The sequence below is a fragment of the Miscanthus floridulus genome, chromosome 12, assembly GCF_019320115.1.
Source record: "Miscanthus floridulus cultivar M001 chromosome 12, ASM1932011v1, whole genome shotgun sequence".
NCBI lineage: Eukaryota > Viridiplantae > Streptophyta > Magnoliopsida > Poales > Poaceae > Miscanthus > Miscanthus floridulus.
This window is the reverse complement of record NC_089591.1, coordinates 70721462-70790871: the sequence shown is the minus strand read 5'-3', so window position 1 is coordinate 70790871 and position 69410 is coordinate 70721462. Positions and strand designations below refer to the sequence as shown.

General features: G+C 44.3%; 6 protein-coding genes and 1 pseudogene across 21 annotated transcripts; 6 read left to right on the top strand and 1 right to left on the bottom strand.

Moving 5' to 3' along the window:
* The first annotated feature begins 26540 nt into the window (after positions 1-26540).
* LOC136498018 (uncharacterized) lies at positions 26541-30114 on the top strand. 12 transcript variants are annotated; one of them, XR_010769495.1, is made up of 14 exons: positions 26541-26737; positions 27012-27139; positions 27312-27380; positions 27451-27564; positions 27662-27730; positions 27839-27895; positions 27997-28050; positions 28247-28390; positions 28496-28642; positions 28744-28824; positions 28928-28989; positions 29105-29220; positions 29500-29645; positions 30096-30114. XR_010769495.1 is itself a non-coding variant. In XM_066493940.1 (13 exons), exons 1-12 carry the CDS (start codon positions 26596-26598, stop codon positions 29169-29171), a joined length of 1134 nt encoding a protein of 377 aa, XP_066350037.1. In that variant the 5' UTR covers positions 26541-26595; the 3' UTR covers positions 29172-29220; positions 29503-29808. The 12 variants fall into 12 exon arrangements, 10 of the variants coding, with proteins under 10 accessions (XP_066350037.1, XP_066350045.1, XP_066350042.1 ...); XM_066493940.1 differs by lacking the exon at positions 30096-30114 and having other exon boundaries at positions 29503-29808; XM_066493948.1 differs by lacking the exon at positions 30096-30114 and having other exon boundaries at positions 27019-27139; positions 29500-29807.
* Positions 30115-37966: 7852 nt separating this feature from the next.
* Positions 37967-41788, top strand: LOC136496558 (glycosyltransferase BC10-like). 4 transcript variants are annotated; one of them, XM_066492265.1, is made up of 12 exons: positions 37967-38075; positions 38190-38279; positions 38484-38944; positions 39332-39430; positions 39762-39862; positions 39947-40018; positions 40166-40256; positions 40341-40421; positions 40813-40875; positions 40979-41101; positions 41199-41237; positions 41324-41788. In XM_066492265.1, exons 3-12 carry the CDS (start codon positions 38579-38581, stop codon positions 41450-41452), a joined length of 1164 nt encoding a protein of 387 aa, XP_066348362.1. In that variant the 5' UTR covers positions 37967-38075; positions 38190-38279; positions 38484-38578; the 3' UTR covers positions 41453-41788. The 4 variants fall into 4 exon arrangements, with proteins under 4 accessions (XP_066348362.1, XP_066348365.1, XP_066348361.1 ...); XM_066492268.1 differs by having other exon boundaries at positions 38437-38944; XM_066492264.1 differs by lacking the exon at positions 37967-38075 and having other exon boundaries at positions 38085-38279.
* Positions 41789-42860: 1072 nt separating this feature from the next.
* Positions 42861-44355, top strand: LOC136497363 (probable plastid-lipid-associated protein 8, chloroplastic). Its single transcript, XM_066493157.1, has 4 exons — positions 42861-43070; positions 43260-43383; positions 43702-43878; positions 43982-44355. The coding sequence occupies exons 1-4, from the start codon at positions 42891-42893 to the stop codon at positions 44167-44169; spliced, it is 669 nt and encodes a 222-aa protein (XP_066349254.1). The 5' UTR covers positions 42861-42890; the 3' UTR covers positions 44170-44355.
* A 193-nt stretch (positions 44356-44548) lies between these two features.
* LOC136497362 (putative RNA methyltransferase At5g10620) lies at positions 44549-47240 on the top strand. 2 transcript variants are annotated; one of them, XM_066493156.1, is made up of 8 exons: positions 44549-44938; positions 45132-45163; positions 45368-45510; positions 45780-45846; positions 45970-46047; positions 46352-46497; positions 46657-46773; positions 46872-47240. In XM_066493156.1, the coding sequence occupies exons 1-7, from the start codon at positions 44842-44844 to the stop codon at positions 46694-46696; spliced, it is 603 nt and encodes a 200-aa protein (XP_066349253.1). In that variant the 5' UTR covers positions 44549-44841; the 3' UTR covers positions 46697-46773; positions 46872-47240. The 2 variants fall into 2 exon arrangements, with proteins under 2 accessions (XP_066349253.1, XP_066349252.1); XM_066493155.1 differs by having other exon boundaries at positions 46849-47240.
* Positions 47241-47430: 190 nt separating this feature from the next.
* On the bottom strand, positions 47431-50717 carry LOC136497361 (uncharacterized). Its single transcript, XM_066493154.1, has 5 exons — positions 50553-50717; positions 50072-50271; positions 48629-48844; positions 48366-48508; positions 47431-47939 (listed from the first exon to the last, which is right to left on the bottom strand). The coding sequence occupies exons 2-5, from the start codon at positions 50269-50271 to the stop codon at positions 47752-47754; spliced, it is 747 nt and encodes a 248-aa protein (XP_066349251.1). The 5' UTR covers positions 50553-50717; the 3' UTR covers positions 47431-47751.
* Positions 50718-51620: 903 nt separating this feature from the next.
* Positions 51621-61213, top strand: LOC136496093 (uncharacterized; annotated as a pseudogene).
* Positions 61214-64369: 3156 nt separating this feature from the next.
* LOC136496092 (uncharacterized) lies at positions 64370-65035 on the top strand. The gene has a single exon (XM_066491810.1). It carries the CDS (start codon positions 64370-64372, stop codon positions 65033-65035), a length of 666 nt encoding a protein of 221 aa, XP_066347907.1.
* Positions 65036-69410: the final 4375 nt, after the last annotated feature.

The following is a 69410-nucleotide window of genomic DNA, read 5'->3' as shown; positions in this document are numbered from 1 at the left end:
GGTGTAATGACTCGCTCACAAAAACTTGCTTCATTTATTGCTCATCATTCTTTTGTCTCTTGCTTTGAGCCTACTAAGGTAGAAGAAGCTCTTCAAAATCTGGATTGGATAAATGCAATGCATGAAGAGTTGAACAACTTCACCCGCAATGAAGTTTGGACTCTTGAAGAGCGGTCAAAAGGTGCAAGAGTCATTGGAACAAAGTGAGTGTTCCGAAACAAGCAAGATGATCAAGGCGTTGTTGTGAGGAACAAGGCAAGACTAGTGGCAAAGGGGTTCTCTCAAGTTGAAGGTTTGGATTTTGGAGAGACCTTTGCACCGGTTGCAAGATTAGAAGCCATCCGTATCCTCCTTGCATATGCATCACATCATGAAATGAAACTTTATCAAATAGATGTGAAAAGTGCATTTTTAAATGGCTTTATTAATGAACTAGTCTATGTTGATCAACCTCCTAGGTTTGAAGACCCTAGATATCCTAATCATGTTTATAGGTTGTCCAAGGCTTTATATGGGCTTAAGCAAGCCCCAAGAGCTTGGTATGAGCGCCTTTGGGACATCCTCATTGAGAAGGGCTTCACCATTGGGAAGGTCGACACCACACTATTCACCAAGAAGCTTGATGAGCATATCTTCATTTGTCAAGTGTATGTTGATGATATCATATTTGGATCATCAAATGAAGATTCTTGCAAAGAGTTTAGTGAATTGATGTCGAAGGAGTTCGAGATGTCAGTGATTGGAGAGCTTACATTCTTTCTTGGTTTTCAAGTCAAGCAAATGAGAGAAGGGATTTTCATCTCTCAAGAGAAATATACTAATGATCTTCTCAAGAGATTAAAATGGATGAATGTAAGCCAATCAAGACACCAATGCCAACTAATGGACATCTCAACCTAGATGAGGGAGGTAACCCGGTTGATCAAACTCTCTACCGCTCAATGATTGGTAGTTTGTTATATTTAACCGTATCTAGGCCCGACATCATGTTTAGTGTGTGTATGTGTGCTAGATTTCAAGCTAATCCTAAAGAAACTCATTTGATTGCCGTTAAAAGAATCCTTAGGTATCTTAAGCACACACTAAGCATTGGTCTTTGGTATCCCAAAGGAGCTATATTTGAGTTAGTTGGCTATTCCGATTCGGATTATGCCGGTTGCAAAGTTGATAGAAAAAACACATCTAGAGGGTGCCATTTGCGTGGTAGATTACTTGTGTCTTGGTCCTCCAAGAAGCAAAATAGTGTGGCTTTGTCCACCGTCGAAGCATAATACATTGCTGCGGGTGCTTGTTGTGCACAAATACTTTACACGAAATAAACTTTGCTAGACTATGGTGTAGTTCTAGAAAAAGTACCTCTTTTGTGCGACAATGAAAGTACGGTAAAACTTGCAAATAATCTGGTTCAATACTCTCGCACCAAGCACATAGATATCCACCATCACTTTCTTAGAGATCATGTTGCTAAAAATGATATATCACTAGAAGGTGTAAGGACCGAGGATCAATTGGCGGATATCTTCACTAAACCGCTAGATGAGGCAACATTTTATAGATTGCGGAATGAGCTCAATGTGCTTGATTTTAGTAACTTCACTAAAAAATGAGCTTGTGTTGTCCTTTGTATTGCATTGTAATATACAACATGTTCAATGTTTTGTAATGCATATAGGGCTTGTCTAACACGGTTAAGATAACCGCCGAAAAGCATGTGAAGAAGCTTAACCTTGGATCAAACTTGACAAGCACCTAGATTTATTTTCAAGTATTGCATTGCATATGCATGATTGTTGTTTGTCGTTTGTCTTCAATTGCCCTCTTATTGCCTATTTTCTTAAAAAGAATTATAGCCTAAGGCAAAATATTTTGAAAAACTTGAGGGTTTAAGAGAGGTCACTCACATCAGTCCCGATTGGTGTTTATTTGGATCTTATTCAAGTTATGACTTCATTGGGAATAGGCAGCACGAATGACTTTGACGATTCGCTGGAAAAGGAGTGATCGGACGCTGCACTGGACTCTGATGTCCAGCATCCAGTCAGTTCATAGGAGGTGAACAGCTGTTCAGAAGGAGTGACCGGATGCTAAAATAGTGTTCTCCCAGTGTTCGGTCATATGGAGCTTCAGCGTCCGGTCAAGCATGAAGGCGTCAAGGCAAGGTGACCGAACTCTGGCTGCGTCCGGTCGGTGTCCACCGGACGCGTCCGATCATGATTCTAGGGGATTTGGACCTCTCTGGAATCGACCGAACATTGGGTGGCAGCGTTAGGTCGCTGCCACCAGAGCGTCTAGTCAGTAGAAAGCGTGCGGTTTCAGGACTCTTTTCCCATTTCCTATTCTGATCCGCTAGGGGCCACTACTTAATCGCCGATGTTTCGATCTTAGCTGCATCTGTCACCATCGCCTCAAGCTTGTCTCTGCCCTAGCCACCATAGCTATGACTTCCCATGCCCATGCGCCGCCTCTAGTCCATGCCGCTGTGCTCCACCACCCATACGCCGCCGCTGCGCATCCTGTGCCCACGCTTGTGTAGCTCCCATGCCTCCACGCGCCGCACCGTGCCCTGCTCACGTCGAGCCATCGTGCCGCCGTTCCAGTGCACCACCGCAGCATCGCCCTGCCTCCACGCCCTGTGCTGCCACATGCTTCAGCACCACAGCTTCACCCTGCGCCCACACTACTATGGCCCTACCCAGCTACAGTGCAACGAACCCTAGCTATTGATTCATTGTGCATCCAGAACCCTAACGCTAGCCTTGCCTTTTTGGTGGTTCCTCGCACGTCGTTTCTCTTCTCCTCGGATCATTGGTTCATTAGGTAGCAAGCCCATGTTTCAATTTCATACCTAATTGCTTGCTCTCTTAGGGTTTTGTATCTCTAGATGCATAATTAAAACTATTTGTATATCCTATCTATTCTATCATGCAGCGAGTCAGTGTTGTTGAGGTCTTAGTGGCAGTTGTCAGTTAACTCGAGGCCAAGCTCATGAGTATGGATCGAGGCTAAGCCTCAAAAGTGACAGTCGGTAGTTGTCTCTTGTCAACGACAGTTGTTCTCTTCAGATCCAACCGATAGTTCGCATCAAGAATATTGGGGGCGGTCCGGGTGATGAGGATCTGAGGCATCTGCCTCGCTTGCCTACAGATCCAAAAGGCAAGGCGACAAAGAAAACTATAACAAAAAAGCACAAGTACCTAGATGCAGAGACAGCAAGAGCAGCCATAGTTGCAGAGGCTGTAGAGTGTGCTAAGAGAGGAGGTGCTCGTAATAGAGTTTGGATTGTAGATCAACTTTCACTAGAAGCTAGGGCTATAGTTGAGTGGGTTGAGCGCCGTTATGGTGGTCCACCTGGGACTCTCATGATTGGAGGATGGCATGTTGCCATCGATGAGGATCAGCCTCAAGGGGAGTCACAGCAGTAGGCACCATCAGCAGAGTAGACTCAGGAGGGACAGCAGGCCGAGGAGACTGAGCAGGCACCTCAACCATAGTTATGCTACTCTGGTCGTACCTGTGCTCCAGTTACACCAAGGTGAGACACCCAGCAGAGGGGTTCTCATCCACCGCCTAGACCACAGGGTCCATCTCCAGTGACCCATCTTGACCTAAGGGCTGCCACGGCCAAGCAGGTGCAACAGCTCAGGTTTATAGAGTTTGAGCAGTGGTTCCCACCGAGGAGGGATGACAAAGCATCAGAGGACTTCTATACACCACTCCAGGAGGATTTCTACAATACATATCTTAACAGTGGAGCTGTATTCAGACCTTAGAGGGTGTGCAACATTTAGTCTATAGTTGCAGCCGTTGGAGAGCATATTCGCCCCTACCTTACATATCTACCAGGGCTGATAGACTTGATTGGACAGACAGGATTATATGTTCCATATTGGGTCCATCAATTCTATGCTACTCTATGGATTGACCCACAGCACAGATGCATTCACTTTGCAATCAGAGGCAGGGATTACAAGCTAACGAGCACTAGAGTCAGAGAGATACTTAGGCTTCAGGAGCAGCCTGTCAGGTTACATGATGTTTGCTATGGACAGACAGCGCCTCCTAGACTCCCTCATGGCGGTATGGTGCCTCCCATAGATTTGGTTCGCCACTACTTCAAGGAGCCTTTTGGCGAGGGGTCGAGCAGGACTCCCAGTGATCTCACTCCTACAGCTAGAGTGCTGGATGCCATTATGAGGAGGACCTTGTTTCTGAGGATGGGGTATCGCAAGGGCATGACTCGCTTACAGCTATGGCTTCTCAACTCCCTGATGCAGCAGACCGTATTTGACATTTGGGATCTCCTTCTATCAGAGATGGAGGACACTATTGCTGAGGGGTTCAGAGGTCATCGATAGTTGCCCTATGCCCATTAGATCACATTTCTTATTCATAGGGCAGTTACAGTGAGGTCGCCTAAGATGTTAGCTGAGTATAGTGGTGCTACTACAGAGTTCTCTACATACAACCTGACTCAGATGATCTGCCATAATACACCACAGGCACTAGTCAGCCACACCGTCGTCTAGATGTACCAGAGACTGTAGCCTAGCAGGATGCTATTATTAGGGATATTGCAGCTACTAAGGAGGAGGAGCTTGCTCAGTAGGAGGGGAAGGTTGAGAGCGACCCCAGTGACAACTCAGATGAGGACTACCGGGACATTCCTCAGATGCCTACACATCGACATGATCATGAGGCTGGCAGCTCTAGTTCAGCTCTACCTGCACTGCAGACATACCCTGCTCTACTTGCTATACTTGAGCAGATGAGGCAGGATCAGGCACGCCAGGCTTAGGAGACCGCTGCCACTTTTGCACAGTTCCAGACTCGGTAGGACGAGTTTCAGCGACAGCAGCTAGCTATTTAGTAGTAGACGCAGGCTCTACAGCAGCAGTAGTAGGCCATGCATCAGTAGCAGATCCTCATGCAACAGTAGCTACTTGGATTTATGCAGCATGTAGTGATAGCGATTGGGGCTCCATCGCCACAGCCTTCGCCCCAGCTTGGTCAGCCTGCCACCACTTCGATGACTCCAACATTACAGCCTAGTGGGCTTCAGAGTTAGGGATAGCTACTAGCATAGTTTGCTTCACCTATAGAGCAGATGTCCTAGTATTTTGCTTCGCTGGTCATAGCCCCGTAGTTCCACCTCTTCAGATAGGATTCACACTGGCTGAGACGCCCTCGCTGCTAGTGCTAGAGACTACAGTGTCCAGGAGCCTTGGTGCATCCTTCAGTGAGTTGATAGGGCAGCCTACACCTCCATACTTGCATGTTCTAGGTCCTTCTATCGTTGCACCTATTACCAGGACTACAGAGACGCTCTCTTCCTCAGTGGCATCATCAGAGCTAGCTGCTTCAGTCATACTAGCACAGCCTATAGCAGCTCCTATTCCTAATCCGACCCAGATTGCTTCAGCATCGCTTCTAGCTATAGAGGGTCAGGCTACTCAGAGCTCAGGGTTAGATGATGATGGCGCCCAGTTTCAGCTCGCTCCTCGTACCTTAGTGCCCAGCTCGTTCGCTGTAGCCCCGCCAACCGACCTTTTGGTTTTGGTGTTTGACGCCAAAGGGGAAGAGGATTTGAGTTTGATAGTCTTAGGGGAAGTGACTTTTTAGGGGGAGCTTAGCTTACTTAGTAGCTTATTATCTAGTACATTTAGAGTTTTATGTGTGATACACTTTTATGCATTCGTCGTGTGTTTACTTCTATGCATTAAACTATATCTATGTGATAGTGATATCTACGTGATCGTGATATCTGATGTAACACCTCGGGTGTTAGCCTTGCATAACTTGACTTGCATAGCATGAGCATAATCATAAAGCATTCATAAACAAGCATTTGACATTTGAAACATTCAATTGAAACATATGCAACATTCTCATTATTTCATGTTTCCATGCGTATGTGCATATGATCATGAGTGTAAACATGTAGATGATTGTGTGACCTTGCAAATAGCTTAAACATGTTTAGGATATCATCATGAACAACTTTGGTAATTAGGGCTAGGGCTAATTAGGTCATTAAGTCATGGTTTGAGTATGTATCATCATTTGAATGTAGCTTGTTTGACCAAGTTTGAACTAGGTGTTAGAGACCTTGCATGGAGGAGATCACTAAAGCAATGTTGTAGTGTTTGACATAAGGAACAACTTTTATTTTTATGTCATTGACTAATTTAGCTTCTAACATGCTTGAATAGGTCCCACAAAAATCAGCAAAATCCAGATTTCAACACTTAACGAATTTTTGCTAAGTCTTGGATCACTGACAGCCTGACAAGCCAACCTTGAGCATGATTTTACTCCGTCTCGGTTGCGAATTAGAACTAGATTCTTGAATGAAAGTTGTAGATGGTACATCGGTCTACAAGTTCCATTTAGATGGTTTACGCAATAGAGCTATGGATTAGCTGTTAAATCATCATCAATTCTCGCTGTTAGGCTAATACGCGCGCGACTGAATCAACGGACGATGTCGTTCAGTGGCCGACCACTGGCAGAGCCCGCGCGCCGCGTGTCCGCGGCAACGGCCACGTGTCACCGTTGCCCTGACCGCGCAGGCCACGACGCGCCTGAGCATGACTTCAACACTCCAGCATCCGCCCGCTCCCTCCCATGCTCACCATTCTCATTTTCCCCGGCCTCTTTCCTCGCCGCAGCAGCAGCCGAGCACCGCACCGCTCCGCCGAGCTCGCCTGAGATCACCGCCGCCCCATTCTTTGATCAGTCACGCCTAAAGCTTCACCTCCCTCTGCTCTATCCTTCCCTCATAGCTGCATCCACAGCCAATTCGTTGGTAAGCTAAGTCGCCGTGCGCCGCCGCGGGGATGCCTCGCCGGAGCTCCGCCATGGCCGCTGTCGTGGCCGTGCTTCTTCGGAGCAGCTCTAGCCGTTTAGGTCACGTAGCCACTGTCATAGAGTCTCCATAGTCCTATAGAGTGCGTCGTGTGACTTCACCGTGGCCTTCACCGGCGTGGCGCCGCCGTCCTGCTCTTCCAAGCCGCCATGGCCGCCACCGTCGTAGTTAGCACCGGCGAGAAGCCCCACTAAGTATCTCAATGGGTGCGCTAGGTCATGAGGGTCATGTAGCGTAGATGTCATCGCCGGCGAAGCTCGCCGTCGACGAGCCATAGCCGCGCAGTGCCGAGCAGCGCCGCTGCTCTGTTCATGGCTCACTGGCATGTGGGGTCCCCTGTCAGGCGGGTCCCACCGGTCAGCGATAGGAGTAGAATAGGCTAGTTCATTTAAATCCAGATCTGGTGTTGTTTTGTAAATTTTGTATCTTCAGTTTGATAGCTCCAAAAATTGTGAAATAAATTGGTTAGTGTTCCTTAGGAAGTGTAGTATTTAGGAAAAATATGTTTTTAACATTTACAGTAGAAATTTTTGGAGATTTAAATAGGGATTTGAAATGTGCTTTTGAATGCATTCAAATTTATTTATTTTATATCTAGAGTTCCTGTGCTCCAAAATTTATGAAATTTTTGTGGTAAGCTAGTATTAGCATATATGAACTCTGGTAAAAATTTGAGGACTAGTGCATGTGAAGATTTATAGTTATAGATTTTTCTTTTATGAATAGTTAATCCTTGCATGAATTTTTATAAATTATTTATGAGTCTAAAATTCATGAAATTTGTTGGAGGTAATCCTAGTAGTATATGGATGCTAAGAAAAATAGGAAATCTATTGCTTGACACTTTTAAATAGGGTTTTCCATTTATCCTATTTCAAGCCTTGCTGCCTTATCATTTTTGTATAGGATGTTCTACTTGGTAAAATGACATGAAATTTTTATAGTAGTCCTTGGATAGCATTAGTAAGGCACTGTAAATTTTTAAGAATTTTTGAAACACATCTGATATATGTTTATTATTTAACCTAGATATCTAAATAAAATAATAAAGGCATTTAAATAAATAGTTTGAGCTTCACCATTATATTATCTAAAATGTATTTGGTATGCTTACACTATTGGTAGATTTTATGTTACCAAATTTGGAATGATTACATGAAGTAGAAGTATTGTTACTTTGTATTGCATGTTGAATAGTTTCCGGACAGATTCTGGAGTTTGATGAATTGCATGTTGAAAATAATGTGTACTGTAAAAATAGTTAATAACAAAGTTGTAGAGAATTTGATAAGCTTTCCAAAAAGTCTAGGATCACTATTTTTGGATTAGTAGAACTCTAGTTACGAGTAAAACAAATTGCTGTTGCTTTGTGATATAGTAGATATGCACCTACTCAATAAACATGATGCACTTGTTAACATATATGCATTCATAATACTTATGCCATATTCATGCATCTAGGATCGGAGGAAGAGATCACGTTGCTGGAATTCGAAGAAGCAGAGAAAGGGAACCAGCAGGAGGATCCGCAAGCCGTAGCTCCCGAAGGCATGGAGCAGAACCCTAAAGAGCTTCCGGAGTGTCCTGACCAACGCCCTACTTCCTTTCTACGAGGTAAGCCCCAGAGCAATATAAGTCTCCCAGTAATTTACAAATGTTTACTTACGTACTTATGATTGATGCATTAGGTTATAAGAGTTGAATGGAACCACTTGATGCATGTAAATTCCTTGTCCAGATATTAACCCTTTAACCGGTATAGGTCCAGGATCGAATAAATGCTTAGCCATGCTTAGACCGGTAGAAGTCGGGTGATGTCCTATCACCTACGAGATATAGGTGGATACCGGAGCACGGTTGACTATATCTGCTATCGTGGAACAAAACTATGGGGTAAAAGAAAATTTAGACCGGACAAGAAGTCGATAGAGAGGCAACAAGACATGGAGGTCTTGGGTGTGGATCTATCCCCGTCTGTGTCGATTAAGGACCATACCATTGTTGGCACTTCTGACAAGATTGAACGCATGCCTCTCACTTAGCTGGCCGGATAACTCGTTCCGACCGTGAAGCCGAGTAATTCAACTCAGGCCGGGAACCGTTCTATTGCGCGCTCCTTCCGGGGAATGATCAGACTGAGCCCAAGGGCAGGCTTGGCCTGAGCATCCTGGCATCTGGTGTTACAGATTGTGCGGCGCGGTACGGACCTACGAAATGTGTACCTGAGTTGTACCAAAGGTGACCAAAGGCTATCGTGGCTGGTAGACCTGGGTTTGTGTTAGGAATAAATTCCCAGCTGGTTGAAATCGATTTGAATCGCCGTCTCTCCCGGATAGTGAGAAACTTGGCTAGTCCCAATATCGTAGTAACTGTGTTATGAAATATGATGGTTCAGAGGAATATGGAATTATAATACCAGTTATGGTTACTATTGTATGCTTCTAAATGATATACCACATGTTTAGCATAGGATAGTTGCTAATCTAGAAATGGATAGTTATAATTAACCTGATAAAGAAATTGTAATTGTACCATGATTCAATTGCTTTTCTGCAAAAATGTTGTCAAGTACGTCCACTTATACAGCCTTGCATAATCCTTGGAGTCATTTTATTTCTAGTTTATGACGGGTAAGTCTAGCTGAGTACCTTCTCGTACTCAGGGTTTATTTTCCCATTGTTGCAGATGGCACTCTGTATCATGGTTATTGCAAGAGTTGCTTCTATCCCGCTGTGGATGAGGAGTAAGCCTTGGGCAGGCTTCTTTATTAATCCCTATCCTTGCTTTTGTGGACCGTGATCTTACTTGGCACTGTATCAAACTATGTTGGAAACTTTATTTTCGAACTTATTTGCATCCGCTTTATTTATCAAACTCGGTTTGTAATAACTTTTATTCATACTCTGATGATGAAATGTATCTGCGAACTTTATGTAATATGTGGCATGTATGCTGAATCCTGTATGATCTTGGTTATTGTAAATCATTTATCGAGACCCGTCGTGGTACTCGACGGACTACCGGGTTTATATGGGTTCAAGTATGACAGTGCGACCGCTTGCAGGCTGCCATTGTACTTGTACTCTTATAAATTGGTCGGTTCTGCGACAGCTAGTATCGGAGCAAGATTCAACGTTATTTGTCACAAGTATATTTAAAACAAAAGTTTTTGTTTTCCAAAAACCCTTCTCTAGCAACTATTAGTTATATAATAGGTATTTGAAATCTAAAGTGTGCCAATGATCACTTTCCTTATGCCCAAATTAAGGACTATTAGGTGGCTATTTAAGTACTAACATGGGGGTTTTTACTTCATCGTCCATACGGCATGTTATTGTATGGATACCCTTCATTTGAGTGGTAATGTATGGATCAAATGCCTCTACGCCAAGGTAAGATGATGAGTGTATGACCGCAAGAGGTGAGCGTGCGGTCGGGAAGAGTTAGCTTTGGTACGGCTATGTATGCATGCTTGCATGTGTATATGGTACGTATTTAATTGTGGGTTTAAATTATTGTTGGGTAGATTGATACGGAAGTATATGTATGGGTATACATATATGGAAGTATTTACAATTACATTCTGCATATTTCATTATGGGTTTAGGGCTGAAATGAAATTTTATGCAGGTACACTAACAACGAAACGTGTAGCTCAGCTAGTTACGCTAATTATGAGAGAACGTATGTATGCCACCATGTCTACCATTAGAAACAAATTTTTCCTAAGTTTGTGAGGACGTACAGAACGAGCATGCATCATGATAATTACCATTCACATAACTACATTGTTCCTCCCCTTATAAAATTCTTACTCGGTTATGTAACTCTTATCCATTATGGCATTGTCTCACCAAGGGGTATATGTTAATGGTGCAGATGGCACGCACCAAGCAGACTGCTCACAAGTCCACCGGAGGCAGAGCTCCCAGCCGTCAGCTTGCTCCACGTACCCGTCAATGTCACACGTTCCTTGGAGAGTTTGGGATGCCTACACTCTTGTGGAGAGTGCTCAACTATGTAGGCTATCCTGATGGAATGGAACCCCGCTACTTCTAGGCGAATGAGCAGTTGGGAGAAGGTCTCTTGGTTACTGTGGAGGCCATTGTTCGTCCCCAAGGTGACGATTCTGAGTGGACAGGCTGGTGTTATGAGTCAACTGGTAGGACTGCTGAAGCAGCAGCTGGCAGGGCAGCCTTTGGGATCCTGAGGGATATCATGGATCGTTTTCCTTAGGAGCTGGCAGCCACTTTGGTTGGAGTTTTTCCGAGGGGCAACCCCTCCACTGACTCATGGCAGCAGGCAAGAGGAAGACCCTTGGAGATTGGTGCAGCAAAAGGGCAGAACAGTGATAACCCTGCCATGAGCGCCATGTTTGCAATGATGAGAGTGTTAGATGGAGTAGAAGGTAGCCTCAGACGTGTGTCTGGTGCCCTTGGTCATGCCCGCGAGGACCGACATCAGCTTTAGAGGGAGCACGACGCTGAGATTGAGAGGCTCACTGAAGAGATGACTTGGTTAACTCACCAAAGGAATGCGGCCTGGTCTAGGGAAGATGTCCCGAGAGCTCAACAGTTTGAGCTGGGGCAGCAGCTGGCCAATGCGGAAGAATACAACGATAATCTATATGAAGAGGTTCATCTACTGAACAACCAGCTCCACCCTTATGTCCCACCTGGAGCCGTAGAGATGGATCTAGAAGGGTACGAGGAAGAAGAAGAAGAAGTGGAGCCTAAAGAAGAAGTAGAACCTGAGGAAGGAGATGATCCTGCGTCTGACCTCGATAGTGATCATGATGAGGATTAGATCGCTTAGTACTTAGTGGAAGGTCTAATGTATCACCTTTATTCATGTAATGGACCTGTAGTTCGAATTTGGCATTAGTAACCCGACTATCATGTAATGTTGATTAATCGCACGTTTGGATGAACATCAATGCAATTCTAGTCCTTTGTCGGTAATCACGATTAAATTTGCATACGTTATGAGCGTGATAAGTGGTCAAATTGGTGATGTCATGTTGCGAGAATGAATTGTTATGCCTCTGTTTTTATTGTGATTTTGAGAATTTTCTCCAGTAATTTCAGTTTGGCATGAGTACCTAATTCATCTGCAATCTCTTGGCATCAACCAATAATCGCTTATTGTTGCAACTTCGTAGATGACGCGCACCCATGCTAGAGTTGGTGGCAGCCAGGATGGCAACCAGGATGACTTGCCACCCCCACCACCGCCATCTGCTCAGGAATTCTTTACCCAGTTCCTGGGGAGCTAGAGGACAATGGAGGAAGCTATGCGCCTCATCGCGCAAAACACTGCTCGTGGCCACCCACATCAACCAGGGGCCGAGCCAAATCAGCACAGTACATTTAAGGAGTTTCTGGATATGAAGCCTCCAATCTTCAAGGTGGCTGAGGAACCACTGCAGGCTGACGAGTGGCTAAATACCATTGAGCAAAAATTTCGTCTGCTGAGGGTCACAGAGCACCTGAAAGCTGAATATGCTTCTCATCAATTGCAAGGACCAGCAGGGATCTGGTGGACACATTTCCTATCGTCTTTGCCTGCTAATGCGCGAGTTACCTGGGAATAGTTCAAGCTGGCTTTTAGGGGACACCATATTCCCCCAGGCCTAATGCACATGAAAGCGGCCGAATTTATGAGGCTCACTCAAGGAACAAAGTCACTCACAGAATATATGCACGCATTCAACAACTTGTCCAGATATGCTCCAGGTTTCGTGGATACTGAAGAGAAAAAGATAGAGAGTTTCAAGCGAGGTTTGGGTACCAAACTAATGAAGACTATGGCAAATTCTAGATGTGCCACGTACAATGAGTTCATTAGTGATGCCTTGACCCAAGAAAACCACAACAACATGCATGCAGTTGCTATGGGTCGCAAGAGGGCATATGAGGCCGGTGCCTTCGGATCTTTCTAGTCAAAAGCGCCTATCATAGCTAGGCCACAATTCCATCCACCTGCACCCAAGTTTAGGCCTCCACCACTGAGAGCTCAGAATAATAGGCCACATAAACCATTTCGTAAGGCATTCACTATTGCCTTACCAAAAGGAAATGGCAATCAGGACAGCCCCACCGGATTCAGAAGTAATCAACCATGTTTCAACTACAACCAACTGGGTCATTGGTCCAAGGAGTGCCCCCACCCCAAGAGGAATGGCAACCCAAATTAGAACAATCAGAGGCAGATGAATGCCAGGGCACGTCAGGGACAAGTGCATTATACCGCTGTGGAGGAAGTGCCCGCTGGAGAAGTTGTCACGGCTGGTATGTTTCTCGTCAACAAGCATCCTGCTGTTGTTTTATTTGATTCGGAAGCTTCTCATTCATTTATGAGTCAAGCATTTGCATCTAGACATGATCAAGAAATAATTGAAGTAAGTAAAGGGGGTTATAACATAAGTTTAGCAGGGGGTACTGTTACTACCAAAAAGATAGTCAAAAATGTACTCATCTCGATACAAGGGAGGGAGTACACCACGGATTTGATAATATTGCCCGGGTTGTCAATAAGTGTAATCTTAGGCATGAATTGGATGAAGGATCATGGTGTTCTTATTGATACTAGCACCCGTACTATTATGTTGAGAGAACCCATGGGAGGGAATGCTTTTCTAGTCCCACTCTCCCACGATTTTGAACCCCAACATTTAGCCTGTGCTATCCAAGCCACCACACTTTGTGAGATTCCAATGGTTTGTGAGTTTCCGAATGTATTTCTAGAGGAATTACCAGGTCTACCACCGGATAGGGACATGGAATTTAAGATTGAGTTAGTGCCAGGTACCACACCCATATCCAGAAGGCCCTATAGAATGCCACCTAATGAGTTAGCAGAACTTAAGGTTCAATTGCAGGATCTGTTGGACAAGGGTCTTATCCAACCTAGCTCATCTCCATGGGGATGTCTAGCCTTGTTTGTGAAAAAGAAGGACAAGTCACTGAGAATGTGTGTAGATTACAGACCACTCAATGCTGTGACCATCAAGAACAAATATCCGTTGCCCCACATCGACATCTTGTTCGATCAGCTAGCGAAGGCAAAGGTATTCTCCAAAATTGACTTGAGATCAGGCTACCATCAGATAAAGATCAGACCGAAGGATATACCTAAAACTGCTTTCTCTACTAGGTACGGCTTATACGAGTATTTGGTTATGTCTTTCGGACTAACAAATGCTCCCGCCTACTTCATGTACCTGATGAACTCAGTATTCATGCCCGAACTTGACAAGTTCATGGTCGTGTTTATCGATGACATATTGATTTATTCAGAAAATGAGTCAGATCATGAAGAGCATCTGAGGATTGTCCTATCCAGACTAAGGGAGCATAAGCTATATGCCAAGTTTAGCAAATGTGAATTTTGGTTGAGCAAAGTACCTTTCTTAGGTCACATTTTATCAAAAGAGGGAATCTCTGTAGACCCATCAAAAGTATAGGAGGTCATGGATTGGAAAGTCCCAACTTCGGTTCATGAAGTTTGGAGTTTTCTAGGGTTAGCAGGATACTATCGCCGGTTTATTCCAGATTTCTCAAAGATAGCTAAGCCTATGACCAGACTACTTCAGAAAGATGAGAAGTACAAATGGACACCAGAATGTGAAACAGCTTTTCACACCCTCAGAACTTTGTTGACTACAGCACCTGTGCTAGCACAACCAGACATTAAAAAGCCTTTTGATGTATTTTGTGATGCATTGGAAATAGGTTTAGGATGTGTGCTTATGCAAGAAGAAAGAGATCGCAGCCTATGTTGCTAGGTGTGATAACTGCAGTAGAGTAAAAGCTGTCCATATGAAAACCGCTGGATTACTTCAACCATTACCGATTCCAGGATGAAAATGGGAGGAAATCAGTATGGACTTTATCACAGGCCTTCCAATGATGCCAAAAGGTCACGATTCAATTTGGGTTATTGTTGATCATCTCACCAAGTCAGCACACTTTATACCCGTGAACACATGGTATATAGTTGGAAAATACACCGAGATATATGTTTCCCAGATCGTGAGACTGCATGGAGTACCTAGGACTATAATCTCAGATCGAGGACCATAGTTCATAGCTCGTTTCTAGGAGCACTTACACCAGGCTTTGGGAACCAAGCTAATCAGAAGCTTGGCATACCATCTGCAAACTTCAGGACAGACAGAGCGAGTGAACCAAATCCTAGAAGATTTACTTAGAGCTTGTGTTATATCTTCAAAAGGTTCATGGGAGAAATGGTTACCTCTAGCTAAATTCTCTTATAACAACAGTTATCAAGCGAGTATCAAGATGGCTCCATTTGAAGCCTTGTATGGCAGAAAATGTAGAACTCTATTGAACTGGATTGAGCCCGATGAAAGGAGATACTTTGGTATTGACTTTGTCAATGAAGCTGAAGAGCAAGTACGTATCATCCAACAACATATGAAGGCAACTCAATCAAGACAGAAGAGTTATGCCGATAGAAGAAGAAGACCACTGACTTTTGAAGTGGGTGACTATGTATACTTGAGAGTATCACCCATGAAAGGTGTGAAAAGATTTGGGATGAAAAAGAAGCTTTCACCAAGATATGTAGGGCCATACAAAATTTTGGAACGAAAAGGAAATATTGCGTATAAGTTACAACTACCACCAGAGATGAGTGCAATCTTTGATGTGTTCCATGTTTCTCAGTTAAAGAAATGTCTTCGAGTACCGGAAGAAGCTATTGCACCCACCAACGTGCAGCTTCAATCAGATTTGGCCTATGAAGAAAAGCCAATTCGAGTATTAGAGGAGATGGAGAGAGTAACAAGGAGTAAGATTATTAAGTTCTATAAGGTGATGTGGAACAATCATAGTGAACAAGATGCTACATGGGAAAGAGAAGATTATCTACGATAAGTTTATCCCGCCTTTTTCCAAAAATGGTAGGTCTTGCAAATCTCGGGACGAGATTTTTATAAGGGGGAGGGGCTGTAACACCTCGGGTGTTAGCCTTGCATAACTTGACTTGCATAGCATGAGCATGATCATAAAGCATTCATAAACAAGCATTTGACATTTGAAACATTCAATTGAAACATATGCAACATTCTCATTATTTCATGTTTCCATGCGTATGTGCATATGATCATGAGTGTAAACATGTAGATGATTGTGTGACCTTGCAAATAGCTTAAACATGTTTAGGATATCATCATGAACAACTTTGGTAATTAGGGCTAGGGCTAATTAGGTCATTAAGTCATGGTTTGAGTATGTATCATCATTTGAATGTAGCTTGTTTGACCAAGTTTGAACTAGGTGTTAGAGACCTTGCATGGAGGAGATCACTAAAGCAATGTTGTAGTGTTTGACATAAGGAACAACTTTTATTTTTATGTCATTGACTGATTTAGCTTCTAACATGCTTGAATAGGTCCCACAAAAATCAGCAAAATCTAGATTTCAACACTTAACGAATTTTTGCTAAGTCTTGGATCACTGACAGCCTGACAAGCCGACCTTGAGCATGATTTTACTCCATCTCGGTTGCGAATTAGAACTAGATTCTTGAACGAAAGTTGTAGATGGTACATCGGTCTACAAGTTCCATTTAGATGGTTTATGCAATAGAGCTACGGATTAGCTGTTAAATCGTCGTCAATTCTCGCTGTCAGGCTAATACGCGCGCGACTGAATCAACGGACGACGCCGTTCAGTGGCCGACCACCGGCAGAGCCCGCGCACCGCGTGTCCACGGCGATGGCCGCGCGTCACCGTTGCCCTGACCGTGTAGGCCACGACATGCCTGAGCACGGCTTCAACACTCCAGTGTCCGCCCGCTCCCTCCCGTGCTCACCATTCTCATTTTCCCCGGCCTCTTTCCTCGCCGCAGCAGCAGCCGAGCACCGCATCGCTCCGCCGAGCTCGCCTGAGATCACCGCCGCCCCATTCTTCGATCAGTCACGCCTAAAGCTTCGCCTCCCTCTGCTCTATCCTTCCCTCATAGCCGCATCCACAGCCAATCCGTTGGTAAGCTAAGTCGCCGTGCGCCGCCGCGGGGATGCCTCGCTGGAGCTCTGCCATGGTCGCTGCCGTGGCCGTGCTTCGTCGGAGCAGCTCTAGCCGTTTAGGTTGCGTAGCCACCGTCATAGAGTCTCCGTAGTCCTGTAGAGTGCGTCGCGTGACTTCACCGTGGCCTTCACCGACGTGGCGCCGCCATCCTGCTCTTCCGAGCCGCCATGGCCGCCACCGTCGTAGTTAGCGCCGGCGAGAAGCCCCACCAAGTATCTCAATGGGTGCGCTAGGTCACGAGGGTCATGTAGCGTAGATGTCATCGCCGGCGAAGCTCGCCATCGATGAGCCATAGCCACGCAGTGCCGAGCAGCGCCGCTGCTCCGTTCATGGCTCACTGGCATGTGGGGTCCCCTGTCAGGCGGGTCCCACCGATCAGCGATAGGAGTAGAATAGGCTAGTTCATTTAAATCCAGATCTGGTGTTGTTTTGTAAATTTTGTATCTTCAGTTTGATAGCTCCAAAAATTGTGAAATAAATTGGTTAGTGTTCCTTAGGAAGTGTAGTATTTAGGAAAAATATGTTTTTAACATTTACAATAGAAATTTTTGGAGATTTAAATAGGGATTTGAAATGTGCTTTTGAATGCATTCAAATTTGTTTATTTTATATCTAGAGTTCCTGTGCTCCAAAATTTATGAAATTTTTGTGGTAAGCTAGTATTAGCATATGTGAACTTTGGTAAAAATTTGAGGACCAGTTCATGTGTAGATTTATAGTTATAGATTTTTCTTTTATGAATAGTTAATCCTTGCATGAATTTTTATAAATTATTTATGAGTCCAAAATTCATGAACTTTGTTGGAGGTAATCCTAGTAGTATATGGATGCTAAGAAAAATAGGAAATCTGTTTCTTGACACTTATAAATAGGGTTTTCCATTTATGTTATTTCAAGCCTTGCTGCCTTATCATTTTTGTATAGGATGTTCTACTTGGTAAAATGACATGAAATTTTTATAGTAGTCCTTGGATAGCATTAGTAAGGCACTGTAAATTTTTAAGAATTTTTGAAACACATTTGATATATGTTTATTATTTAACCTAGATATCTAAATAAAATAATAAAGGCATTTAAATAAATAGTTTGAGCTTCACCATTATATTATCTAAAATGTATTTGGTATGCTTACACTGTTGGTAGATTTTATGTTGCCAAATTTGGAATGATTACATGAAGTAGAAGTATTGTTACTTTGTATTGCATGTTGAATAGTTTCCGGACAGATTCTGGAGTTTGATGAATTTCATGTTGAAAATAATGTGTACTGTAAAAATAGTTAATAACAAAGTTGTAGAGAATTTGATAAGCTTTCCAGAAAGTCCAGGATCACTGTTTTTGGATTAGTAGAACTCTAGTTACGAGTAAAACAAATTGTTGTTGCTTTGTGATATAGTAGATATGCACCTACTCAATAGACATGATGCACTTGTTAACATATATGCATTTGTAATACTTATGACATATTCATGCATCTAGGATCGGAGGAAGAGATCATGTTGCTGGAATTCGAAGAAGCAGAGGAAGGGAACCAGCAGGAGGATCCGCAAGCCGCAGCTCCTGAAGGCGTGGAGCATAACCCTGAAGAGCTTCCGGAGTGTCCTGACCACCGCCCTACTTCCTTTCTGCGAGGCAAGCCCCAGAGCATTATAAGTCTCCCAGTAATTTACAAATGTTTACTTACGTACTTATGATTGATGCATTAGGTTATAAGAGTTGAATGGAACCACTTGATGCATGTAAATTCTTTGTCCAGATATTAACCCTTTAACCGGTATAGGTCTAGGATCGAATAAATGCTTAGCCATGCTTAGACCGGTAGAAGTCGGATGATGTCCTGTCACCTACGAGATATAGGTGGATACCAGAGCACGGTTGGCTATATCTGCTATCATGGAACAGAACCATGGGGTAAAAGAAAATTTAGACCGGACGGGAAGTCGATAGAGAGGCAACAAGACATGGAGGTCTTGGGTGTGGATCTATCCCCGTCTGTGTCGATTAAGGACCGTACCATTGTTGGCGCTTCTGACAAGATTGAACACATACCTCTCACTTAGCTGGCCGGATAACTCGTTCCAACCGTGAAGCCGAGTAATTCAACTCAGGCCGAGAACCGTTCTGTTGCGCGCTCCTTCCGAGGAACGATCAGACTGAGCCCAAGGGCAGGCTTGGCCTGAGCATCCTGGCATCTGGTGTTCCAGATTGTGCAGCATGGTACGGACCCGTGAAATGTGTACCTGAGTTGTACCAAAGGTGACCTAAGGCTATCATGGCTGGTAGACCTGGGTTTGTGTTAGGAATAAATTCCCAGCTGGTTGAAATCGATTCGAATCGCTGTCTCTCCCGGATAGTGAGAAACTTGGCTAGTCCCAACATCGTAATAACTGTGTTATGAAACATGATGGTTTGGAGGAATATGGAATTACAATGCTTGCTATGGTTACTATTGTATGCTTCTAAATGATATACCATATGTTTGGCACAGGATAGTTGCTAATCTAGAAATGGATAGTTATAATTAACCTGATAAAGAAATTGTAACTGTACCATGATTCAATTGCTTTTATGCAAAAATGTTGTCAAGTACGTCCACTTATACAGCCTTGCATAATCCTTGGAGTCATTTTATTTTTGGTTCATGACGGGTAAGTCTAGCTGAGTACCTTCTCGTACTCAGGGTTTATTTTCCCATTGTTGCAGATGGCACTCTGTATCATGGTTATTGCAAGAGTTACTTCTATCCCACTGTGGATGAGGAGTAAGCCTTGGGCAGACTTCTTTATTAATCCCTATCCTTGCTTTTGTGGATCGTGATCTTACTTGGCACTGTATCAAACTATGTTGGAAACTTTATTTTCGAACTTATTTGCTTCCGCTTTATTTATCAAACTCGGTTTGTAATAACTTTTATTCGTACTCTGATGATGAAATGTATCTGCGAACTTTATGTAATATGTGGCATGTATGTTGAATCCTGTACGATCTTGGTTGTTGTAAATCGTTTATCGAGACCCGTCGTGGTACTCGACGGACTACCGGGTTTATATGGGTTCAAGTATGACAGTGCGACCGCTTGTGGGCTGCCATTGTACTTGTACTCTTATAAATTGGTCGGTTCTGCGACATCTGACATGTGTGCTCTCTACTATAAATTTTTTATATGTCATATCACTTGTGCTATGCTCATTTGCTTTGCTTCCGTATTTTACTCCGATGCAATTGAGCTTTATTACTTGTACTCATGCTTATTTCATATCTTTTGAGTACATCATGTTTGGCTTGGGTCATATAAGCTTGCCTAATACTTTTGTTCTTATTGCAAAAAGCTTATATGAACCAAGCATGTTAAAAACCTCATCTCTTTTATATACTCGAGGTGGTATTGTCATCAATCACCAAAAAATGAGGAGATTGAAAGCATCTAGGCCCCTAGTTGGGTTTCGGTGATTAATAACAATACACGATTATTGTGACTAACGTGTATTTTGCAGAGGCAATTAAGTTAGGTGAGATCGATTGGGCTATCATGATGGTCATGCCCCTATGATGGAAATCATTTTGGTTTTTAAAGGATGGACGATAAGGTTAAGGATGGACTAGTTTTAAGTGTCGATTGGAGTTAGAGTGACACTTAGAGTAGTTTAGGACTTTGTTTTTCCTTTAGCCGTACTATTAAAAGGGGTACGGATGGGTAGCTTGACCTAGGTGAGTCTAGTGGGTTAGGTATGGTGCACACTTGCTAAAACTAGCGCTAGGTAGCTCCAAAATAGCCCTTAGATCCAATGGAGCAAACTTCATTCACATATGATCGAAAGTTGAAAGTGAATGGAGGGTCAAATACTGACTGGATGCTGGCTCAGAGTCTGGTCAGTTCATTTGATTAAGGTGAAGTCGTCTGGAAGTGACCGGACACTGAGAGGTCAAGTGATCGGACGCTGAGGGCCAGCGTCTGGTCGACATCAGTAAGGTTCTAGTGAGGGTAAATTGTGTCTGGACACATCCGGTTAGTGCTGATCGGACGCTAGCCAGCGTCCAGTCATACTGTAAACACTAGAGTTCAGGATAAACTGATCGGCGCGTCCGCTCAACATGACCGAAGTGTCCGGTCATCCCGCAGAGGCACATAACGGTTCGGTTTTTAGCCCATGTTATAAATACCACCTCCACTCGTGTGTGGAGGTACTTTTGCTCATTCCAACAACTGAGAAACACGTTTGAGAGTGCCAAGAAGAGCAAGGTCCTAGTAAGGTGATTGAGATTTGAGAATCCCAAAGAGAGCCCTCATTAGTAAGATCAAGAGTAGCAAAGTGTGCATCCACCCTTCTCATTAGGCCTATCGTGGTCAAGTGAGAGTTCATGCTTATTACTCTTGGTGATCGCCATCACCTAGACAGCTTGGTGGTGATTGGGAGTTTGGTGATCATTCGACGGAGCTTGTGGGTGACCCAACTCAAGTTGTGAGTGGTTGTGGGTGATTCACCACGACGGAGTGTCAAAGAATCAACCCATAGAGAGCACTTGATCCTTGCGCAGATCAAGAGGGAGCTATACCCTTGCGTGGGTGCTCCAACAAGGACTAGTGGGGAGTGGCGACTCTTCGATACCTCGGTAAAACATCGCCGTGTTCCTTCTCCTCTCTTTACTTTAAGCATTTACTTTGAGCAATTCATTACTTGTCTTTTACATTCATAGAATTGTCATGCTAGAGTAGGATTAGAACTTAGGGTGCTAAACTTTTGTGCGTTAGATCAATAGAAACACTTTCTAGGCACAAGGGGTTAATTGGGCTAACCATAGGATTTGATTATTGCAAAGAAATTTGTAATTAGCCCAATTCACCCCCCTCTTGGGCATCTTGATTCTTTCAGGGGTATATGATGAGAACATACTCTTTTCTCCGATCATATGATTTGTATATCCACTATCAAGCACCCAACTTGACTCACCAGCGAAGTATGCCTGCAAAACAGATTTAGTTGCTTGATGTAGATCCCCAATTAGACTTGGGGCCTTGCATGTTAGTCACAAGAAATTTAGGAACCCAAATAGAAATATTCCTATATGTGTTGGCTTCCTTTCCAACATATTTGGCAACCACTTTTCCACTATTGTTGTTCCTTAAAACAAAACACGAAGTCAAGTTTTATCGAGGTGGTTGAAACTTTAGTTGATAGGCATGCTTGTTCATAGTGCCTCACATGGATTCCTTTGGCTTATGTTGAACATGTTTTTGCTAGGACACCTTCTTCTTGGGCTTAGTTTGATCAGGAGCAGAATTGGTAACCTTCCTATTTTTGCGGGGAGCGGCACAGCCGACCTTCACTATGGCACTACCATGGTATGACACTGCCGCTCTAGACTGCGGCACTACTGCTATCTGTGTAGGCTGATCTCTACCAACTATTTTCTTCCTCTCAAACTTGACACACTCATAGCCATTTATGATCTTTCTTTCATTTGTTTTGGCTCCTACAGTGTGCCCAAGCCCATACTTGATTGAGGGGTGTCTCTCTTGCTTGAATTGAGGCACTTTTGAATTATTTGTCTTCTTGTCACTTACTTGAGCCTTACCACTCAAGCAGCTCTTGTCAATGATCTTATTGAGTCTAGCAATTTCTTTTCTCATTGACTCTATATTTGCAAGGTTAGTGGAATAAGCATTCAAATCAATATTATAACATTTTCCATAACCTTGACTAGTGGAGGTAGTAGAGACATCATTTGCCTTAGAGGGATGTGAGTTACTATCCCAAAGAGTGTTATATTGCAGCTTAAGTTTTTTGTGCTTTTTATCTAAGTCACAATACTTTTTCTCGAGAGCAATATTTTCTTTCTTTGTGATAGCATGGTCCCCTTGTTTTTTGGCCAAGGCCTTGCGCAAGTATTCCACCTCACTTCTCTCTAATGCAAGAGCTTCCTTGCTAGCAATGTAGAGATCCTCTTGTTGGATAAGGGTTTCCTCTCAAGATTCTAGCTCGGCTTGGACACTCTCCAAGTCCTCCATTAGTTTAGTGATGAATAATTTGGTCTTTCCATCTAAGTTCTTAGTTAATTTATCAATTTCTTGATCACTAGATTCATCATCACTAGAGCTATCACTAATATCACCACTAGATATATCACTAGGAGGTGGAGGTGGAGGAGCTTTGGCCTTGGATTTAGATTTTACCTTCTCATCCTTTGCCATAAGACAAATGTGAGGGAAGTAACAGTCATCATCGGATATGTTGGTGAAGAGTCTTGGTGAAGAAGATGGCTCATGGATAGCAATGGTTGCAACTTTCTCATCTTCTTCACTTGAGTTTTCAATAGATGAATCACATTCATGCCTAATGTGAGCTTCTCCCATATTTTTCTTGCTCTTTCTTTGGTTGGCTTTGTCCTCCTTTTCTTTCTTATACTTGTCCTCCTTGATCTCATGTGGGCACATGGCAATGAAGTGATCGGTTCTTCCATCATTGTAGCATGTCCTCTTCTTCTTGTTTGGAAACTTACTCTTTACTATCTTGTACCCTTGCTTCTTCAACCCTTTGTGAAACCTCCTCATAAAGAGAGCAACATCATCTACTTTCTCATATTGGTTATCATCATGTTCACTCTCACTAGAGGATGTGGTGGTCTCTACTCTTTCTTGAACTTGCTTGATTGCTCTGGGCTTGCTAATTGAAGCTTGCTTGTTGGTCTTGGATTTACTAGTAGAGCCTTGCTTGCTTGATTTGTTGGCCTTGAGAGCTACATCCTTGTTGATCTTGATGCCTTCTAGCTTTGCTTGCAATTCTCCAAGCTTCTTTCTCTCATTTGCTTCTTCTCTTTGCATATCAAAGGTCAAGACCCTCCCAAGTACATCATTTGGTGTGAAGTACTCAAACTTCTTCTTGTCTCTAATTAGAGTTACTACGGTCTCATTTCTTGGTGAATAAGCTTTCAACATGATCTTGACAACTTTATGATCATCTAGCTCATCACAACCATAGCCTCTAATTTTGCCCACCATGGTTATCAACCTATCAAACATCTCTTGTGGCCCTTCTACATCCAAGATAACAAATCGGTTGAGTTTGGACATCAACAAATCAATTATTGCCTCTTTCACTTTGTCAACTCCTTCATGTGCAAGATGCAGAGTATCCCAAATTTGCTTGACAACATCCACACCAATCACTCTATTGTACTCATCACCATCCAAGGCACTAAGTAGCACACTAGTAGCTTAACCATTGAGGTGGATGATTCTTATTTCTTCTATGGTTAGATTCTTGGGATCAACTGGTGGCTTAAATCCATTGCAAACAACCTCCTAAATACCAGAATAAAGACCTATAAGATAGGCTCTTATCAAGTGCTTCCACTTGGCAAAGTTAGTCCCATTGAAATAAGATAACTTGCCCGCGGCCACATTGAGAGAGACTTGCGATCATGGTTAGTCATAGACATAGAAGAATAGTTAAAGGATACGACGTCATATTTGTTGTTGTCATTCTTCTTGTCCTTCTTGCTATGCACTTGGTAGGACTCATCATCATCACCATCTTCGAAGCTGCTAGATAGCTCACTTGAAGATACATTGGAGGCTTTTGCTTCTTGTTCCTTCTTCTTTCTTGCTTCTCTTCTTTTTTTAGCTTCTCTATTGAGTCTTCTTTCTTCTTTTCTTGCTTTCTTCTCTTCTAACCGCAGCTGCTCCTTCTTCTTCTCTCTTGCTTCTCTTTTCTAGCTACCCTTCTTCTTCATTTTGAGCTTTCTCGACATCGGTTGCCTCTAGCTGCAGGAGCATGGAGTTGCTCGTTGTAGAGACGCTAAGCTCACTGCTGTCGGTGTCATGCAGCCCATCATCCTCCGGATCGATGTTGATGGGCTTCACAACACTGGATCCTCCCCTAGGCTCCATACCTCATGCGGTGAAGCGCACACGAGATAACCTAGCTCTGATACTACTTGTAGGATCTCTGGTATGCCTAGAAGGGGGTGAATAGGTCTATAAAAATTCAACTCAAACCGAAGTTAAATTCACCCGTGGCACTGCCACTCTGTGAGCGAGGCACTGTCACACCTGCAGGAGAGATTAGTTCATAGTTCAAAATCTACCCAACAAAATTTAGATCGGATAAATTTTTTAGCTTCCCGCAGGATGGTAGATCATAGATCGACAGCTAAAAGTGGTGGAAACACCACACACAAGTTGATCGGCCTCAATCCTAGAAATTACCTCAACAACAACAAGAACACAAGTGTAGCAACACAAGCACAAGATGACACAAGAATTTATGTTGTGGTTCAGCTCGCCCCTAAGGCTTGCCTAAGTCCACGTTGTTGGGGTATACCACTAAGGCTTAAGGATTTGCAACCCTACCTCGTTCTCAAGTCAAGAGAGTGAACTCTTGAGATGAGGGGTGATTTTACTCGCTGCAAGAGATGGTTACAAACTTCCCGGGGCTACCACACAAGTTGGCAAGCTTCACAGGCAACGCTCTAGCCGGCTAGGAGCCAAGCTCCAAGAGTAACAAACACAACCACCGACTAAAATGTGAACCAAGTGTTTTTTAGAGTTTTGGATTCAATAGAGATGCTCTCTAATCAAATTTTGGACCCTTTTTCCTCAAGGATTGATGGAGAAATCAATGGATTTGCTTGAGGGCTTGAGGTCAACAATGGAGTGAGAGAGAGAGCTCCTGCTCTATTTTTAGCGTGCTGAAGTAAGGAAGAAGAGAGCCGGTACCCGTTGGGGAGAAAAGGAAATGGTATATATACCCCCTAGCCCCTCCAACGGTCACTTAAATCGCAGATAGCCATTGGGGAGGAAAGGAAAATGTACATATACCCCCAGCCCACAACGGACACCGCACCCAAAAGATCGGGCGAGACGAAACCCGCGGCCTCGAGGTCGGGCGAGACGAAGCCCGCGACTCAGGGGTCAGGCGAGACGGATCCCACGGTCTCGAGGTCGGGCGAGACGGAGCCCACGACAAGGGGTTGAACGAGACGGAGCCAGCGACCAAGGGGTCGGGCGAGCCAGAGCTCGCACCCAAGGGGTCAAACGAATCGGAGCTCGCACCCCAAGGGTCAGGCGAGTCGGAGCTCGCACAACGTAAGACAACAAGGATAATAGTGAAGTGTAGACCGTCTTGGCTATGAATCTGAGGATGCATGTGGTTGTTTGAGCACTTGTAGCACATATTAGTTTAAACATTGTGCCCCTTTATAGTATAGCTTTTTCTATACTCAAATTCAATATATAAAGGAATTTAAACCTCTTTTGAGTTTGAAGCCATCTACATTTGTAATTGGGGTCTCCTCCATTTCGTGTACCATCCTTGAATATAAATTTTCTGCTTGTCATTTCGATAAATATCATTAATTCTCTAACTGCGTGGTCATTATCACTAAAACCCACAATTAAGACGATTGTACTTTCATATGTACTTATATATATTGGAAAGCTAAAAAAATCTTATAATTGGAAACGATGAATAGTTAGAATGTTCTTTATGATTTGGTCAAATTTTTGGGTTACTAAAATTGCTTTTTTTTTTCTTGACGAGTGAGCATGCGAATTCGAGTACAACTCTCCTGCCGCTTCTGCAGAAGAGCAGAAAACCACTTTGTGTACTACTACTTGCGAATCCTGCGGAGTGTTATCGGAAGAACAGTAGTAGTGCATAGAAGAGGAATTGAGCGATGGATCTTCTCAAGGCTCTAATCGTTGCCACACTCCTCTGCCTATGCTTTGTTCGAGCCCTGTGCGATGCGGCCTCAGCCTCTCCGTCGCCAGAGCAGGAACGGGAAATTCAGATGCTCAGATCGAAGGTCGCGTCCTTAGGTGAGCCTACACGTCTCCCCTCAATAAATCACCTTCGTGATGAATTTCCCGTTATTGCCTTGCAGCATGTAGCCTGTTCGGATCTTTTTGTTTACATAAAGAGGCGTCACTTTTAAATTTCGCATGCACCCTGAAATTTCAGACTGAGATAGTAGCTAGAACTTGGTTGTTCTTGGTTCTTCTAAGAGCAGATTGATTGCACGTTGTTTCTTGTTAAATTTTCTTAGCGCTTCAAGGGACCCAACACTTAGCCTGATTCCTTATCGTTTGAAAGAACAAAGTTCTTTGGCTGCAGAGGATGAGATCAGCAGGAGGAAGGAGGAGACCTCGGAGGTGGAGAGCGTTGTCAGGGAGAGGACCTCACAGATGGCAACATTGGTAGGCGCCCTAGAACTTTTGCAGGTCAGAGGATATAAGACTTTGTCAGGCTGCTGTAATTGAGACTATGGTCTGATCTGAACTCTCCTTCTTAGACTGAATCACTGAAAATGTCAATTTCTTCCAATATATGTACTTGTTATAGTTTGTTTGTGAGCCTGTGGTCTTGATCTTCTCGTTTACAATGTTGAATTAGAAGGTGAACTTGGGTGATGATGAGTCTGTGATGAAGGCGAACACACATACTGCAATGCTTGAGAAGCAGGTAAATGAAGCGTGTTTTCGACAATTGATCCCTACAGAATGGGAAAGACACTGACTCATAAAGCAAGCAGATTGAGAGGCTGGGCAACGATTTGGAAGACCAGATTAGGAAAGGCGAATCCTTAGAATCACGGGCTATTGAAGCTGAAAGAAGCTTGCATGAATTCGGTCGCAAGTTGGAGCATGTAAGTACATGCACACACAGACATACTGTAATATGCTGGGATATGATGTAGTGTTGGGATCTTCAGGAACTTATACCAGAATTTTCACCCTTTTTAGGCTGAGGGAACTAATATTGAGCAGCAGAAGAAGATTCAGGACCTCAGTGACAGGCTTCAGTATTCACAGGTTGGCACACGCAGAGAAATTAACAAACTCTTGCACTCTAGCATGCTGATCCTGTGCTTCACAGAGTCATAAGAAAAACAAGTGCTTCATGCGATTTGATTTGCTCAGGACAAACTTTCGTTGTTGGAAAACGAGGCAAAATCTAAGGCTGAAGAGTTGGCAAAGGTTTTAGGAATTCTCCTGGTTTCACAAAGATTAGTTTTTTTTTCTTCGTTGCCTGATGTTTCCATTGCTGTATTCATCAAGGCAGTATGGTTTGTTTTCAGGTTCATGGCATGTGGCTTCCCCATTGGCTTGCAGTACGTGTTCTACGCTGCCAGGTCAGGCTGACTCATGCATCAAACTAGTGGGATTTCAGTAGCGTTCAACTTCTGTCCAGTTGTATTATGCATTTGCCCTTTTGCAGGAACCAGCATCTTCCGGTTTTTGTTTATCAGTAGTCAGTATTATCTGCTCGTTCATAGTATGCCTAATCATGTCTTCCTGACTTGCAATATGTTTTGCCTCCTGATGAAGAAACTAGTTCGAGTGTCAAAAGGCCATCTCGACGCACTGAGGAATGCTACCGTGGCATTCACATCAGCAGTGTACAGAGTTTGCAGGGATGTTATCCAAGCGTGTACAGTGACGGGAGGAGGATTCGCAGATAACTATTGGCAGGTTCTTATATTGCATCATTGTCATCTTATGTATATATTGTGTGGTTGCATTGCTGAACTCCCATTCTGATTCTGAACATTTAACTGTTTCATTCATGAACCCAAGAGATTCTGCCGGCCATACCTCAGCCGCGTCGTCGCAGCATCTGAACCTCACCTGTCTAGAGCAAGCGTGGTTCTCGAACCTTACATGAGGCCCGCAACATCCGCGTGGAGAAGCCTCGTCTCGTTTACAAGCGAATACCATCATCAGGTACAGCCTCCTACTGGTTTCCTCTCTCGCCTGCATTGCGTAGTATGTGTTTTGGTTCACAGAATTCAGATGTCTCTGAACTCATCACAGGCGCCATGCAGGTTCAGAACGGAGTGAAGCGCTTCCTTCAGGGCAATCAACTGCTGACGCCCCTTTCAGTTGACAAACTGGCATGGATCACGGTAAGTTCCCCTGTGGGCTGTCAGCTGTGGCATATGTAATCGCCACTGCTCAAGTTTTCGCCATGCCTCTCCGAAACTCACCGGTGCGCCCCAACGCTTGCAGTCGCCCGCTCTGTTCGCGCTGCCGGCGTTGTGCATTTACAAGATCGTCTCAGCAATTGTCCGGTATCCAAATAGCGTTTTTTTTTTAACAAAACAATATTGGCCGTGAGACTTTGTCACGGTCACACAGTGATGCTGCTATGACTGACTCTACAACTCATGCCCTTCGGCTCTGCAGTAGGAGAAATCAGGCGAGGAAGGACGGACTACAGAGGCAGGCAGGCAGGCAGGAGCAGATCTCGTAGCCGCAAGCAGGAACGCAGAGTCGACAGGTAGAGACGTCGCCACGACAAGGTAAGAAAAGGAGTATCGAGAAAATTACATGGGCGGTCAACATTCTCCTCCTCGTCGTACCGTTAACGGAACCCGGAATAGAACACGGTCGTGAACTCGTGGCGGGTCGATCGACGCGTTATCTATCGACTCGAGAGTCGAGACCCGTTCCCGTCTTGTCTTCAGAAGAAGTTCAGAACATGCGAGCCTTGAAGAGAAACAGCTAATTGTCGCATCCAGCACGGGTCGGCGCGACGCGAAACGGTCTGAAACGTTTTTCTTTTTTTCCCTTCCCTGCAGCAGGTGTGTTCCTTGTGAAAGCTGGCGACGCCGAAGGCCGAACAGCGGAAACTTCCTTCCTGGACTGCGCCGACCGCCGCCGAGCCGTCGAACGCTCAGCAGCCTCCTCCGTGCCTTGCAGATTCCAGCAGCTGTGACTCTGACGGGTACGCGAACGCGTACGTGTACATGACAACGAAACTGTCTGTGCATCGCATATTTGCATGTGGTTTTGTTTCCCCTTTGACACGGCGTATACAAGTGTGTATTTTTTTTCTCTTTTATATATTTATAAATACGGTCCTGATGATCTGGCGTCCTCGAATAGTCGAATGTCAACGACAACAACAGAAACAAAAAAGTTGGCATAGGTCCCGTTTAGTTGCCAAAAAATTTTGCATAGTAACTGTCACATCGAATCTTGCGGCACATGCATGGAGTACTAAATATAGACGAAAAAAAAAACTAATTACACAGTTGGTCGAGAAATCGTGAGATGAAACTTTTGAACCTAATTAGTCCATAATTAGACACTAATTACCAAATACAAACGAAATGCTACAGTGAGCCAAAATCCAAAATTTTTTTGGATCTAAACGCACCCATATTCCATCCAGATATCCCTGACGGACGCGGCGCAAGCGGCACGGCGGCAGTGCGGGCCCCGCTTGTCTATAGTTCGACAACGACGACGGGCACCACCGGCGCATGTTCAGCTTGCTTCCGCTGCTGTTTGACGCGGGCGCGCGTCGCCTCGCCTGGACCTGATCACCCGAGTCGTGAGTCGTGAGCCGTCTCGCGCGCGCAGTGGAGGTGCGCGACAGCTGGTGGAAGCTGTTGTCAGGTTGGGAAGAATGCCGCTCGGGTCGATCACGACGGGCACCGCCGCACCGATCGGTCGCCGAACGCCGGACCGATATGTCCCTGTCAAATCGGCCGCACGCTGGCTTATCGTTGGTGCAGCGGGACGTGGAAGTAAGTGCCATGTGGAAGCTGGTTGTGCCGGGTGATGACGTGTCCTCAGTCCCGGGCGGCGGCCGGCGCGCGGTCCTTTCTGCCGGCGACGGAAGTGCGTGGAAGAAACCAGGAAGCCTGTTGCTTCGCTGTTGGGATACCCAGGTTTGGTTGGGCTCAGAACGGTGGTGCTCTCGTGTGTAGCGTCGCAACACAAGATGCGCCATCTTCTCCTTGTGTGTTGAGCTATGATCCAAATTCAAGTTTGGGTCGAAGCAAAGCGGTTCATTAGTGTTAAGAGAAACTACACCATCTATTAGTTCCGTATTGCTAATAGATGAGGGTGTGGGGTTTTTTCTCCCTATATATACAGACCACCTCCCTCACAGGCATCATAGACTTGTATACGGGAAGGCCCCTAGGTTAGGGTATCCCAAGTTGTAAATCTTCGGCGTTTGTAACCTCACCCGATATAGTGAAGTTTTGCTGACTGGTGCCCGTGGTTTTTCCCTCACGTTAAAATCCCGTGTCTCCTGTGTTTGATCTACTGTTCTTCGTCGTTTATATTGCCTATCGTTTTTAACAAGTGGTACCAGAGCTTGGTTTGACCTTAGGGTTTCGCGATGGCATCGATGAAGTTTGATCTACCGCTGCTGGATTACAAGACGAGATTTGCACTGTGGCAAGTCAAGATGCGGGCGATTCTGGCACAATCTTCGGATCTTGATGAGGCGCTGGACGATTTCGGAGGAAAAGGGCAGAAGTCATGGACCGCTGAAGAGAAGTGGAAGGATCGTAAGGCTCTGTCTCTGATTCAACTTCATCTACATAATGATATTTTGCAAGAAGTGCTGCAGGAGAAAACTGCTGCAGAACTTTGGCTCAAGCTAGAATCGATCTGTATGTCCAAGGATCTAACCAGTAAGATGCACGTGAAGATGAAGTTGTTCACGCACAAGCTGCAAGAAGGTGGTTCGGTGATGAACCACTTATCGATCTTTAAGGAGATCGTTGCCGACCTAGTGTCGATGGAGGTAAAATATGATGATGAAGATTTAGCTCTTCTACTGTTATGCTCACTGCCTACTTCATTTGCAAATTTTTGAGATACCATACTATTAAGCCGTGATGAACTAACTCTTGCGGAAGTATATGAGGCCCTCCAGACGAGGAAGAAGATGAAAGGTATGGTTCAGTCTGATGTGTCATCCTCCAAGGGCGAAGTGTTGCAGGTTAGAGGTAGGTCCGAGCAGAAAACCTACAACAACAACAATAATCGAGACAAGAGCAAGAATGGTAAAGGCCGTTCAAAGTCCAGAGGCAGGGATAAGTTCTGCAGGTATTGTAAGAAAGATACTCATGTCATTGAGGATTGTTGGAAGCTGCAGAATAAGGAGAAAAGAAATGGTACGTATAAACCAAAAAATAAATCCGATGGTGATGGTAAGGCCTCTGTTGTCTCCGCTGTTGATAATTCTGATTCAGGAGATGTTCTAGTTGTTTTTGCTGGTTGTGTTGCTGGTCGTGATGAATGGATACTTGATTCTGCATGCTCGTTTCATATATGCTCTAACAGAGATTGGTTCAGTTCTTATGAGTCTGTGCAGAGTGGAGATGTTATGCGTATGGGAGATAACAACCCCCGTGAGATTGTGGGCATTGGCTCCGTTCAGATCAAGATGCATGATGACATGATACGCACACTAAAAGATGTGAGGCACATACCAGGAATGGCCAGAAATCTCATCTCCCTCAGCACACTTGATGCCGAGGGGTACAGACACTCCGGTTCAGGTGGAGTGTGTAAGGTATCAAAAGGCTCTCTCATTTATATGATAGGTGATATGAACTTTGCAAAGTTATATGTTCTTAGAGGAAGTACTTTACATGGTTCCGTCACTACTGCTGCTGTTTCTAATGATGAACCAAGTAAAACTAATCTCTGGCATATGCGTCTTGGGTATATGAGTGAACTTGGTATGGCAGAATTGATCAAGAGAGACCTGCTGGATGGCTGCACTGTGGGTAAGATGAAGTTCTATGAGCATTGTGTTTTTGGTAAGCACAAGAGAGTAAAATTCAATGCATCTGTTCATACCACCAAAGGTACACTTGATTATGTACATGCTGATTTGTGGGGGCCGTCTCGTAAGCCCTCCTATGGTGGTGCTCGTTACATGCTTACCATTATTGATGATTACTCTAGAAAAGTGTGGCCTTATTTTCTGAAAAGTAAAGATAATACTTTTGCTGCTTTTAAAGAGTGGAAAGTTATGATAGAAAGGCAAACTGAAAAGAAGGTAAAATTGCTTCGTACTGACAATGGCGGTGAATTCTGTTCGGATGCTTTTAATGATTACTGCAGGGAAGAAGGCATTGTTAGGCACCACACTATTCCGTACACTCCTCAGCAGAATGGTGTGGCTGAGCGCATGAACCGAACGATCATCTCGAGGGCTCGTTGCATGTTATCCAATGCTCATATGAACAGGCGTTTTTGGGCTGAGGCTGCTAACACTGCCTATTACTTGATCAACCGGTCACCTTCTATCCCACTTAATAAGAAAACTCCCATTGAGGTATGGTCTGGTATGCCTGCTGATTATTCATAGTTGAGAGTTTTCGGTTGCACTGCTTATGCTCATGTTGATAATGGAAAGCTAGAACCTAGAGCCATTAAGTGTCTGTTTCTTGGTTATGGTTCTGGAGTTAAAGGATATAAGTTATGGAATCCTAAAACTAAAAAGACTTTCATAAGCAGGAGCGTTGTTTTCAATGAATCTGTTATGTTTAATAACAGCTTGTCTACAGATGTTTCACCAGTTGGTTCTGATGAGGAGCAAGAACATGTTAGCGTGCAGGTGGAGCACGTAGATGATCAGGAAACTGAAATTGTTGATAACAATGTTCATGATATTATTCAGCACTCATCTCCTATTTTGCAGCCTCAAAATCAGTCTATTGCAGATCGCATAACAAAGAGGAGTTGTGGACCTCGTCCACGTTTAATTGAGGAATGTGATATTGTTCATTATGCCTTTAGTTGTGCTAAACAGGTTGAGAACATTCATGAGCCGGCTACGTACACTGAAGCTATTGTTTCTAGTGACCGCGAGAAGTAGATTTCTGCTATGCAAGAAAAGATGCAGTCACTTGAGAAAAATGGCACATGGGATGTTGTGCGCTTGCCTAAACATAAGAAGGCCGTTCGTTGCAAATGGATCTTCAAGAGAAAGGAAGGTTTGTCTCCTAGTGAGCCTCCAAGATTTAAGGCAAGGTTAGTAGCAAAAGGTTTCAGTTAGATTCCTGGTGTTGATTATAATGATGTGTTCTCTCTAGTTGTAAAGCATAGTTCAATTCGTATATTTTTCGGTATTGTTGCTATGCGAGATCTTGAGCTTGAGCAGTTAGATGTAAAGACTGCGTTTCTTCATGGAGAGCTAGAGGAGGAGATATACATGGACCAGCCAGAAGGGTTCATAGTACCTGGTAAGGAGGATCATGTTTGCAAATTAAAGAGGTCCTTATATGGTTTAAAACAGTCTCCTTGTCAATGGTATAAAAGGTTTGATTCTTTTATGATGTCACATGGTTTTAAGAGGTCAGAATTTGATAGCTGTGTGTACATTAAATTTGTTGAGGGATCACCTATATACTTGCTGTTATATATTGATGATATGTTAATTGCTGCCAAGAGCAAGAAAGAAATCACTACGTTGAAGAAACTGTTGAGTAGTGAGTTTGAGATGAAGGATCTTGGTGCTGCTAAGAAGATTCTAGGTATGGAAATTACAAGAGACATAACTTCTGGTTTGTTATTTTTTAGTCAGCAAAATTATATTAAGAAAGTTCTTCATCGTTTCAACATGCATGATGCAAAGTCTGTTGGTACTCCTATTGCTCCTCATTTCAAATTATCAGCTTTACAATGTGCTAGTACGGATGAGGATTTTGAGTACATGTCAAGAGTTCCATATTCTAGTGCTGTTGGTTCTTTGATGTATGCCATGGTTTGCTCTTGTCCTGATTTATCATATGCTATGAGTTTGGTTAGTAGATACATGGCTAATCCTGGTAAAGAACATTGGAAGGCTGTTCAGTGGATTTTCAGATACCTTTGTGGTACAACAAATGCCTGTTTGAAGTTTGGCAGGACTGATAAGGGACTCACTGGCTACGTGGATTCAGATTTTGCTGCTGATTTAGATAAGAGGAGATCTCTCACAGGTTATGTGTTCACTATTGGTGGTTGTGCTGTGAGTTAGAGGACAACATTGCAACCCGTTGTTGTCCTGTCTACCACTGAAGCAGAATACATGGCTATTGCTGAAGCATGTAAAGAATCAGTTTGGTTGAAAGATTTGTTTGCTGAGCTTTGTGAAGATGAATCTTACATTAATTTATTTTGTGACAGTCAAAGTGCTATATGTCTCACTAAAGATCAGATGTTCCGTGAGAGAACGAAGCACATTGATGTCAAATACCATTATGTTCGTGATGTGGTCGCGCAAGGTAAGCTGAAGGTATGCAAGATAAGCATACATGATAATCCTGCTGATATGTTGACAAAGCCAGTTTCTGTTGCTAAGTTTGAGCTTTGCTCAAGCTTAGTTGGTATAATTGTTTAGTCCAAGAGGCTATTTGGCATCGGAAGTATTTCTTTGTTGTTTCAGGGTGAATGTTCGTTTTATGCTACAAGAAAGAATTTGTCTCAAGGTGGAGTTTGTTGAGCTATGATCCAAATTCAAGTTTGGGCCGAAGCAAAGCGGCCCATTAGCGTTAAGAGGGACTACACCATCTATTAGTTCTGTATCGCTAATAGACGAGGGTGTGGGGTTTTTTCTCCCTATATATACAGACCAGCTCCCTCACAGGCATCATAGACTTGTATACGGGAAGGCCCCTAGGTTAGGGTATCCCAAGTTGTAAATCTCCGGCGTTTGTAACCTCACCCGATATAGTGAAGTTTTGCTGGCTGGTGCCCGTGGTTTTTCCCTTCCACCTTGGGAGGGTTTTTCACGTTAAAATCTCGTGTCTCCTGTGTTTGATCTACTATTCTTCGTCGTTTATATTGCCTATCATTTTTAACATTCTGATCCCGAGCAAGATGCCCCCACGAAAGTACAAACATGCATGTCGTCTGTCCACAATCTAAGCAAACGGCTTTGCGCCAGACAGTGACGGACCTAGGTTTTTACCTCTGAGTATGCGCAGCAAAAAATTTTCTTATGCAATTCGATGAAAATTTTCTTTTTTATTTTTTTTTACATTGAAAATTTCTACCTATCTTTATAATTGGCGGACCCCAGAGTATGCGGTGGCCCACCCTGCATATCCTGTGGGTCCGTCCCTGGTGCCATGTGGAAGCTGGTTGTGCCGGGTGATGACGTGTCCTCAGTCCCGGGCGGCGGCCGGCGCGCGGTCCTTTCTGCCGGCGACGGAAGTGCGTGGAAGAAACCAGGAAGCCTGTTGCTTCGCTGTTGGGATACCCAGGTTTGGTTGGGCTCAGAACGGTGGTGCTCTCGTGTGTAGCGTCGCAACACAAGATGCGCCATCTTCTCCTTCTGATCCCGAGCAAGATGCCCCCACGAAAGTACAAACATGCATGTCGTCTGTCCACAATCTAAGCAAACGGCTTTGCGCCAGAGGAGGTCCATTTGGCAACGTATAGGGACTCCCTTCTTTTTGCCACTCGAGGTGGCAGGTAGTGTGCGACATCTGGTTGTTTCACCTGGCCGTCCTTCTTTCCTTCCCATCTGTTCATTCACTTTCCTCGTCTTCCTTCGGGCTTCCGTTAGCCGTCTCTTCATCCTTCCGCGTGTGATTTTTATGGGGGCAAGAAGTTTTTATACATAACTAATCTAAAGTCTACATTCTTAATGAAATACGTGTAGTGGCACGTTCGCGAAAAAAAAAAACTAATCTAAAGTTAGTTCGACACTACTTGCTGACGAAGCGCTAACCAAAACCAAAAGGAGGATAAATACGACACAAAAGTGAAGCATCAAGGTCATGTTCGCCTCCGTTGTACTCTTCCCGTCTCGAAAAGAAAGTCACCTAGAATTTGCATAGGTCACATTTTCTATTATATCTCCAAATAAACGTATTATAACAATATATTCAATAATTAATCTAATTATACTTATTGCACACCATGAGTATTATTAATCTCTTGTATATATTTGGTCAAAGTTGAACGTATTTGACTTCTTGAGAAATAGGAATATTGTGCAACAGGGGGGAGCAATATATTTAAGGGCTATTTGAAAAAAAAAAACTCGATACGCGGTGGCTAGACAGCCCCGGGTATTCCGGCCTAAGAAGAAGATCTTCCCACGCAGATCGAGAAAATCCCCGAACCCTGGGCATAGACCTATGCTTTGGATGTGGGGCAGACGATGAGTTTTTTTCCCCTGGTCGTTGCGGCCGAAGCCAAAGATAAAAGAGTGAGTCCCTCAGGACTCGAACTCTAACCACACCCCTAGGGCAGGTATTGAGCCTCCACTCACCACTCGGTCAGCCAGGCCGTTTCCTTTAAGGGCTATTTGGATTAATAATTAGCTAAACAATCTAATAGTGATCCAAACAGGTAATATATTAGGTGGATCATATTCAGAACACCCAATTACAATTATCCTATAATCCACCACGGTCCACGAACCTGTTTTTTTTTAATTCTTATGAGTATTTCTACATAAATTAAGAATATTCTAGGAATTGAAACAATCTAATTATTATAGTTTGTAATCTAGATTATAATAATTTTATTTATAATCTAGATTATAAAAGTCCAATTGTGATCCAAACAGGTCTTTTTTACACTATACGTGTTTTCAAATCTAATCAATCGTGATCTCTATCAATTCATTTAGAAAGATAACAATGGAGAAGAATATTTATGTATTAATTAACAAACGAGACTCAATTGATCAAGTAGGCAATGCTATGTCAATAGCAGTCCATTGTGGTGACTTTGTCAATACCTATTTTCTCACACGTGCCCATAAGAGTAGAGGTGTACATGTTGTTTAAAGGGGTATTTTTCTGTGTGTATGTGAAGTTGTGGATCGTCTATGTACATACTATAGATTTTAAAAAAAAAGATCGTATAAAAAATTGAGAGATAGTTTTGTTCTGTTTATAATTATAAAAACATCGAAAGACGTTGACAATCCTTAAAATGGCAAAATTGCAATGGCAGAATAGTCCTGGCTGTCCAATCAATTTCCCAATCATAAACTTTAGAGGATGTTAAACGTACAATTACAAAATCTTGAAATAGAGGTGGAATAAGAATCATGACAATAGTACAAAAAAAAATTATTGAAATAAATCTTGGAGGATGTTGGGTGTAGCAAGTAGACATCCGGAAACAGGAGTGGAGGAACAATCGTGACAACCCATTTATACTGTTGTTAAAAAAACTAATAAAAATATTGAATACGCATTGCCAAATTAAAAATTCAGAACGAAACGAGGGAAAGGCAACAACACCTTTGGCGCGCCCTCCTGTGGTGTATCAAAACAAACAAACAAACAAACCACCTCGTCCCTTTCCTCGTCTCTCTCTCCTTTCCGTTTTCCTCGTCGCGGTCGCGGGTCACAGCCGCCGCGCCGGCCGCGTCCCCTTCCCAGAACCCCAGGCACGTATAAATCAATCTGTGCATTCGTCCTTGGCACGACTTCCTTGATTTCTGATTCCCTCTGCTGTTCTCCCCCCGCGCGCGCTCTCTCGCGTGGCCTTTTCTTTCTACCAGCGACGACTTGGCGCGCGCCGCCGCCGCCGCCTGCCCAGGCCCTCACCGGGCCCTTCGCCAGGTCTTCGCCGGCGACAAAGCACCCACCAGGTATGCCTACCCTCCTCGTCCCTTAATGATGCGCGGAACCGAGCACCCACCCAAACCCTAGTGTAAACTAGCATTCGTATTCGGGTAATCGGATCTGATTTAGTTTAACTAGTGCATACTGACTGAATTTCCCCCATTAACATTGATTCCTCTGTAGAAATCACCGGTGTATATGTGATCAACCAAACTGTTATACTATTGCAGACGGACTTGTAGAAGCGAGAGGAAATTTTCTGCCGACCATATTTCACTGATACTGGTGGAGTCCGAGAGTAATGAGAGTTGTGAAGCTTAAATAGATGAAGCTGCATCAAGTTTGGCAGTTAGGCGTCAAGGACATGAAGGCCGTTCCACTTCCTCGCCTGAGAGCAGCTCCAAAAGGACGAGCGTGGATACTCGCCGTTGCAGCTTTTATCTTCATCGCACTAGCCTGGGCTTATCTGTATCCTCCCCCGCATTACACTTCTCCTGTGAGAGATTGGCTTCCTGGAAGGCTTCCTGCGGAGCCTGCCAGGGAATTGACTGATGAGGAGAGGGCCTCACATGTTGTTTTCAGACAGATCCTAACAACACCTCCTGTTCGATCCAAGAATTCGAAAATAGCTTTCATGTTCTTGACTCCGGGGACATTGCCATTTGAAAGGTTGTGGGAAAAGTTCTTTGAGGTAAACATCCCCTGTTTGTTCTATTGGTAGATTCATGCATTTTATCGTAGCTCTTGCAAAGTGAATTCAGAATTGGCTTTCATAATTGAATCTCGGAGTTGCATTCTGTTCTTATTTGAAGTCCTACATAACTACTATAGCCTGAAGCCACTTTTTGTATGATGTTGTAAGAAGACCTTTATTATGCAGACATGTTGCATTACTATTTAGGATCATTTATTGTAACTTCATTTTGTAACAGCTATAATTTAATGATAGGTCCTGAGCATTTTGTTTAAAGGTGGTATTGCCAAGGCCCATTAATCTTTGAAGGAATATCACAATCCATTGTGTCATCATCTTTTAGCTCAAAGTCTATTTCTCCATGACCTCCTGTTATTTCTGTAGGGCCATGAGGGAAGGTATACCATATATATTCATGCCTCGAGGGAGAAGCCAGAACATGTCAGTCCCATATTTGTTGGTCGAGAGATACACAGCGAAAAGGTAATGGCCCTAGTTTCACATGAAGAAGTTCCAGAAGGAACTGAGCTCAGTTGGTGGGAGGTGGTGTACACACCAACTACCCAAGTTCAAGCCCTCTTTGACTCGAATTTGTGTGCCTATTTCTTATTAACAGTGTCAGCTAGTTCCTCATAGGCTGTTATCTTTTTATTCTACACATGAAGATTTAGCTATGTGAAAAAAAGCAAAAACAGATTAATGGCAGCAATATGTTTTTGACAAAGTTCTTTCCTATGCTTCGTAGATTGGTACTTGTAAGAACTCATCAGAAGCTAGATGAGTAACAACCTGAATGATCTTATTCCCATTGCAGGTAACTTGGGGTAAAATTTCTATGGTTGATGCTGAGAGGAGGCTACTGGCAAATGCTCTACAAGATATTGACAACCAGCATTTTGTTTTGCTATCTGATAGGTACATATCATGGTTTTGCTTTCATCCCATTTTATTTCACAGTTTGTTCTTTCAGGTCTTTACTATTCTTTTGTGTGTTTGCAGCTGTGTACCTCTGCACAATTTTGATTATGTATATGACTACCTGATGGGGGCAAATCTCAGTTTTATTGACTGGTAAGTTTGTTTCTTTATCTCAAATTCATCTCTACCCAATAGCTCTTGGTTCTACTTTTACATTGGATGATTTCATTGATTTCTGAGCTGGGTTTTGTGTTGGGCTATTATTCCTTCAGCTTACATCATATTTTGTTTTTTTATCAGCTTTTACGATCCTGGACCACATGGAAATTTTAGATATTCACAGAATATGTTACCTGAGGTCACAGAGACTGATTTTAGGAAGGGTTCACAGGTAATCTTGCAATCATCTTTGCTTATTTTTTTTAATCTGCGGTCATTCTGATGGAGGTGTTTGTTTTGACTTTAACTATTTCAGTGGTTCTCAGTCAAACGCCAACATGCGTTGATGATTATTGCAGATAGTCTTTACTATACTAAGTTCAAGCTTCATTGCAGGGTGAGATATTGTCTTTTATTTACTACTTCTTTTATGCAGTATAGGATTGGAGGCAAATGTATGTTTGTCCTATTGCGGCGCAAAAAAAAGGCAAAAAAAAAGGAGGAAACTTTTCAATCTTTTGAAATTGTGCCGAGTCAAACCACACCTATATTTTGGAATGGACAGAGTATACCGCAACCAATCTGCACTGACAATATTTCGATATAAAAGATAGATGTGGCCTTGTATTAGCCTGTATTAATTTTGTTCTTGTTTAAACTAATTTACAGATTACTGTTGATGGATTTAGTTCACCCTCCTTTGTTTTACCACATTGGACTTCGCAATCATGTATTCTCTGCTACATAACATGTGTCTATATCAATGTTTTTATTTGTCCTCCTTGCAGCCTGGCATGGAAGATGGGCGCAACTGCTATGCTGATGAACATTATTTGCCAACAGTATTCCATGTCAGTACACAATGACCTTTCAGTTGCTGAAATTAATTTGTCGTCTGTATAATGCTGCCGCAGCCCTGTTGACGTTGCAAATTTGCATATTTGTATCAACCAGATGATGGACCCAGATGGAATTGCTAATTGGTCTGTAACCCATGTTGACTGGTCTGAAGGGAAGTGGCATCCGAAAGCTTACAGGGCAAAGGATGTCACTTTCGATCTTCTGAAGAATATAACAGTATGTGTTCCCCAGCTCATCTTATGTCTATTTTCCAGGTGGTTATTTGCCCACAGCATCCTTATCTAACCTTAAACCCTTTTGATCTGTGCTGCAGTCAATTGACATGAACCATCATGTCACTAGTGATAGCAAGGTACCTCCCTCCTTCCCCTGTTCCTCTCCCAGTGATGGATAAAAAAAATCACTAGTATGCTTATATGTTTTGCTGTTGCCCTGCAGAAAGTGGTTACAGAGAAGCCCTGCCTATGGAATGGAGCAAAGAGACCCTGCTACCTGTTTGCGAGGAAGTTCTACCCTGAATCCATAAATAATCTCTTGACCTTGTTTGCGAATTATACAGTTATTTGAGCTTCTGGGCCTCTGGGGGCGGCTAGAGGCTACAGGGATACACAGGAAATCTTTTGTTATAGAAATCCTTGTACATTGGATAGCAACAGAATAGGAGAGATTAATTAACAGAATAGCAATTGGTGGGGAGAAGGCTTTCGCTGCAAGAACACAGTGGCTTCAGATTTACCACGACAGGCCATTGCTACTCCTTTAGCCTCGTGTTACTTTCATAGTTTTTCCTCTCCACATTTTTAGCTGTGGCGTTTTACCATGTACATCAAGCTTATTTTGATAAGGAATGTGCATTAAATGGAAAATCTAAGATCATGGTCTTATATTTTCTCTCAAGCTGTCGGTTACTCGGTTCCAACTGCCAAAGCGCAGTTCGAAAGGATACATAAGAAAATTTTCATATATAGGAAACAGATATGTACCAGTCGTTGCGGAGAGCTCCGAGACTGACCACTTGTTTCCAACTTTCAACTTAAGATAAGACTGCGGGTCCGTTCAGGTATTTTAGCTATTCTATAGTTGGCTGGGTTAAGTGATAAACAAACGTGTATGATAAGTGAACATCATTGATTACCTTTGTAGCGCTTCACGTTTAGAGAGAGAAAAAAAGCTTATGCTTTTTTTTTTTTTTTGAGAACACGCTTATGCGCGTATTTCATTAAGAAGCTAAGAGTTTCGAAAACAAGGTAACAGAAACTTGGTAACAAAAACGTTATCCAAGCCACCTAGCACTACTGGATCCAAAGGTAAGACACTACATTGTTACAAAAGATAGCTACCAGCACAAGCGGCGCTCAAGCTGAAGCACGCGCGAGCAGCCTGGAAAGGTGGGCGTTCCCGGCCGCACACCACCTCTCCACTTCCTCCTTGATCAACATGGCCAGCCTTGGCGGCGAGGTTGCACCAGCCTGGAACGTCCTATGGTTCCGCTCCTTCCACAAGCTCCACCCAAGCAGTAAAACGAAGGAGTCGAACCCCCTGCGAAAGAACTTCGGGACGAGCTTTCTGTTGCCAATCCACCACTCCATGGCCCGAGCTCCCCAGTAGCCATCCAGATTGATGTGTACTCTTGACAAGCAGATTAGCCACACTTCTCTACTAAAACAGCAACCCAAAATGATATGGTCTAGGGTCTCAGGCTCTTGATCGCAGAAAATGCAAAGGTTTGAATCTTGCAAACCATGGTGGAAGCGGCGATCCCCGGTCCAGCAGCGGTTGTGAATGGCTAGCTAGTAGAAAGAAGCGAACTCTTGGCGGGGCAGGTGTTTTCCAGATGAACTTTTCAGTGGGCAGAAGTATCTTTGTTGTTGCAAAATAAAATTAAAAAGAAAAAGAACTGAAAGGAGGCAGGAAAACCCTCGCCCAGGAAATTTTGTTGAAAAAAACAGGAAATTAGAAATAGGTGAGGGACGAGGTCCAGCTATCACCACACAAAGAGCAGACGATGAAAATGTCCGCTTCCGCTGCGGCCGCCTCCCCCGCCGTCCGCTTCTCCTCCGCCACTCCACCACTAGCTCCTCTCCGCCGACCGCTCCGACGGCGGCTCCCGTCCGTTCGGTGCTCCCTTGCGGCCGCCCCCGGTGTCCGGGCGCCACCGGAGCTCGTCGACTCCATCCTCTCCAAGGTAACACGGACGCCAGTAGCCTCTGCTTCCTGGCCCATTCCCAGATTCATGTTTTCTGCTTTGCTTCAGTTCGTTTGTTGCGAGAAACTTGGTTTCTTCAGAGGCTCAGATTCGTATAGTTACATACATGTCTGCGATTATGTTGGAATGTTAAACGCTATGTCTCAGCTTGGTACTACCGACCGACAGGTGAAGGGAACTGACAGAGGAGTGCTGCTGCCTAAAGATGGGCACCAGGAAGTGGCTGATGTCGCGCTGCAGCTGGGGAAGTACTGCATAGACGAACCCGTCAAGTCCCCGCTTATATTTGGAGGTAAAAAAAAAAGAAAAGAGTGCTTTGTATGCCCAATCAATTGCATTTCTCTGTGGCCTTGTGGTGGCACAGCGCACAGGCCGACATTTTTTTTTTTTGATAGACACAGGCAGACAATTAACACAGTGTAAAAGAACCATCTTGCAACGGACCGAATGCGAAGTTCGCCCGCTGCCGTAAATGAGAGCACAAGTTAACAAGCCATACATGCGTTGCATTTAACATCTGATGCTCCTGCTATTACAGCGTTTGATCTTTTATCCATGGTTCGGGCATCCTTGATTAAGTCAGCTTTGCATAATTCGTCCAATTGACCAGAATGGGAGGTCGTGTACTGCTCGGTGCCAACCTCGCCAGGAGGGCTTTACCGGACGCCTCTCGGCCGCCTGATATTCAAAACTGATGAGATGGTTCAGGTGGTGGAAGCACCTGACATAGTGAGGAACAAGGTGTCTTTCTCCGTCTTTGGCCTAGAGGGTGCAGTATCATTGAAAGGTAGACCACAAGCCGTTTTATGTCTCAGGTTTTGGCCTTTTGGGCATATCTAGCAATTATGTAATCTGATTCTTGTTATGTTCTTTCTATGTTGGCCATGCAGGTAAGCTGAATGTGTTGGACAGTAAATGGATTCAGGTCATATTTGAAGCCCCGGAATTGAAGGTAGGCTCCTTGGGGTTTCAATACGGTGGCGAGAGCGAAGTCAAGCTGGAGATCACTTATGTCGACGAGAAGATCAGGCTAGGAAAAGGATCCAGAGGCTCACTTTTCGTCTTCCTTAGACGATGATAGAATGGCATGTGTGTTGAGACCACAAGCACAAGGGATGGCGATGATGTGGTCGTTTGTACAATATTGTATTCAGGATTTTTTACATGTAAAATTCAGGATTCAACCTGATGAACGTTGTTGCGTAGTTTGTGGACGACAGTCGATAATGCATGCAGCATTCATTAGTGTTGTAAGATGATGTTTTGGATTCTGATACAACAGTGTGATTAACCAAATAAATATTATGGCACGCTTGGAACATAGAAATCCTAATTCTATTCTATACTACGAATTTGCAGGAAGCATCAGCTCGTGTCGGATCATAGGAATATAGGATCCACTACTCCAGCCTCCAGAGAGTCCAGACGAGGTCTGACGCTTACAGCATATCAGCGTAGTGCTGGACTTGGAAGGTTGCAGGCATGTCAACGTAGTGTTGGACAAGGTTGCACGAGATTCGTTGGCAGCCTAACAAGTCGTTGCAAATTTTATGCTCTCCAGTTTCAATACGTATTCTGATAGTGGTTGTGCACTTTAAGCGTAAGAAATACGTCTCTCGATCAGACGCGCCCCTTTGCGGATAGGTCGCTCACTCGCTCATCTTCCGCACTGAGACGGTGTCGAGACGCCAGCGGATGCGCCCCGCGACCTCCAGTGACTCTGCCAGCCCCCCTCCCTTCCGTCTCCGCGATGGGAGTGGGAGTCTTTCCATGGCGGTGCATATGCGGGCCCGAGCAATCCTTCAGCAAGAGTCGAAGCGCGTCCGCGTCCGCCCCTTCACCTCTTGGTAAGCCTTCCAATCACTCCCCCTCAGTATGCCTCCATTTCTTCTTGCTGCCTCTCGAATTCTTAGCTCTTTGGTATTTTCTCTGTATGTGAGTTACCTTTGCCTTTTCCACTGTTCAGTTCTTGAATATCCTTCTAACTCGCCGAGGATTCCGATCTCTAACATTGATAATTCCTACTTTTCCTCCGTGCAGGCAAGAGATCCAAATACTCGGGACAATCTGTGGTAAGGAGTGCGCACGCATTGACCTCATTTCTCCTCACAAAAAAAGTAGTCTGCATTTTATGGATATAAAGCAAAAGCTTGCAAAAAGATGTCTTGTGAAGTGAATAGCTTATACTTCAGTTCTAATTGGTGTAGCCTTATAATGGCCAAATGTTTTTTTCTTTCAAGTTTGTGATTCTGATGTCTGTATTTCCATGTTTGCAGAAAGCAATGCCCATGCGTTTGTTAACGGTTGGAAAGAAGAGGTCTCGGGGGACACAACTCCTTGTTGAAGAATACAAGGAGAAGCTCGGTTACTATTGCGATTTCGAGGACACACTTATCAGGTCCAACCCAAAACTTACAAGGTATACTCCGTTAAGTGATCCTCCAACTTTGAAGACGGTAGACGATAAATCAATACAGATGATTCACTGCAGTGTGCATATCAATATGTGCGGCATCAGCATACAACATATTAACGTACTATCTTTTTGTGTATGGTGCTATTTTCCTGATATTGTTAGAGTAGCTTGTGACTGATGATTATCACAAAACCTAAAAAGAGAAGTCAGAACTGGTACCATTAAATACCAGTTCGTCCTGCATCGGTATTGTTTTCTGATGCTTTTTTCAGTGATGTAAAGGTGCAAGTTGAAGCAGAAGACGCGGCTATGATGCAGCAACTCAAGTCTGATGATTTTGTATGTTTCAGTTCCTTCTTGCCCTGGCTCATATGTGCTCTGTTATGACTTCTGTCCTTTCTCCTTGCATAACTCAATGATTTATCAGTCGCTTTTGTCTCCTGATATTTCCATGTATGGCAGGTGGTTGTGTTGGATGAAAATGGGAAGGATGTCATATCCGAGCAGATAGCTGATCTGATTGGGGATGCTGGCAACACAGTATGTTCTGCAACTTGAGCCTGTTCGTTTCAGCTTATTTGCTCGTATCTGGCTTATAATCCACGGCTTGAACAGTATTTTTCTCTCACACCAAACCAGCCAGCAGTACTTTCAGCCATGGCTTATAAGCCAATTTAGTCGAAACGAACAGGCTATTGGTCCATCCTAGCTGAGCTATTCTTTAATCATTGATTATTGTGATCATAACTTGTGTGATCTCAATTTTCTAGTTGAAGTTTGGACTCCTGAAAAATCCTAGGAATGAGAAGTCTATAAGGTGTCAATAATGTCTCATATCTTGTAGGGATCATCAAGGCTCACATTTTGTATTGGTGGACCATATGGTCTTGGGGTACAAGTGCGAGAGCGTGCGGATGCAACAATTAGGCTGTCCTCACTAGTTTTGAACCATCAAGTTGCTTTGATAGTTCTAATGGAGCAGCTCTACAGGTAAGCAATTAGTCTATCTGATGATGCTATTTCTGCACTTGAACACAATTTCTGTGTAGCATACCCCTGTATGGTGTGAGATAGGCACAATGTAACACTACCATTAGGTATTGCATTAATTGTGAGCGGTCACTCATCAGGTATTGCATTAATTTGCAGGGCATGGACTATAATAAAAGGACAGAAGTATCACCATTAGGCTATGCGCTATCATCATCGTTCGCTGCTGTTTGTAGGACTTGGGAAATGGAAGAGTCTGCAAGCATGAATTTACAGGTATAATGTTCAAGGACTCATTGTACTTTACAGTCATATAGAACCCCAAATTGCTCAAAATGGTTCATTTAATAGGTTCGTTGATTGATGATTGTCAGCTTCCAGCACACAGCATGGACACTGTAAACAAGATGAAATTCTGCTGGGTGCTTTACTGGTTGCTGGGCGGCTATGAGCGGCTGCGTGCTTCAAGCTGTAAGCAAGATAGACCTCGTGCAGCTTTTACCAAGGAATATAAGCTAACTGCAACTAAAGTTCTGCAAAAAAGAATGGCACACCTGAACATTCTGCCAAGAGAATGGCTGAGATCATGCATGTCGTAAGATTTAGTTCCTCTTGGAAGTGAGAAAACAATGAGCATAGAGAATAGAGATTTTTTTAATCAAATTATGATGTAATACTAAAGACTTTCAGAGCATATCACTATCCTTCGAACAAAAGAAATAGATGCAGTTCTTTGTGCTGAATGTTTGTTTTCGCACTTATACTGAGTTGGTTCATCGACGAGCAACTGAGGAAGATCGACAAAATCAACCAAGAAAAATATTAATTGCTGTATTTCACTGACATGAATTTTCTGCTCTGCTGGCACTCTTAAGTACAAAAGGAGCATCCTTCTGGATGTGACTCACACATTATTGATCAAGGATTCAGTACTGAAAAAACTTTCCCATCCTTCATGTTTCAGACATTTTACAACAGGGACTGATACTGTATTCAGGTGCAAGCATCCCATATTTCTGCGACGAAATAATAGTTCATTTGATGGGGTGTCGGCTACTCGTTACATGTGAGCTGCAAGTATTGCTGGAAGCAGGACGGGATTGGTTCAAGAAGTCTTTGAACATGAAACAAAACAATATTAACAACAAAGATGCATTCAGTTGCATAAACAGAAATCTTTCGGCTGCTTCATATAATTATTTCCCCTATATCACCATAACTATATCACTGCTTTCCACAGTGACGAGATGAGGCCTAGTCGTTGTGCTGAAAACCAGGAATAAGCGATGCAACAAACCCTACAACAACCAGCTGGACCTCTTTCAAGACACCTCCAAGCCAATTGCGCTGATTTCCTTCTACCTCTGCCTCTTGCGGATTCTCGTTACCAGCTGCAGCATCTTGTTCATGGTTCTCAGCAGCTTGGTCAGGGTTTGCAGGCCCTGCAAGATTTTCCACAACAGCAGAAGCGATTAGTCATTAGATACTAGCAAACTCATGCATTAACACTTCCTTAGAAAAAGAGAAATATGAATCATTATTGGTACTTGCAGTCAAATCAAAAGCAAAAAACCTGACTGTTAAAGCATGAAACACCAGTCCATCAAAACAGGAATCAACATGAGACATTAGACAGCTATAACATGTCTCATTAGTTGGTGCTAATCGTGTCCATTTACAATTTATTTTCATGCAAGGGCTACTGCTGTTTATATGAACCTCCCATTGAAGAGCAGATGGTAGTGAAAAGGAAGGTTACAATATTATGGTGAGATTATAATATACTAAAAAGTGAAATTGGTGTTGCAATATGATGAACAATCATGCATAGAGCACAAACAAAACAGAGAGCAGTATATGGAAGCTACCATTGGGCTGCTCATTGCCATCATTCTGGGCAGGCAGAGGAGCACGGTTCTCGACCCGAGCAGGAGCCTGTGGTGGACGAGCAGCTGCACCTCCCGCCCGCTGAAGCCATCTTACAAAAGGTGTAATAGCTCCGGTTTGATATCTGCAGGATACAGAACCACGAGGTTATCTAGCAGCACCATATATAGGCTATACAAGTAATGAAGAGTAAACTGTGAAATAGCATTAAGTATTTTGGAGATGATTTGAGCAAAGTACTCACAAGTAAATCAACGAGGCAAACAGTATGAGAAGAAACAGCCTTTGTTTCGAGCCTTCCTGGCTAAAGAGAAACACCACTGCGGCTAGTTTGATGATCAGGGCCAAGTCAAGCTGAAAAGCAAAGTGAAACCTCCTCACAACAACTTGTCTTTGAGGCCCATTTTGCTGCCTAGCATCCTGTATATTCTCTTCACCAGCAGGACCACCGACGCTTTCCCTTCAAGCACAAAAGAGCAGATATAAGCAAGCAATTGGACAGTTCAAAACTTCATAATGCTTTGAACTGGTCCCAAGTATCCCCACTCCCCAATGACCAAAAAAAGGCGTACCCAGTGCAGAGAGCTCCCGCTCTGTGTGGGGTCTGGGGAAGGGTGTCAGTGGCAAGCCTTACCCTCGCCTGTGCAATGCGAGGAGACCGCGACTCGAACCCGGGACCTTCCGGTCACAGGCGGTAAGACTCTACCGCTTGCACCAGGCCCGCCCTTCCCCAGACCAAACCAGAATAAAATTGAATGCCATAGCCCATAGTAGCAAACTACATTTGGCTTCATCATTCTTGCAACAAAAGTTGTTTCTTTTTCAAACTGCTCAAAATCTGTAACCAAGTTTTACATGTTAGCTGTAGTTCCATTCTATCTTCCAGTATGGCAGCATCAAAACAGCACTTGGGCAACATTCAAGTAAAAGTTAAAGGTGTTTGTGTTGTGATATTCTCAATCAAATTAGTCATTACTAACTAGTCAGTTATAGCAAGTCCCTGCTGTCATAATGATGGAAATTGTATTATTATTTCAGGACTGAAGTAAACATCATTAAATGTTCTGTTCTGCCTTGCTCCTGTTCTACAAGTTACAACATCCCAAGATAAATAAGAGAGAGAGCTGAAGTTATTCAAATTGATTTTGACCACCTAATACAATAGCGAGAGTTTTTTTTTCTTCTAAATATTGAGTTGCTGAGTTAATCAGTAATGAACGTTCCTTCATGAGTAGATTAGGTGCATGTCAAATAATTCATGGAAACAGCTACAATAGTGAAAGTTGATTCACTGTTTTTTAGATACCCGAGATTGCCGCTAGCTCATAACAGATCCTAAAAGGTGTGTATAAAGTATAATTCAAATGAAGATCTAAGGATATCGTCTGTATACTGCTGCTGCTGAGCATGCTTTTACTCAGAAATTTTCCACCAAGGCCCGACGAAAAAAGCACCTGGACCTCAACATATCTACTATATGAACCCCTGATCACACTAGTTCCGTACGTCCACCCAAATGTGCCCAAGGTTTTCAACAGCACAATTCTATGGCTGCATATATCACTTGCATCAAGTGACTTATGATGACTACTGCAATGGCATGCGAGCAGATCTCAGCAATTCAATGATGGTACAAAATAGGCAGATGTAGCAGATTGTTCAGTACCGAAAGGTAATAATAACTTACGTTGGGATCTTGTAAGTGAGGGGAACGAGTGTGGTTGGAGCAAAGCACCCCATTCCCATCGCCGCCGCTAATTGGTTCTGTTGTATGGCATATATCCCTGGACCTTGAGCCTGATCATCCCCGGGTTGCTGGGGGAATGCTCCGGTAAGGTAGACAGGGTACACCATCGGAGAAGCAGCAGGACCGTTCGGCGCGGCCATCTGGATTATCATCACCAGCAACAACAGCAGTATTATCATCACCATCAGGAGGCAGCACAGATTAGAGAAGACTTTTAATAAAAGGAACAAAAGATGCTACTGGCTTCGATCAGGGGCGGACCCAGTAAGGCACATGATTGTACAACCCAATAATTTTTTGCAAAAAATCGAAGCTAGTGTACATGCATAGGCTTGTAATTTGATCAGATCCGGATACAATTAGGCAAATAGCGGGTTCTCGGTTTCACACAGCCGGAATGGAAGAGTAAGGATCCGCATACCTTGTGGGTGCGTGTGCTAGTCCCCGACGAAGGACGCGACGATGGCCTGCTGAAGGGACCGACGAAGGCCTGGGCACCTAGCTAGGACGCCGGCGGTTTGCCTAGCTGCCGCACGCGAGAGGGAGAGCGCACGCGGTGCAACTTGCAAGGGAGAAGAAAAAGCAGGGGTTGAACTGCAACTGCTCAAGTCCGGGTGTTTTTGTTATTTTTCAATTGGAAAAAGTCTACTTAATCCCACCTATTAATCATGGTCTACTTCACACCTAAACTATGAAACCGTCTATTTTACCCCGTGACGATTTTCGACGATGGTTTTGCTACAGTAACGGTGGTTTTGCTATAGTGATGGTGGTTTTGTCTTTTTCTTTTTTATTTATTTCTGGTGAATCTTTAAAAAATTATAGTAAATCACAGAAAAATTATAAAATGGAAAACCTAATTTTGTTGGACTCCATATGAGTAGATCTACACAATGAACATATAATATGATATGCTTTAGTACAAAATTTTTGCTGTAGTTTTAGATTAATTGGAAAATTCAATTTTGTTTGTAATTAATTGAAACAATTCATAGCTGCAGCTTCTATGGTTCAATTATAGTAAAATTTTTATGGTAGGCTAATTATTGTATGCTTGAACTATAGTAAAAATTTCGTGCTCATTGGACCATGTATAACTTAGTTATAGATAAATTCTAATTAATTACAGACAAAATTAGATTTTCCAATTAATCTAAAGGTACAACAAAACCTTTGTACTAAAGTATACCACGTTATATGTTAACTATGTAGATCTACTCATGTGGAGTCCAACAAAATTGAATTTTCTATTTTATGATTTTTCTATGATTTACTATGATTTTTAAAGATTCAGAAAAAATAAATAAAAAAAGGTGAAACCACAGGTAGCGTAGCAAACCACCTTTATTGTAGCAAAACCACCGTCGAAAACCGTCCGGGGGGTAAAATAGACGGTTTTGAAAAGTTCAGGGGGTAAAATAGACGGTTTTATAGTTTGGGGAGTGAAGTAGACCATGGTTGATAGGTGGGGGGTTAAGTAGACTTTTTTCTTTTTCAATTTGACCCTTTTAATTTAGCCTCCCGGGCCTCGCGGCCCCTCTCGACTCTTCCATCAGCGCCCATCGAAATCCTTCTACCACCCCGCTCCGGCATCCATGGCTCGTCTGCTCGCGGCGCGAGCCCTTACGCTGGCCCGCCCCTCGGCGGCGCCATCCGCCCTCCTCTTCTGCCTCTGCCCCTCCCGTGCGCTGTCAGACAAGGTGGACTTCGTCGAGATCGACCTATCCAAGGAGTCCCCTACCTCTTCATCCGGAGGGGGAGGCACGGGCGACCCTGCCATGACTTAGGCACAGATGGGGTCGCGTCGCCTGGAAGACGCCATCCATGGGGTGCTCGTGCGCCGGGCGGCGCCTGAATTGTTCCCCTTCGTGCCGGGGCATCCTACTGGTCCCGCCGTTGCCGCGGCCGCTCGGGAATATTACATATTTAGCATTATTAAGATCGTCACTCATCCGTTTCTTGTTCTTACGATGGCTCTTATAGATTTAGCATCTTTAAAAATTATGCGTCTTCGTTTTGTCATATTTGCTCGTCTGGCACGCGTACGGCGACATGTTACAGTCAGCAGTGTCCTACAAAAAGACTTGGCTGCCCCCGCCCATTTGCTCGCCCGCTCAAAGACAGGAAAACTAGCCAGCCCAAGCGCTCGCTCGCCCATTCTGTTTCTCCCAGGCCTAGAACTGTCATGTTGTCTGTGTTTGAATGAATCATATGGCAATAAAAAATATGAACATTCTGGACATGCTAATTAAGAGAGGCAAATTGTGGCCATCTAAAATAAGAGATGCACATTATGTCCATACAAAGTAATAGAGGCACATTACATAGTATCACATATGACAACCAAATAAGATAGGCACATCAGATATGGAAAAATTAAGATCACTACATAAAGTATTTGTTTCTGACAACCAAATAGGGGCACATTGTGGCCATACATATAGAGTTTTTGGCCTTTGCCCATTACACACGACAGCATGCTGATAGTTATGCCCATTTGATTACAATAGAACGCCATGTAAAATAAAAGTTTTAGCCAATTACACATATTATCAAGAGTTCAAGCTCTTAGCAAATTAAAAGCAATGTTCCGGTTCATCTTAAGTTCTCAGTTCATCCTTAGTTTTTCCTCACTTTCTTTGCCAACTTCTTCTTCCTAGGTGTCATTTTCTTGACAGGCTCAATTTATAATTCATCTTCTGAGAATAGGTTCCTGTTAAAAATAATAAAAGTCATGGTACAACAAGGGACATGAACTCCTAGCTGTAGACTCAATAGCATACCTCCTAGCTTTTGTAGTTTCTGGGACATCAACTTCTAAAGCCAAGCCTTCCAGGACATCTTCCTGTGCATGAGTTGCAGATAACTCATTTCTTGTAGCCTCAATTTCTTCCCTAGCTGTTGCTTCTGCTGCTTGTCTTGCTGCCGCAGCCTTGAGTTCAGCTTCTTCAACATCCCTCCTTGCTTTTGCTGTAGCTTCCCTTGCTAGTGCTCTTCTGGTTCTTGGAGTGACTGCTTCATCACCAGCAGCACCTTTGTTTGCTTTCTTCCTCCCAACCTGAACATTATTTTTCTTGGTTCTTTTCCTACAACAATAACAAAACAAGTTAGTAATTACAACAGCTAGTAAACAAATTAAATACATGAGTTAAGAAATCACCTTTTCTTGGTTCCAGTGAGGGAACATTTCTAGCTACCACCCCTATGACTATACTCATTGCAGTTAGGGCACTTGACTTGCCTAGTAGCTTTTCCACCTGCCTCCCTTGCTGATTTAGTCCTATTCTTCCTCAGCCTACCTGCTTCTCTCTTTTTCTATGCTGGAGGATACAGCTTGAAGCTCTTGTCCACCTCAGGCCACTGATTCCTATCAGTTATGTTAGGAACTATGCCTACATATGCTGCCTAAAACTTTTGCACTGAGTAGTAGTGGTGTACAAATGCTCCCATGTCAGGTTGCCTCATGCTGGTAATCACAGCCAAGGCATATGGACATGGTCTACCAGTTATCTACCACTGTCTACATGTGCATATTTCCTGAGATAAATACACAACATGTCTTCAAACTTCTTCATCCTTGTAGACCTCTGTAACCTCAGCTTGATTAGGGTGGCCACTGGAAATGTTCAAGTGTCCTAGACCTCTTGATGCTACATTAAGTTGATAGATGACAGCATGCAATATACCAGGAGACAGGGTTGTAGAAATCTTTCTCCTTTTGGCAAACAAAACCATGATCTTCTCTCTAATAGCATCAACCATCATATGCACAGGCAGGTCCTTATGTTCTTTGATCCAAGCATTCCAAGATTATGCTAAATTGTTGTTGATGTAGTCATATTTGATGTCATCACAGAATTTACTTCTTACCCACAGAAAGGGATGGTGCTCTATCAGCCATTTTTGCACATCTGGACTGGCTGCCAAGACCTTGTCAAAAAAGAACTTGAACTTGTGTGCTGAATAAGCTCTTGCTGCAGGCCACATATTCTTCCTATACACATCACCACTATAGTACTTCTTCATGTTTTCCATTAGGTGCCTAAAACATTCTCTCATCTCAGCCTGTGGAAACACTATTTTAACTACTGACTCTAACCCCTTGCATGCATCAGTGCAGATAGCAAGCTTTTCCATGGGTCCTATGGATTTTCTAAGTTGTTCCATAAACCAGACCCAGTTATCCTTTGTCTCAGAGTCAAAAAAACCAAAGGCCATAGGAAACATCCAGTTGTGGCCATCTAATGCTAATGCTATAGGCATGTGGCCATTTCACATGCCATTCAGAGCTATGGAGTCTACACTAATATAAGGCCTGCAACCATTCACAAATCCATCTATACTAGCTTTGAATGCATAGAAAAATATGCTAAACCTAACTTTACCATCCTCATCAGTGATAGTGTCTATCTCTACCACAGTACCAGGTGATCTCAATTCTATCTCTGCCTTGAATCTATATAACCAATCGAAAGAATCACTCCACTTACCAAATAGCTTGTCTGATGCTCTCTTTGTCCCATTGTACACTGTTTAGTAGGGGATTTCAATGCCATATTTGTACTTCAACTCCTTTTTTTTTTACTTTTGTAGCCCCCATTGATGGCTTCTTCTTTAGTAATGGAATTGCTCTCTCTGCCACCCAGCTTATAGATGCCATCTTGTTCACAACCCTTTTTGTAGATGGACATTTATGGACCCTCTTATTGATTTGTATCTGCATTTTGCAAACAGAACAAAACAAGGCAGTAAACACAAAAAGGAGTAAAATGCAGAAAGTAACAGTTATAAAACAAAAAACAACAGGTTCATAAACAATTCAGAATTTATACTCTGACACTGCCATCCTGCTGGGTCTAGCTCTAATAAACCATGGACAACCCAGAGCAACACATTTACCCCTGAACCTTTCTTTGTCTAAATGCTCGGTATTAAACTCAAACTCCTTCCTTATAGCATGCTGCCTGACAGCTAGCCTAAACTCATCCATGCTGGGATAGCATGTGCCAACACTCATATCTGGATTGTCCCTACCCCATTCATATATTGGCTCTGCATCAATTGTGTCATCAACATTGATAGCTGCTTCATTCATATCTGCTTGCATCTCTACTGTGATAACTAGAATAGGAACCTCTTTTCTGCCGACTTCTTGTGCCTCTACTTCCTTGAATCCCATTGCCTCATATACCTGTTCCTCATCAACAAGCTGTGTAGCTAAGCCATCATCATCAGGATTCTCTTGTATGGTTAGTGTATTCCAATCAACTGCTACAGGCTGCTCAGTAGGGAGTGGGGTGCTGGTGGGGATCTACAAGTATCACCACACCCCTCAGCATCACCAGGCACATGACTTGGTCCAACATGAGACCCATTGATGACACCAGAGACACATCTTGCTATAGAACTGCCTTTGTCTATAAACCCACCTTTGCTCACAACATCTACTGCAATGAAAGCCATCCTCTCATCTCATCTGTCCTTAACCATCTGCTGTAAATGCTCATCCCTCCTAATCTTCCACTCAGACCTAGTATCTTGGTCAAGAACCCATACTGAAAGTGTTTGAGATGGCCCCCATATAATCCTAGTGGCTAAATCCTCATGAAACAAAGCCAGGTTATACTCACTGTTCCTGTCAAACCATAAGTCGTGTTGTTGCTCTGCCATCTCGACTAGGCCATACTCACCATTAGCAACATATTTAGCGACTTTAACAACTAGTCCAAATGTAGAGCCAGGATCGATCCTGGCATAATCAACCACAATGAACAAAATACAGAGTCAGAGAGTATCCAACCCACTGCACAGCTTAAGTTGGTAACACTTACCAAGGCGGGCAGTCACTGCTTGCCATTGTGACCTCGATTGATTGATGCCACCTACTACATCGTTTCTAGCTTCTCGTTTCTATGCGGGCAGCGACCACAAACAGGATTGCGGGCTTGCGGCCGCCACGTCAAAGGACGCACTCACGTACGCGGCTGAATACGGCCGCCCCAGAAGCCCGCGAACGAGGACACGGTGCTTGCGGACGTAGGACGGGCTGCCCGCCATGCGTACACCCATGAACCCTAACCCTAAATGCCGTGGAATGTGGGTGCAAATGGGGCGACAGGGGCCACGTACTTTCGATCCGTCGCGAGCAGCAGCTGGCGGCCGTGGCTCAGGGATAGCCGGAGGGGAGCAGGCGTGGCTGCGGCGGGCGAGCTAGAGAAGAAGGGGACCGAGAAGAAGCAGGCAGCGATGGTGTTCACGGGGGAAGAAGAGAACGCGTCGGGCGTCGGCGTTGCCCGCAGGAGAAAATGGGCGAGCGAGCGACTGGCCCGGCCCGTTTTCCCTTCTTCCAAATAGCCAGGGGCAGGCAGGTCATTTTGCTGCGCCCTGTTGACTATGCGCCACCGTGTCATGTCGCCGTGGCGTGCCAGACGAGCAAATGTGGCAATATGGAGACACACGATTTTTAAAGATGCTAAACATGTAAGAGCCATCGTAAGGATGAGAAACAGATGAGTGACGATCTTAATAATGGTAAATATGTAAAATTCCCCGGCCGCTCGGGGTGGCAAACCTCCTCGGCGCAGCTTTATACACCGCGAGGGGTGACGCGGCGATGACGGAGGAGGAGGTGTTGAGCTTCATTACCGTGCGGGGGTGGCCATCCTCGGCGTACTTTGTGGGAGGTGAGGTGGATTAAGCTAGCATTTCATTGGGGTTGCGAAATGATGATGTGTTAGGGTTGCATATTTTTGATTTGTCACCGAATCATAGGTAACTCGGTACTCTTGTGTGGGGGAAGTATGGAAGTTGTGCCTGAAATTCTTTGTGCTTTTATCTTTATACATGGCTAGCCAAATGCGGTGTTTACATTGGATTGATGCACAAGTTAGAAACATTACTTCAGGTCCACGTAGATGTATAATTGGTTCGTTTTGGGGAAAAAATTCTGTGGATACAATATCCACCGACACCCGTGCATACTACCATTCGATGGAGGACTCTTGGATATCCTACGTTCGCAAGCGCCGAGGGACTCCGAGTGCCGATGTCATCATGAGCCATGACTTAAGCCGAGCGGAGCGGACTTCAACGCATGCACACGTGTCATCTAGGAAGAGGCAGTATGCACCGGGTGTTGGTGGATACTGTATCCACCGAAATTTTTTCCCTTGTTTTGGTTTTGGATGGGTGGTTACTGGTGCTTCAGAAATGGGGCCTGGCCAATGCTCAATATTTTTGTTCCATGTTATGAGATTTTACCATTTTTTTAGGCATTCCCCATTTCCCTTAACAAGTAAAGGAAATACAGCATCATTAGAGATGTTCAGGAAGCAAAAGATACAGACAGACCACCCTGCGTGCCCTTTCTTGTTTTCTTCCTACTCAGCCAAACTGATTCAGCCTGACAAACAGGAATAAGGGAACAGACCTACGCCAAGGTTAAAACAGAAAAAAAAATTGACAATTCAACCAGCCGGACCTTACAGAACAAACAGACCAGGCTACGCCAGAAGAAGCAAAATGGGTTAATGCGCCCCAGCCTGACGCGCCTTTCTTTCCAGTTGTTACTAGGGTCTTGCTCATCCTCTTGACGATCCGCTTCCTGAATCTGCATCATTGTGTCACCAGGCGCCCTTGTCTTGCTGATGAGCTTTGTGACAATCTTGAGCATGAAGTTCACGCCTTCCACCAGCCTCGCCTTATCTCCCTCAGCATATAGACCTGCCCAGTATCACATAAGAGAGCAAGCATAGCATACAATTTCAATAGGGTTGTTCAGTCTTTCCTTCAAAGCATATCTTGTTTCTTGTTTTCCAAATTATGAGTTTTTACCATTTGGATATGGGATGTAATAAGTCTAGAATTTATTGGTACATTGTTTGCACGAATGAAGTTGAAATGTTTCAAAAGGTATGCTGATTGTAAAGGAGTATGTTTTCTGGCTTAACTTCACCTGATGGTGAAACACTGAAACTTGTGTTTGTTGATGACTTAACGCGAGTCCAAACAATGCCTGTACTGCAAAGCAATGTGCCTTTGGTTCTTGTAACTATGGAGGGTTATGTGCTCCGTAGCAGGTTCTTAGAATTTTAATATATTATTTTGTAAATAAATGATGACTCCCAACCATGTGGGATAGCACAACTTTATAGGCTCAGTGTATACATGTGAATGCTCTGAAGAATTGTTCATGGAGGTAGTTGGTATATAAGGTTGTCAAAATAGCGATCCTAAATGGCATTGGAACTTAAATGGTAGGATTGCAAATCATCGGATCACAGCTAATAGAATCACAAAATCATAGTACCAAATAGAATAGTAAAATCAACCCGATCAACAAGATTAAAGTTGTAAAAATCAGACGATAGAATTGCATTTTTTTCTTATAACCATGCCACTTGTCATATCAATAAAAAAAAAGGGCGTACCCAGTGCAGAGAGCTCCCGCTCTGTGCGGGGTCTGGGGAAGGGTGTCAGTGGCAAGCCTTATCCTCGCCTGTGCAATGCGAGGAGACCGCGACTCGAACCCGGGACCTTCCGGTCACAGGCGGTAAGACTCTACCGCTTGCACCAGGCCCGCCCTTCGCCACTTGTCATATCAATCCTGATGAAATTTGCATGGAGATTGGTTATGTATCTATTTCACTCAGAATATATGACGTTCCTTAAGGTATATGGTAATGACATTTAGTTCTGATGGATTGAAAAGCCATTGTTTTTTTCTGTTGTCTATGGCCTAGTTTCGGAGATATAGCGAGGCAGAAACAACAGCTAGTTATCACTCACCATGTTGGCATGTTCTTTTTGCATGTTATTCCCTTTCTCATGTGTTCTCTTACAATTATTCCCTCCCCTACCCCTGTTAAGTTGAAATCTTCTTTGCTATTTGTATACATGATACCATGATTCTGTAGTTGGCTGTGCTTTCCGTACAGAGTTAATTTATGTATGTCCCTAGTTCCTCACAAATTTCTTTGAAGCAAAACTTTTGCATCCAATTATGCATTATAGTATTTCTTTAGATGTGCTATTAAAGCAGAAACATTTCGGGAATTGAAATAAATAAGGCACATACTATTCCTTTCAGCCCTTGTTGAGTAAAAATTCCGGCCATGCTGCGCTAAACTGCTAGCATAAACATTCATTTTCATATTTGGTTTGTCATGTTACTGGTAACAAGGCAAGATGTGGACTTTAAATATCTCTTAGTTTGGAGAATTTTGATGTTTGCTGGTTACTCTGTTTAAATGAGAATTGAAGAAAAAATGGTTGGCTTATAGCTTGATGGTGGATATTTGATAAACGAGGTCCAGATGTTTAGTTGATTGTTTTGTATCTGGTCAAATTTCCACAAATGTACAAGAGGTCAGAGTTTTTGGTCTCCTTAGGATCCAAAGTGTTTAGTGCCGGAAATATTTTTGGTTAGGAAGGTTGCAGTTTCAGTAGTATGTGCGGTGAGTTTAAACCATGTTTCACTGTCGTGGATTTCTCTTGGTGGTTAGTTCATGTTGCAAGCAGAATCAGGTTGGGTAGTGAGTTCATGTTGCATATAAGGCCTGGGATTGGTTATAGTTTGCAGGTGGTTTTGTTTGTCAGCAGTTAACAATTGTTTGGCTGTATATAATAAGTATGAAGTCTTGTATTGGTTGAATGGTTGTCCGTCAACCATATATACATGTTTTGATTTGAAAAAATAAGAGAACTATATTCTTTTGGTTTGTAGAGTGTAGACTCCTAAGCAGTGGCGGAGCTCGTCAAATTTAACGCCTAGGGCCACTATATATAAGTATGTAAACCATCCGTGATCTAATTTAGAATCAACTATTTAAAAATGCTCATTAGATAGATATCATAGTTAAGAATAATTATGTTTTAATTTTCTCAAAATTTACACACTTAATTGGGTATGTGACTGGATAAAATTTGAGAAGCAAAGTTTTCTTTTGATAAGAGAAACAAAATTAATAGTGCCTAATTTTGATGTCTCTTCATTCAGATTTTCCCTTCATGCAAAAAAAAAGGGCAGTGCCGGAGGCTCCCACATGAGTGGGGTTTGGGGAAGGGAAAAACCGAGGCAAGCCTTCCCCCGCAAAATCTACGGAGAGGCTGCTTCGAACCCACAACCTGGTGACTCAGTGAGACAACTCTCACCACTGCACCAGCCTTGCCCTTCGCTATTTTCCCTTCATGCAAAAAAAAATGACAAGAAAAGCCTTATGACTAGCTAGCCGACAAGGATTGTTCGATCTTGCATTTAATATGATTCTAGTTGAGACTATATTGTGATTAATTGGGTGCTCACCGTTGGGCCCCGGGCGTCCGGCTCCGGCGTTCGCTTCAGGCGGCGGTGCGCCCTGCGCCCTAGTGCCATACGGCACACGGCAGTGTGGTGCCCCTTGCGCTAGGTGGTGATGCAGCTGTGCGGCCTGCAGCCCGCTAAGGTGCCGATCATGGAGCACGTGCCTGAGCGTAGGCTCCGCCGGCCGTCGGTGCCGGGAGGCTGGCTGGAGGCGGCTAGGGCTTTGCTCCTCCTCTGCGAATTAGTACGAGGATGGAGCACAGGAGCAGGAAAAGGTGAAACGGTATGACACAGCCACGCGCGGCGGAGAGAAAGCAGTTTGCACTTTCCAGGCAATGACACACTGGGCTGGGCACCTGGCTCTTATGCTTTCTCGCTGGGCCGACTAGGGCCACTGCATGATATACATAGTTGGGCCATGAAAAATTAAAGGGGCTATAAGGGGGGATTTGGGCCACGCCTAGGGCCGTGGCCCTAGGCCCAAATCCGCCCCTGCTTCTAAGCTTATCCTGATTACTTAAGCTGGATAAAACAAAACCTTCCTTTTCTTTCAGTTTGGCTATCAGGAGTCAGGACCTTTGGTTCTGCACTGAGAGTCTGAGACAGCCATGATATTTCTTATTCTAGAATTTGATTGATTGACATTTCGCTCTTCTTGCTCTGCTGTTGTCATTGTCTGTTACTTTTAGTCTAAATAGCTAATGTTGTTCAAAGGAAAATTCCCGCGTCCAGTGAAGAATTCAAGGAAAGATGCTACTCGAACTGATGACGATGAATGCTAATCCTATGCTGCTTCACCTGGGGTAAGTTGATTCACTTTCATAAAGGAAGCATTTTATGCTCGCTTTGTTTTGTATCCTAGGGCTGCATTTCAGAACCAAGCCATTGCTACCATGCTTAAATCTGTCCCAAAACACTTGGATCTCAACTCAGTATATGCCTACAGTGTAGAGGTTTTTTAGCTAACGTTCTGAAGTGGCTCCCTGTTATAAAAAGAACATTCTGAAATGGTAGTTGAGATGCACCAATAACCATATATGAATATTGTCTCTAATCTGGGGCCTCAGTGTTTTCATTGTGTAGGCTCCTACCGAAGAGGCACCAATAACCATATATGAAGATGATTGTAGATATAGACAGCTAGGGAGCCCCGCAACAATGATACTCCCCATGCATCTTTGGATGGTGTGCTCAGAGCTGGTAAAATGACACTGGTTCGATCTTATGTATTTGGCAGAATAGGGTGCGCTAGCACCGGGGCATGGTGGGTGTATGGTCCACGGAAGCCGTGGTGCTTGATGTAATAGTGTTTGTACCATACTACCATGTTTTTCGTTTTTTTGAATAAAAGCATGTGCTAGGCTGAACGCTTGTGGCACATGACAGCTCTTGGTGTGTAGCCACAGTTTAGCAGGGGAGCTTCCGAGTTCCAGCTGAGACGTGTGCTGTGGCCGCTGTAAGAAAAGCTCCAGCTATATCACTGATCTTGAAGTGTTTCTTGTAGTGTGCTTCTGTGGATGTTCTTTACCCCTCTTATTTTCAGGGTTTTTTTTTCTGATTCTAGTGTTGGACTTGCATGTTGTTGGGTTGTTGGATACAATGGTCAGACAGAGGGGCTGCTTGAAGTTTCATGCAGCTCCAACTCTGGGTTCTCAGAAGCAATTTGTTGCACCTGGTGTAACCCAAGTAAGTTATCAAATGAAATCGTCAGGACTCAGGAGGTATCATATGCACTTTGTTCAGGGAAAGGATTTGATTCCAGTTAGCGGTCTGCGGGAACTTGCCAGCTGAAGTACTTGCAGACACAAGTCAGGTGGGCCGAGCTGGCCACCTGCAATATCTGGGAGTTCGGCCGGCGGCATCCACGGCGTCCGGAGATCACCGCCAGCCTGCGCTGCAAGCCCCACAACTCCACAAGGCCACAACGGTCGCTGCTCTGCACTATTCGACCTTATACTATCTCCAACAACCGTGACCCTCCCGTGACCCTCCTTTAAGTAATGCTACATGTAAATGGTTTAATATCTATTTTTAGTCTTCTCAAACAACAAGATTTAAAAGACAAATCTTTCAATAAATGAGTCTTTAGAAAAGAGGATACCGGTTTATGCCTCATCTAGCATCCAAAATAGATCTTCTAGGTACTGAGGCCAATCTAACGCGCTGGACAACAGCTGCCGGGCCTGCGATATTTGGCTTGAAGGAATGCCATATTTGGTGGCTACAGCACGGCCCGGCTGCTCCAATACTCACCCGAATATCTGCTCGTACTGAAATATTAGGAGTACTGGGCCTTGGGCCGTCTCTTGTGTTGGGCTTCTTGTATATGGGCTAGAGCGGTGTGCGTGTGTCCGTGCGACTGAGGCTATCTCCAACAGCAGGGAGCCAAATAGAGCACCCATTCCATGTTTACATCACCTACAGTAAAGACCCTGCGTACCTAATTTTGTGGCTTCTCCAACAGCTAAACCCAAATCCCACCCCACCTCTCTGTCCTCGTTGAGCTACCCCGCCGCGGTCCAGCAGTGGAGCAGCTCGCGGCCGCCACCGTCGTCGTCGTCCACGGTCGCCGCCGTGGAGCAGCTCGCGGCCACCGTCGCGGTCTAGCAGCAGCCATCGTGGAGCAGCAGCTATCGTCCTGCCTTGTCGTCGTCGTCGTCCGCGGCCGCCGTTGCGGTCCAGCAGCAGCCGTCGTGAAGCAGCAACAGTCGTCGTCGTCCTTGACACCGAGCGCCGCGTGGTCCCAATCTCGGAGGCCGCCACCGCTGCGACCGCCCGCTGTGGACTAGCTGTCGTGGACCATGTCCTGCTCGTGAAGGCGCTTCTAGCGGACCCGGCGGCCCCAAACCTCGAGACCGTCGCCACAATCGCCCGGCGAGCAGGGGCACCTCCACTGGCGGCGCGGACAGGCGAGTAGGGCAGCCTCCACCGGCAGTGCGGACGCGACCTCCCTCGCGCGGAGCTTCCAGGTGCGGGCGCACCTCGCCATCGTCGTTCGCTCCACCAGACGCCTTCGACGGGCCCACCACTACCGGCGCCAGAGATTTGCGTCTTGCGGGAGAGGCGACGCATGTTTGCCTTCCGCCTCGTCTCATACGCAAAATGGCTACCTTGTCTGCGTCTTCGGTTGGAGAATGTTTTCAGTACGCAAAAACACAGTGGAATACCTATTATGCATTTGCGTCACGCGATGGCTGCTCTGTTGGAGACAGTCTGAGTATAAACGGCGCCCACCTCTTCCGTAACGAACCATCGAAGAACAAAATTCATAACCGAATCCCAAATCTCCTTACCCACGGAATCCTGCCGTGTTCCGTCTGTTCTTCCTCAAATTCTTGCTATGTTTCCCTCCCAAACTCTATTTAGTTATCTCGGTTCGTAACATTTGGTAATCGGAGCAGATTGATTTGGGGGGAAAAATTCCGAATCCCTAGCGCCGAAGAAGCGTAATCCTCCGAAGTATCAGCTTGAGATGGCGGCCTCGGTGGACGAGTTGAAGACGATGATGCAGGAGATGGCGAAGCAGTTCGCCGGCTTCCAGGACATGATGTCCACATCCCTAGACAAGTTGAGCTCACTCGAGTCCTGGCGTACCACCGCGGAAGCATCCATGGAGACGCTGCTGAAGCGGGCCACCGACACGACGGCGCGGATCGACGAGACAGCGGCGCAGATCCAGCGGTTGGAGTTCCGACCACCGCCCCCGCCTCCTCCACCGCCGCCCATGCAGTGGCAGTTTCGTGACCCGCCTCCACCGCCGCATCCATCGGTGGCGGGGATCGACCTCAACATCGCGCCTGGCGCTTCGTCAAGTATGGCGCCATCGCGTGTTGACTCGCCCATGGGGCACGGCGCGGGCGGAAGCCTCCTCGGAGCGCTTCCGCCTCGCAATGGCAATGGTACGCTCACGGGTCCTGCCTTATAGCTCCATTCCTCCGATGAATCCTCGCATCATTCCCCTCGATTTCCAAAGATGTGACTTTCCGAAATTCGATGGATCTGACCCGCGTCTCTGGCGTGAACAATGTGAGCTGTACTTCGACGTCTACGCTGTGCAAGAACTGATGAAGACAAGATTCGCGGCGCTCAATTTCATGGGAGTGGCTGCCGCGTGGCTCCAGACCGTGCAGCGGCGAGGACGAATTGTGGAATGGGAGAAGCTTGCGGAGATGGTACTCGCCAAGTTCGACAAGGATCGCTATCAGGTGCTACTGCGTCAATTGGATGCTCTGAAGCAAACCTCGTCGGTGCTTGAGTACCATACTGAATTCGAGAAGCTGGCACACGGGATTCTGCTGTACAACCCGGCGATTGATGATACTATCCTCGTCACGCGGTTCATCAGCGGTCTCCGTGAAGATATCAGGTCTGCAATCTCGCTCCATCGGCCGTGGGATGTAGATACTGCGAGTGCGCTTGCTTTGATTCAGGAGCAGGAGACTGAGAATTGCCGTGCTAAGACCTCTGGGCGGGATTTCACCAGAGGGGCGCCTCGGGCCAAGCAAGATAGTGCCAAAGCTGGTAATACTGAACAGAAGTCTGAGGGTGATGACAAGTTGGCAAGCCTGAAATCTTTCAAACGCCGCAACAGATTATGTGCCTAAAATAACAAGCTTTTGGAGATGATTATCTTCCTATCCTGAAAGTTAGCTATATCGGACAGTTGCATCGATCACATCCCACGGGAGAACTCGAATTAATCCATATTTTACCTCCAGACTCCAATAACGAGTACGAGCTTACAATACTTAGTCCATTTTATGCAACAAAAGTTCTTGTAAATTATTTATTACAATATCAGGATTCAGAGTGCGATAATTAAATAGCGAAATAAAAATAAACATCTAGCGAAAACGATTAAAGAATCCATCTGTGTCCACCAGAAGAATCATCCACACAATAGTAAGGCTGGATAACTGAGCTGGCTCGGCTCGGCTTGTTCTGGCTCGTTAAGATAACGAGCTAGCTCGGCTCGGCTCGTTATCCTAACGAGCCAGAAAGTCAGCTCGGCTTGGCTCGTTAAAAGCTCGAGCTGGCTCGTTAAGCTCGCGAGCCAGGTATAAAAAATATACAAAATATAATATTTTCATTTATCTAAAGTTTAATAATAATAATAATATAAAAGAAATATATCTAGACCAGTTACCAGTCAATTTAAGTGTAAGACATGAAGTAATATAAAAACTAATATAAGTTTTGGTACTTTTTTTCCTAGAAGCTTGGCTCGTTTAGCTCGCGAGCGGCTCGCGAGCTGGCTCGAGTTGGCTCGTTATAGCTAACGAGCTAAAATCTTGGCTCGGCTCACCTCGTTATCATAACGAGACGAGCCGAGTCGAGCCAGCCACGAGACGAGCGAGCTAACGAGCTTTGAGTTTTTCGTCTAGTCTTACACAATAGCTTCTCCTCAAGCTGCACCCACAATAGGGTAAAATAAACCCTGAGTACACAATGTACTCGCAAGACTTACCCGATTAGTCGGAATAGTTTTCCGACTCTAAGGAGTATGATAGACAATATGGTTTTGCTCTTTTCTTTTTGTTTACGAAAAACATTACTAGAAGTACGTCCTTAAAATCAAGTTTAATTAGCAGTCATGATTACTTTATTAGCTAACTATTCTAGGTAAGCATCTGTTCTACTTTCAAGCAAGGATTGAGCAATCAGAACCAATTTACCATTTTTCATATTCTAGTTCTTACTACGGTGCTAGACCATAGCCAAGTCATACCATCTCATAGAAACGGTGATTCGCGAACCAATGTATCCCAGCTGGGTACCCTGAAACACACGTCCCGTTTATACCTCAGGCACAAATAAGACCAACCCATTCCACTCCTATCAAAGGGTCTAGGTCCCCGTCCAAACTTAGACTCTAAGCTTCCACACTTGAGACCCGGTCTCAATATATTACTTAGACCTCCATATTTTTCCGCCTCCAACCAGTCGGTCCGGAAAGAGCCAGAACCCATGACAAGAGCGTAACGAGCCTTTCCGCTCCCATAAGCAAGTATGTGCTTCGGATAATAAGTCTATGACCTGACTATCATCCACAGCAATGGACGGTCTTCAATCGATACGGACAGGGAAAACAGTGTAACCAAACTATGCCTCATGGCCGCGGGACACAACTCGTCACATCCACCAATACCCATACCATATACCTGCCCGGTCTCCATTTTTCCTTTTATTATTTTATCATGAGAGTAAATATAATAATCATCTATTGTGAGTAACGACAGGTTACTCACGCTACCAAAAATCTAAGCATAGCATCTACTCGAACCTACAATAGTAAGACTTATAGGACAAATATATTTATGCATGTGGTTTTCATAAAATTCATGTAACGTAAATGTGCATCACATATATATTCAGTGATTATAAAAAATAAGGGTTATGCACCGGGGCTTGCCTTGAGCAGGCGCGGTGTTAGCCAAGTCAGTCGGTGGTGGCTCTGGGATCTCCTCCTGCACGAGAATCTCCTCCTCATACTCCTCGATGATCTCCTTGAACTTGCGATCGTCTATGGTCACTGTCTTCAACTCGTTCTCTACATGCATGCGATGATGATGCATCACTTAAGATTTAGGCAACAACAACTCTTAAAATAAGAATACGCATACTAAGCTACTAAGCTAGCTCTAATGACTAAGGTACTAACCTAACTACCATTTTGATCAAGCCAAGTGTTGGGTTCAACTAACAAACACGTAGCTTTGCAATTTAAGGGTATATCTTTAGTTCTACTAAGGAATTAACGTATATTGAAACAAGGAGCATTTAACTACCCTAATGCTCAGTCTATTCTAAGGCTATAAAAATCACAGTGAGCACATAATAATACAATGAAGCTAGTATAAAAATTTCAGGACTAAAGTTATCACCCATTTACCACAAAACTTTCTACAATAATTAACTTAATATTATTAAGCATTCTCAAATGATTTAATAGCTCCTAATGTCAACACATATAAACATGAACTAAATACACCAACAGATATAACACAATTTTAGGAACCTAATAAAATTTGTTTTATAATTTTTGAACACCTACATGATTTTATATTAATTATCAAAGATCAGCTTAGAAATTAAATTAGAAAACTATTCACTAATCCACTAGAAAAAGAAAATGAATTCTCCACGCGGCCCACAACGTGCGGCCCGCGCTGCGCAGCGGTCCGCTAAAGTGGCCCACACGACGCCGGCCCACGCGCGAGACGGCCCACAGTGGGGGAATACCGCGCGCGATGTCGCTTTTGCAAAATAGACCTCGAACTTCTTTCGAACTACAACTAAGTCTTAATACTATTTCCCCCACTCTCAGACCATCTCACTTAACCCTCCGATTTTTCCCTAATTCCCCCACGCGCACCCCCAGTGACTCAGCGCATGGCGGCACGATGGGCGGTGACACGGCGCGACCGCGCCGGCCACGAGAGGCCCGTGCTAGCCCATTGGTTGGGCCGACCTTCAACTACGGTCCAACCGACTACACCAAGCAGCAATGCGGGCTGGCGGGACGCGCTGGAGCGAGCTGCAGCAACATGCGACCATCCATGGCAGCGGCGCACCCATTCTGGTGAGCTAGGGCTGCTACGAACCTAACTGACCAGCACATGAGCGTTAGGAGGCTACCATGGACCAGGATGAGGTGACAGTTGGGGTGAAGGATGGTGGAGGAGGGTGCCACATCAGCGATGATGGGATGGCGGTAGCGGTTCTACTGACGTGCGCAAGGTGGAGAGGGAGGCGTGGCGAAGCTAGTGGTGTAGGTGAATTGGATCGGACGAACGGTAGGGGGACTGCCCTCATCCATGGCTGGACGTGGCCTTATCAGCATGGCAGCAGGGAAAGCTCCAAATTGGAGCTTGGTAGTGTGTGCTTCATGGCTAGGTGGGGTTGGGCAGCTGGAGAACTCACTAGCGGGGCCTGAGACGAGCGGAATTGATTGAAGATGACCTCTCGCTGTCTAACGTGCTGGCGCGGCTCCGATGGCGGCAGTAGAGAGAGATAGGGCATGATAGGTCGGCTCAGCTCGGGCTTGCCTTGGCGAGACGCGGTCGGTGTGACCGTGGAGGCACGTGCGTAGACGCTACGGACAAGCGCACGCGTCCACGACCGACATGGCTCGTGCGGCCCCATAATTGGCATGGCGATGGTGAGCTCGACCATGTGCGTGTGGCATCTAACCGGGCAGCAGTGGGGTAAGGGTACAACAGATAGGCGCGGACGCGACGGCGATGCGACGGCAGCGGCAGTAGTTGCTTCACGACATGAGGTGGCTCGGTAGTGCGGCAGCGCGGCGATGTAGGTGACCACGTTGCTCGGTCGTGCGAGCAGCGGCGGCGGCTCCACGCGACAGGGCCAGTGGCGGGCAGGATAGGGCAGTCACAGCTAGCCACGTGCGGCAGCGCGTGTGCGTGCATAGAGCGAGCTGACATGGCGACGTCGTGCCCCCGAGGCGTGGTGACCGCGCTCACCCGGTGAACTGACCCGAGAACGTGTTGTGCACGAAATTTAAAGCCCCTATAACAACTAAACGGTTGCTCTTGAACCTAAACCATCTTCACCATGCTCAAGAGAGCATATCAGGCTACAAACCCGAGCTAAAACATGGCACCACTTCTTAACTCGATTTCACAAAATAAATTACCAAACATTGTATTGTCTCGCTGCTTGTAAACTTGAAAATATTCTGTCTTTGAGATGAATTTGATTTGAAGTTCCATTTCTAAGCTATTAGAAATACTAGCTAGCAATGTTATTTTTCTACAGCAAGAGTTGCATTGTCATCTACAAAGTTTATACTTCAAACTTTATTTAGGTGTTGCACACATGTTCAATAATATTTTTGCTCAAAAAAATTGGTTTTTAACCCTACTTGACATAACATGAGCTATTGAATCAATTTTTATTTAACATTTCTATTGGTCATTTTAGGTTACAAGAAATTTATCTACATATTCTATCACATGC

Bases quoted from the DNA above. Each gene is read 5' to 3' on its own strand.
- LOC136498018 (XM_066493940.1), top strand. From the start codon at position 26,596: ATGGATCTTCTCAAGGCTCTAATCGTTGCCACACTCCTCTGCCTATGC. The intron at 27,565-27,661 runs GTAAGTACATGC...CACCCTTTTTAG, and splicing joins TCGGTCGCAAGTTGGAGCAT to GCTGAGGGAACTAATATTGA. The intron at 27,896-27,996 runs GTTTTAGGAATT...GTTTGTTTTCAG, and splicing joins AGGCTGAAGAGTTGGCAAAG to GTTCATGGCATGTGGCTTCC.
- LOC136496558 (XM_066492265.1), top strand. From the start codon at position 38,579: ATGAAGCTGCATCAAGTTTGGCAGTTAGGCGTCAAGGACATGAAGGCC. The intron at 38,945-39,331 runs GTAAACATCCCC...TTATTTCTGTAG, and splicing joins TGTGGGAAAAGTTCTTTGAG to GGCCATGAGGGAAGGTATAC. The intron at 41,102-41,198 runs GTATGTGTTCCC...TCTGTGCTGCAG, and splicing joins ATCTTCTGAAGAATATAACA to TCAATTGACATGAACCATCA.
- LOC136497363 (XM_066493157.1), top strand. From the start codon at position 42,891: ATGAAAATGTCCGCTTCCGCTGCGGCCGCCTCCCCCGCCGTCCGCTTC. The intron at 43,071-43,259 runs GTAACACGGACG...ACCGACCGACAG, and splicing joins TCGACTCCATCCTCTCCAAG to GTGAAGGGAACTGACAGAGG. The intron at 43,384-43,701 runs GTAAAAAAAAAA...CCAATTGACCAG, and splicing joins GTCCCCGCTTATATTTGGAG to AATGGGAGGTCGTGTACTGC.
- LOC136497362 (XM_066493156.1), top strand. From the start codon at position 44,842: ATGGGAGTGGGAGTCTTTCCATGGCGGTGCATATGCGGGCCCGAGCAA. The intron at 45,164-45,367 runs GTAAGGAGTGCG...CCATGTTTGCAG, and splicing joins AATACTCGGGACAATCTGTG to AAAGCAATGCCCATGCGTTT. The intron at 46,048-46,351 runs GTATGTTCTGCA...CATATCTTGTAG, and splicing joins TTGGGGATGCTGGCAACACA to GGATCATCAAGGCTCACATT.
- LOC136497361 (XM_066493154.1), bottom strand. From the start codon at position 50,271: ATGGCCGCGCCGAACGGTCCTGCTGCTTCTCCGATGGTGTACCCTGTC. The intron at 48,845-50,071 runs GTAAGTTATTAT...TTGTGCTTGAAG, and splicing joins CTCACTTACAAGATCCCAAC to GGAAAGCGTCGGTGGTCCTG. The intron at 48,509-48,628 runs GTGAGTACTTTG...TGTATCCTGCAG, and splicing joins TTTGCCTCGTTGATTTACTT to ATATCAAACCGGAGCTATTA.
- LOC136496092 (XM_066491810.1), top strand. From the start codon at position 64,370: ATGAATCCTCGCATCATTCCCCTCGATTTCCAAAGATGTGACTTTCCG.